This window comes from Eschrichtius robustus, chromosome 17, assembly GCF_028021215.1.
Source record: "Eschrichtius robustus isolate mEscRob2 chromosome 17, mEscRob2.pri, whole genome shotgun sequence".
Classification (NCBI taxonomy): Eukaryota; Metazoa; Chordata; class Mammalia; order Artiodactyla; family Eschrichtiidae; genus Eschrichtius; species Eschrichtius robustus.
The window spans coordinates 40,351,713-40,414,506 of NC_090840.1; the positions used below are offsets into that span (position 1 = coordinate 40,351,713).

Below are 62,794 nucleotides of genomic sequence, written 5' to 3' on the forward strand. Positions count from 1 at the left end.
TTTTCACCAAGAATTTTATTGAACAACATATTCATGAATCAAATAAACTTTTTGGCCAACCCAATATTTTGAACTAGAAGAAAATGAAAAAAAACAAGGTATCAAAATTGTTACAATGCAGCAAAAGTAGTGCTTAGAGAAAAATTTTATATATAAATGTATATATTAGAAAAGAAGAAAGATCTAAAATCAGTAACCTAAGTTTCCACCTTAGGAAACTAGAAAAAGAACAGCAAAATAAATCCAAAGTAAGCAGAAATAACAATTAGAGCAGAAATCAATGAAGTTGAAAACAGGAAATCAATAAAGAAGATTAACAAAACCAAAAGCCAGTTCTTTGAAAAAGATCAATAAAATTGATAAGCTTCTAGCCAGCTAACTGATAAAAAAGAAAGAGGACACAAATTACTATCATCAGAAGTGAGAGAGGGAACATCACTACAGATCTCATAGACATTACAAGGATAATAGAGGAATGCTATGAACAACTCTATGCCCACAAGTTTGATAAGCTGAATGAAATGAAACAATTCCTTGAAAGACATAATCTGCCAAGACTCACACAAGAAGAAACAGACAATCTGAATGGGCATTTATCTATTACAGAAATTGAATCAATAATGAACAACCTTCCAAAACAGAAAGCACCAGACCCAGACAAGTTCACTGGTAAAATCTACCAAACCTATAAGGAAGAAAGTATACCAATTATTACATCTATGTCTCTTTCAGAAGACAGAAGCAGAGGGAATTCTTCCTAACTCATTCCATAAGGACACCAGCACCCAGAAATAAACCCATGCATATATGGTCAACTAATATTTGACATGGGAGCTAAGAATACAGAATGGAGAAAGGTAGTCTCTTCAACAAATGGTGTTGGGAAAACTGAATACCAAAAGCAAAAGAATGAAATTGAACTTCTATCTTATACCACTCACAAAAATTAACTTGAAATGGATTAAGGACTTGAACATAAGACCTGAAACTGTAAAAACCCTAGAAGAAAACAGAGAGAATAAGCTCCTTGATATTGGTCTTGGTAGCAATTTCTTGCATATGACACCAAAAGAACAAGACAAGGATGAACTAACTGCCCCTAAGTTGTTGAACACTATGTGTAGGTTGTGACAAAAATTCATATGGCAAAAAATAACTCATTTTTTGAAATAAGCCTGCTTTAGAATTCAAAATGTCACCAGGAAAGGGCAGTCAAACTAAACAAAACATTCTCAGTTTCTTTCCTAAAAATGTAACTATTTGGAATCCAACTCTGATTTCACAACTTCAAATTACCTCTATGCTTTAAAACCATTCTCCCAGAGAAAGGGAGGTTTAATGTATGTTGATATCCCATGTGCTTCTGAGTGTTCAAAAATCTACAGACATTTTGGACACCGATAGCAGTATATGATGAATTTATAGATGCAAAGGCTTGACTGATAAATAAGCTGGTCTACAAAACAAACCTGCTTTGGAGAACTAGAAACAAAGTCCTACAAGTCAAAAAGCTTGTTGTTGTTAGTAAGTAAAGAAAGGCTTTAGTTGAGAGGATATTTAGCTTGATGTCATCACATTGGAATGACACCAAGAATCAAGAATTGTGAACTTGAGAAGAGCAAGTCAAAATGATGTCATCTTTGCCTTAGTTTTATAACTACATAAAAGAAAAGGATGTTCTAAAGGTCGCAGTCTGTTCATATAAGCATAATTGGAAAAGAAGAGTGAAAGAGTAAAAATATCCTACTGTGTAATGGGAAAGAAAGAAACATCATCGTTATTTTATTAAATATATAATATTATCCAGGTCCTATTGCATTTACATTCTCCTTTTGCAAAGTCTTACACGTATGTATTTTAAGAATCTTAAGAACATGCAATGTAAGAGAAAATTCAATATCCAATAAACAGTTGAAAATATAGCTCATATAAATTCTGTATCAGAGGACAGAAACACTATAAACATATTGATATACCTTTTTCTATTAGTAGTACAATATTAAGTACTGTACCATTGCCACTATTAGTACAATACTATTTTGGTTTTGTTCAAACAATAGCATTTATGTAACAGGAAAGTAAATAATACAGAAAAAATACATCATTTCAAATAAACACCGATTTTTCATATTTTATGTTAAAGTAGTAATTTTGTGAGTAATTATTATCTATTGCATGATGGCTCTTGTCATGTGTGGCTGTGTCCTGTGTTAGCTTTTTAAGCCTGCCAGTCCTGAGCCCTCCCCAGGACCCTGAAGGAGGAGGCTTTCGGCAGGAGACACAAGCCCCGCCCCCATAGTAAGCCCCGCCCCCTGAACACCGGCTTTTCCCTGACAGGCCCTGCCTCCGAAGTGTACAAGTTCCGTCCTTCGTGAACCAGCCAGGCCGGTGCCGTGTAGTCTCGGAGGAGGACTCGCCTTTTCCGGTTCAGGTTGTCACGGCGCCCGGGCTTGCCTCGTTTTTTCCGGTCTCAGTACGGCGTGGCAGGGTAGACAGGCCGCCTTTAGCCCTTTCAAGCCCTTTCTGTCATGGCTGCGTCCAACCTTTTTCCGGCAGCAACCTGTCATGGCGTCCCCGTGAGTAGCCACTTACGTGAGTAGCCACTTCCGGATCCAGCCCACTACGTGTCCCTGGCTGTTCTGATTCCGCGATGCTCTGGTGGCGCCCAAGGCTCAGCGGAAGTAAAACGTCAGACGTGAGGCGGTGCCTCTGCGGAAACCAGCGCGGCGCTGGGAAAGATGGGGGCGGTGTTGGCTGGGTCTGGGGGCAGCGGCCTGTCTTGAGGGGCTCGGCCTTGCTAGACCTGGCCCACCCCGTCGAGCAGCCCAAGCCCAGGTTGCAGCCGCGTACCGTCTTTGCAGCGCGCGTGCCCCTTGTCGCTGGACCTGCACTCACAGTGAGTGAGTTGGCCGCCGCCCTGTGGCCGAACCGGTGGCTGGCGCTGCTGCGGCGCCTCACGGTGCTGCCATTCGAGGGGCTGCTCTACCTGGCCAGGCTGGGTGCCGCGGCCACTGGTTGCCGGGGCTGGCAGCTGGACGTAGGTCCCCGAGGCCACGTTGCTCGTGCTCGCCACCATGTGCCTCGCGCTCTCACTCACCGTTCTCTCGGCGCATTGGTACGAGGACGCGCAGTGCGCACTCACCTGCACCCCGGTAAGTGCTTGCGCACGAGCCCAATCCCCAGCAAGGTCGGGCTTTGCTACTGAGCTGTGTCGGTCCCCAACCCTGCCTGGGCCTCGCATTTGCTGGGCCTAGGTCTCCAGCGGCGCTCTCCACCCTTTTGCGCTGGCTAAATCCCGACCCCACTGCTGACTTGCTCTGCCACCCTGGCGCCGGTTACTTCCCTTCTCTGGAATTCCTTCCTGGTGTGGTCATTTAGACTCGATAGTTTAGCGCAGGGCCCGGTATATGTTGCTGTTTGATAGGATTTGTTAATGCTGGGTCCCATAGTAGCGGATACTCGGTTTTTCCTGGAAGCGGTTCTGTCTTCTTTGTAGTCTTATCTCCTATCTTGCTTTTCAAATTGTGAGGCTAGACCTGCAGGGTAGGTTTCCCTATCTATGAAACTTGGTTTGAGAACTGAGCATTAGTCCTACTGTACAATGCTCAGAGGCTCACCCTTTCATTCCCCCACACTGTGTGGACCAAAGCTAGTTTGAAATGCAGTTAAGGCAGCGTTTAGGATGAGCAGGAGCTATTTGTGAGCAAGTGACTTAACTGCTTGGAGTCTTCATGCCTTTCTGCAAGACGAGAGTGATTTAGTTAAGACTGCCATCAGGATACAACAGCAAGATAGTGCATGTGACCCTTAGCCCTGAAATATGGATGAGTGAGAGCTGCCTTGGGTCAGCAGTTGATATCAGGCCCTCTGGGTCTGCCTCAGATGACACCAGCAGGTTTGGAGCCATGAGCACTGAGTTCAGCCTTTAGTCAGCCTCCCCTCAGATCCCAGACATGTGTTTGCTGAAAGAAGAGGGAAAGGAAACAGCACCAAGGGCTGGAGAAAGAGACAGGAATCCCTCACCCCCTCAAAAGTGGACTGAATCCTCTTTGTCTTCCGAGAGAGTGAAATCTCCCTTATCCCAACAAGCCTTATCCCTGGGGAGGGGCTCAAACTTCTGGGCTTGGTGGCTTCAAGTCAGTACAATGGAAGACCCCAGCGAGGGACAAAAGAATGGAGGGGAGTTGTTGGGGGGGGCTGCCTGTTGGCCTGCAACTAAAAAGTATGACTGTTAAACTTCTCTCCAAGGATGAAGAACAAAGAAGAGCTAATCAGCTGTGAGGTTAGGACAGGAAGATCTGGGTTTGCATCAGGGATCTTAGCTGGGGTCCTTAGTGAGAACTGTAACACCTACCTCAGAGTACCATTGTGATTATTCTGCAAAGGGCCTGCCATGGGGCTGGCCCCATGTAGTGCTTTGCACTTTTCTTTCATAGGTTACCAGAGTTTGTAAATTTGTCTAGTTTCATTATTTTCTGCTTGCTTTGGTGGCCCATGAACTCTCAGAGGGGCAGGGCCTTGTTTCTCAGGGTCAGGGCTGTGCCTCCCCTCCCACCCCCATCCCCCAAACACCCATGGCAGCAGAGGGTGGGATGGATGCAACTCACAGGATTGAGGGAGCACTAATTGAACTCCATTCAGTGCCTCCTTGTCTTAGGTGCTTGGGAAATAGCAGTGAACAAAACCGACAAACCCATGGCTTTTATGGTGTTAGTGGGGAAGATAGAACTCATAGTCAGCAGTCAATGCTAAAGAGAGAAAATCAGGACAAGGATAGGAATGTTGTGAGGGAACTCTAGACGGAGCATCCAGGGGCAGCTTCCTGAGAAGGCGACCTTTGAGCAAAGGCCTGAAGCCAGCTGTGTGACTGTTCCAGGTGGAGAAAACAGAACATGCCAAGTCCCTTAGCTGAGTTAAGAACAATCCTCAAGTCTCATTGTCTGTCATTACTTAAGGACATAAGGAAGAATAGTGATGGGTTGGGGGGAGGAGGCAGCAGGCCAGGTGGCCTGTGACAGGGCTCATGTGGATTGAGAGTGAACCTCATGCCAGGTATTGTTCTTCCTGTTTGAGTTCATGTCATCAGCAGAGCTCTGGGCATTGGGTGTTATTTGTGACCCCAGCTTTTATGATATAAGCTGGACCAGAGGCATGGTGAGGTGCTGTCCCTTGGTCCAGTGACAGACTGGGGAGTGACCAAGCCAACACCTAGAGCCCAGAACATGTTCCAGAACATGTCCCGAGAGCTGCAGCCCCAGCAGCCTCCCCATTGGGGACCATGGAGCTGGGCTTGAGAAGGGTTCAGCAGCAGCACTTTGCCTCTCAAAGGAATAGGACCCCAGCAAAGTGAGCTTCATGAAGGTGGTGCCAACTGCCAACAATGGTTCCACTGAGCTTGTGGCCCTGCACATCAGTGAGGTAGGGACTGCCTGCCAGACCCCCCCTGGCATGGGCTTGAGTGGGATTCCCAGGCACTGACACCCCCAGGCCAGGGGCCTCTGCCACAGCCTTCTCCCACAGGGCGAAGATGGACAGGAGATCTCCATGCCATGGAGAAGAAGCAATCCCTCCACAAGGCCTTTCCCTTGGGAAATGTGTTCTCATACTACCAGAGCAACAGAGAAGTTCAGGAAAACTCAGAGGTCTGCGAAGCTGAGTAGTTTGAGAGCAACAAGTGAGTCCTGACATCCCCATGAGTCGCCCCTGACAGTGGCTCCTTTCCCATTTGTGCTTTGTTGCACTCCTGAGTCGGGGTGCCTGGGAAGTGATTTGGAGACATCCACCTTTCCAACAGAACATCTCATGTGAATGTGGTGGGCACCCTTTGAGAAATGTGCTCTAGTCTACTCTCCCCGGAACTTGCCTGCTGACAGGAAAGGCTGGGAGTCCTTTCCCTTGGAATGTGTACTCTTCACTGGAACCTGGCTCTTGAGAGTTGGCTGCTCATTCTGGTCTTGTTGTTTTTGTAACTCTCCTCTTCATTTTAAATTCTTTGTTTAAATGTTAAGTTTTCACCATTCCTCTCATATATATCCTAGCACTTTATGAGTGATGATGAAAAAGATGTTGGTGATCAGGATAGCTCTTATTTGTACCAGGTAGAATGCAGATGCTCTGTATGTGCTTCTCCTTTAATCTTCACCAAAACCACCAGTGCTGACACAAGGCTGGGAGGGGAGAGGGCTGGGCTTCAGAGCCCCCGTCCTGGTCATGGTAGTACTCATCCTCAACCCCAAAACCTTCAGAAACTCTAGAAAATCTTTTCCTGACCTAATTGCTTCTCAAAAATTACAAATATGTTACCACAACTGGCAATCTAATAGGAAGATTTGTAAGAAATATTTACTGATCCTCCGTTATCCACCCAGGTCAGCCATGGTGGCAGCCTGGGATGTCCCTTTTCACACCATCCTTGCTTGTGCAACGGCACCTCACACAATACAGGGGCTCCTATAGTCGTGATTTCTAAAGTGCCTCTCCTAAGCATGGTTATTAAATTTGCCCAAGTTTTCAGAAACCCTTTTGATTTTCTAGTATGTTCCCAGCGTATCCCTCTTAGTGCCGTTTTCACACTGCCTCTCTCCCCACACCTCTTTTTTCCACTTAAAGATTAAAAAATAGCTTAAGTAGATTTTTGAGAGTTATCCCAATACTTAGAACATAGTTTGTACACCAGAATGTTTAATGAATGTTGCACAATCCTATGGAGGATATTTAATCTCAATATCTGCACCAATGGCATACACGTCTCATTCCTTAGAATCTGTGAAGGAAAAAGTCATTCTGATAAAATCTCCAAACTTCCTATTAAGACATCTTCAGACTTGTCATGTAAATGTCTAATGGAAAGGACTGGAGGGCCCCCTAGATTTTATAATTGTTTCTTGTTCTTGTTATTAGACTCACACTGCTACCATTCACCTGAAATGTCTGTCAGATGGTATTTTGTGAATTCGACATTTATGTTCTTCATGACATTTCTGCATTACTCTCTTGAATGATTAAATTTTTGGATTTTTACCTACTTGGCTTTCAAAATACATTATGGATCATTCACATTTCTTAGTCTTAATTATGATTTTGGTATTTTACATTAAAAGCTAGTCCATTTACCTTAAACAAAATGATGTGATCTCAGAAATTCTTTTATTTGGGAAACTGATTTGCATGAGGTGAGGTACTTCTGGTCAACTCAGATACACACTTGTTAAGTTAGTCGATTCTGTAATAACAATTAACTTGTCTAATCTGAAAATCAGTAACATTTCTCCACTCAGCCTCCACTGTTTAGACAAATATATCAAAAGAATCTGGAAATATTGGTTCCCAGACAAAGCAATAAGATTGCTTCTTGCTTTCAATAGAGAAGTCATCTCTACTGAGTTCATGAAAGACAGTGTCTTCTAATCAGCATTCACCACTTCCTTTGCCAGGAAATTTCATTTCCTGTCCACCATTTCAGAGGGACATTTTTTGGTAAAGTCATTTAATGTATATAGACATAGTGGCCTCTCTGGAGTAGGATTAGCCAACATAGAGCTACTGTTGCTGTTTTTAATCTGTAGCTGCTACTGCTGATGGGTTGAACTGAGGAAGGGAATCATGGGTAAGGATGGAGCTGCCCTGGCTGATTCTCACCTGTCTGGCGCACAGCTCATGAATGCATTTTACAGCACACCAAGTGCATCTTTAACCTCCCTAATTTGTGGGAATTTTATTGTGACCTTCCAGCTCTGCTGCACACAATGATTTTACCTCATACCTAGTCCCCCAAGTCCTCTGCCTGACTCTTAACTCTCCGAATCCTGCTTCTCTGGAAACACCAGGTTCCAAAATGGACCAACCAGCCCTACTACAAGCTCCTTCTTTATTAAACCTTACTACTGATTATTTAGGATTTCCATCTATTAGAAAACAGGTTTAAGTCTGATTTGTAGGTAAACTAGGTAGCAGTTAAAGATGAGTTCTGGGTTGTAAACAAGTCTCTTGTTGCCTCCCTCCACTGCCCCCTGCCCCCAAAATAGCACAATGTTGAAAATGCAGCTTGTGCTCAAGAAATACATATTAAATGAACAGTAACAAAAATAATAATTTGAAATCCCCAAGAGATTGAAAAGGTTGCTCTAAATGTTAGTGTGGAAGAAGTCTTTTAAAGTAATGAGGGAGCCTGACCACAGGCAACACAATGATGTGTAACTGGGAGGAACAGAAGCTCTCATAGGTCCCAAATCTTTGGCATACTATATGTATGTTATTAAGGAGAAGCAAGAAGATACAATCTGCTAGAGATTGTGCTTTTCCCCAAATACATGGTGTGGAGAAAAACTTCACTGCTAACTAATCCAATGTAGTTTACTCCATTTTCTTAATTTGTGATTGTTGCATAACAGAAGTAAATTTCAGTCTTATTGCAGTTTCTGTCCTCCAGGAAAGAAAAATGAGGCAGAGGAACAACCACCCTAAATAGCTGGTGGGAGGTATAAGGCTGATTTGATTTTTTGGAATGGTGCTTACGGAGTTTTGTTAAATCTAAACCATGATTTTTTGGTTTCAAACAACCAATAAATACAGTGCCTCCCTTTGATGTCTTTCTACCTTGCCTAGGCCCTGCCCCCTGCTGACCCTGTCTTTACCGTCATCAAGACCTGTAGTCCCTCTGTTACCTCTTGGTCTCCTAAGCCATCAGAGCCTTTCTGACCACACTCAGTTCCCTTGTTACTTATCAACTATGTGTCTTAGGCAAATGGTTTACCACTCTGAGGTTTAGTTTCCGAATCTGTAAAACAGTGATAAATATAATATCTATGTCAGACAGATTGGGAGAATCACTTTATCCTATGGAGTAAAAGGCCACCTTTAATGCCTTGCACAAGCACCTTATATTTCCTCACCTCATTGGCCTCCAGCCCTTGCCAGTCCCAGGGAGAAATCAGCCCTCTTGCTTTCTCTGCTCCTGCTCACATTGTCTACAGTCCCCTAGCATCTGAAACTTTTCTGTAGACATTCCTCCAAGGGTAGAAGAAAATGAACAGATACATGTAGCAGTCCTTTGAGTGTTGGGGGTTATAATCAAGAGCAGCTTACCACAGGCACTTAATTTGTTTGAAGTTTCTCATTTATCTTAAAAAATTTACCCTGATTTTCATTCTATCTATATTAAAATATTTTTAAAACATTCAATTAAGCACTTAAAATTTCATTCAAATGTTTCAAGTAAAACTGATACTAGAGGAAGATGTTCTGTTATTCCTACAGCTTTGTTTATTCTAGGCACACAGCTGATTTACCCAAGGGTACCTGAATTTGCAAAGCATAGCCTAGCTGATTGTTCTATTACAGACTTGTAAGATATGCAGTCTCACCCCAGCCTTCATTCCACTCAACAATTTTTTCAGTCATTAATTGACTTTCTATCATATTCACAAATATTATCCTGAACATTTCCCCTCCTTGAACTCTAGTCTTCTATCTTACTCACTGAAACAATAGATGCCATCCGACATCCCTCAATTTCCATTTCCAAATTTAACAAATTAGCACTTAGTCCCACTTTTCCCTTTTCTAAATTCATGAACGTCCCTTTCCTCTGTTACAGTTTAACCTCCCTTGAGCCCTCTTGCCTCTTATGACCTTGTGTTTCTATCCTCCTTCTTTCTTTTGTTTTTTCAGTTTCTTTCCCTAATTGTTCCCAAATGCTTCTAGCCCAAGCCTTCGTCCCGTAACCTAAGTTTGCCCAACTTCTCTGCCCACTAGGCAAGCCTCTTGTCTTTTGCTCCATAGTATTTCTAGATTTCCACCGAGATTTGGAGTATGTACAACGAATTATGAAAAGGCCTCATCACCAACCCAGGGCATGCAGTTTCCTCTCTAAGGTCAATAATTGTTTTTCAATTTGTGCAAGAAAAACAGCACCGAATTGGTTAAGAACTATAAAGAAGTGATTTTTTTTTTTTTTTTTTTTTTTTTGGCCGCACTGTGTGACATTGGGGATCTTAGTTCCTCAACCAGGGATCAAACCCATCCCCCCCTGCATTGGAAGCACAGAGTCTTAACCACTGGACAGCCAGGTAAGTCCAGTGATTTTTAACTGATAGTTTCAAATATGACCAAAATCCCATTTAAATCAAAATGTTCCTATTAGAAAGCTTTAGATAACAGTAAATCTTCACCTATCTGAAATATTGAGGGGAAAACTTGAAAGGATTTAAAGGATTTTCAATCAGTAATTTCTGAATTACACAAAGCAACTCCTGGTCAAAATTAGAAGACTTACTGGAGTACTGTGTGTTTAAACCAGGAACACTTGCCACAAAGAACAAAATAGCATCTTTCTCTAAGTCATTTTAAATAAAGCCAGAAAACACCTTTAAGTTTCTTTTCCTGAGTATGTTGTTCAATGAAATATTAGCCTTGCTGAGATGAACCAGATCCATGGGACCCTGAAATCACCATGGTTAAGTAAAAAGTGGCTTTCAGGTGCCTTGGGATGAGCTCCAGGCAGGAGTCAGAAATCTGAGCAGTAGCATAACTGGGTCATGAGCCTAAGAATCTGTCTAAAATATACACTGTGCCAATTCATGATCATTAGCTTCACTTTCTTGGGAGTGAAATTTGAAAAGGAAAGTAGCTGAATCCAAAGGTCTTTCATGTCGTCTATTTAGAATAAGAAGTTATGAATATAAATTCCTATGAGCCACAGAAAGGTACATCAGAAAGGGTAGTAATATTCTAATGGTTTTACATGGTAAACACAAAAATAACTATAATAAGTGTGCATATTTATTTGACATTCTTTGATAATTTTTCATTTCTTTCACCTTTGCATAGGGCTATTGGGCATTTTCTAGACTTATTTCACCCGGATACTAGAAATGAGCAGCTACACAGACCTGGTGTACAAGAAATAAGATCTAATCTACAAAATAAATTTGCATTCTGCAGCCTGAGCCTCAGCACTAAAAGGTAAGTGGGAGGAGGAGGGGGCATAGTCAAGGACACTCAAGAACTCTTCCTACTATTTCCTTTAAACATAGGACCCCCAGCTGTATTATGCCAACTGAACAAAGAATATTAAAAGGCAAAGTTTGTGGCCCACATTAATTAACACATTTCTTGAAAAGAAGGGTTGCATATTTTTTTGAAGTTGCATTATTGGGCTTCCAGCCCCTTATTAGTAAAACTGAGTGGAATCTCTAAGGGAGTTATTTTCTGAAAGACATTGATAAAGAAGATGGTAACATTTCAAGTATTTGGGGCCCATTCCATTTAAGGTTAAAAATATGTGTTCATTGGTTTCCTATGGTTGCTATAATGAATTAACACACACTTGGTGCTTAAAACAACATTCTGGAAGTCAGAAGTCTGAAATTTGGTTTCACTGGGCTAAAGTCAACATGTAAGCAGGGCTGTACTCCCTTTTGGAAGCTCTGGGTGGAAGAATCCCTTTCCTTGTCTTCTCTATTGCTAGAGCTTCATAGCATCATCAGATCCATCACATCACCTGATCCTTTGCAGTCAAATCTCCCTCTGTCCCTTTTAAAGACAGTTGTAATAATATTTATGACCCACCCAGATAATCCAGGATAATCTATGTCAAAATCCTTAATCATAACTGCAAAGTCCCTTTTACTGTATAAGGTAACATTCACAGTCTCAAGGATTAGGAAATGGACATAATTGGTCATTATTCAGGCTACTACAAAGGGTGTCAATTTAAGTTGCTTGACCTAAATACTATAATGTAAGCTAAAAGAAAGAAGGCATAGTATGGTGGCCAGATCCATATGCCCCACAGATGGTAAGACCCTCTTGTCATTGTCCATTGTCTGAGCCTAGAGTTGTTGAAATTTCTCCATAGGGCAAATTCAGACCTTAAATTGCTTTGACTCCAGATCTCCAGCTTTGTAAAGGGGCAAGACAACTGGGTCACACCAGGGACAAAATCAGTCATTCTGAGATGCTGAGAAGAAATCAGAAGGCATACTTACAGCTGATTCCAAGTAGACACAATTATCCACCCTCTCCTAAAAGACCTTGTATCCAGAGATAAGCTGCCATCAACAGCACTATGGAGGGAAGAATAAGTGACATTAATGAAATGACAAGGATGGCTGTAAAGGGGGCAAGACATTTTGTGAAAAGCCAGAAATACTCTCCTAAAGAAGAAAAATAACAATATTGATCTGGAGATTTCCAAACTGGGCAGTGACAATGATTGAGTTAGCAATAGCAATGATTCTTTGAAAAGGCTGGGTAGGAACACTTGAAATTCCAACAGACCTAAGTTTGAATACCACTCCACCATTCATCAGCTGGGTTGCCTTGAACAAATTACTTAACTTTTCAGATCCTCTGTTTCCTTACCTTAAAGCAAGATTTTTAAAAAAATCTATTTCATACTGTTATTGTGAAAATGACATGAGATCATAAATTATCTGAGTGCCTGGAACTCAAGACTGCTCATGGAGCCCTAGGTACAGATGCAGTAGTAGCTGAGGGAGAGGGGGAGCTGTGACACAGCTTATGAACACTGAGCTGCATGCAGTGACTGTAAACATCCACCTACTTTGCCAGCTGCTTGGATATGTTGGTTGATGTGCCTTGGCACACTGCTGTGCATCATCTGGAGAATTACTAAGGTTCAGGTGAATTCTTGAATTTCATGCTATGCTCTCTGCACACATGTTCTGTGGCATCACTGTCGATGCTCTGTATTTCTGGACTTCTTGCGTCTTTGGCTTAATGGGCTTCAGTGCAGGGATGCAAGTTGCAGTTTGTATCACCAGACTCAGACCTCATTGATATTTGGTATTGACTCATTGACTCACTTCATTTTGACATCAAGACGCCTGCTTACTTGCAGCTCTGCTGCCACAATTATCATTCAACTTCCCTGCTTAAGCTTTTGCCACTATCAGTCCTCCTCTTAACTGTTTTTTGTTTCTTCCTAGGACATTAATATACTATCTCTGCTTGTTTCAGTTTTTACACACAAAAAAGGTGAGCCTTTTCTAGACGTCATGAACCAATCACAGAAAGTAATGTTATTGATGAACTGATGAAACACCATATGGGAAAAATCTTTGTGTCTTTGATGCTTCCTCTTGTATAAGAGTTTTCCTGGATCTCAGAGGGATGATTCCATGCCCATACCCTCCTACTCCAACACTTTTTTCCAAATTAATAGCTATTCAGTACTCGACTACCCAAATGCTGTTCTCCAGCTAGTAATTCTAATTTTTCTGACACTATCGCAAATTATGACTAACTTCAAAGGGCATATACTATCATTTTGTTTAAAAATTGATTTTTCTTTTCGGAAAGGCTTTGAAACCACTTACAAATTACATTCAGATGAGACAAGTAAGGATACAACAAGAGAAAACAACTAAAGGATGTTTTGCAAATGTTTTCATTTCAGGAGTAAATGTTTTCAGATACACGTGTTCAGTTTTGGGCAATACACTTGGTTCCAAGCTTTCTGGGTGCTAGAGTAAGAAGAGATGCACATTGAGGCACTATTAAAAAGGAAAACATAAAAGCATACTAAGGCAAAACTTTTTTTAAATTTTATTTATTTATTTATTTATGGCTGTGTTAGGTCTTCGCTTCTGTGTGAGGGCTTTCTCTAGTTGCGGCAAGTGGGGGCCACTCTTCATCGCAGTGCGTGGGCCTCTCACTATCGCGGCCTCTCTTGTTGTGGAGCACAGGCTCCAGATGCGCAGGCTCAGCAATTATGGCTTATGGGCCTAGTCGCTCCACGGCATGTGGGATCTTCCCAGACCAGGGCTCGAACCCATGTCCCCTGCATTGGCAGGCAGATTCTCAACCACTGCGCCACCAGGGAAACCCCTAAGGCAAAACTTTTCTTGCAACTAAATCCACATGGGAATTTATTATAATAGTCTTTATCATAGTGTGTGGCTATCTTAACAATAGCTTTATAAAATATAAAGGATTATTTAACCAGAACATTTTTCATATTAACCCTCTGAAGGCATAGAGACATATATTTCATCCTAAATCAATGAAGATCTTTCTTGAAGGACCATGTATTAGTTTGCTAGGGCTGTCATAACAAAGCACCACAAACTAGGCTGCTCAAACAGAAATTTATTGTCAGAAGTCTGATATCAAGGTTATTGGCAGGATTGGTTTCTTATGAAGGCTGTGAGGGATAATCTTCATGTGTCTCTTCTAGCTTCTGGTGGTTTGCAGGAAATCTGGCATTTCTTGACTTGTAGATGTATCACCTCCATCTATCTTCATGTTCACGTGGTATTACCCTTGTGTGCGTGTCTCTGTGTCCAAATTTCCCCTTTTTACAAGGACACGAGTTCATGTTGGATTAGAAGACCGCCTTATATGACCTCATTTTATCTTAATTAATTACATCTGCAGTGACTGTTTCTAAATAAGGTCACATTCTGAGGTTACTGGAGGTTAGATCTTCAACATATAAATTTGTAGGGGACATAGTTCAACCCATAATAGATCCAAATGATGTGGGATAAATATTTTAGTTGCAAACGAGCTGTCCCAACACAGATTCAGGCCTGGGACACTTCATTGAATAGACTATAGCATTGTCCAATGTCATAAGCAAACTTTGTGAAGTCCAGGATCATATTTAATTCCTGACCAAGCTGTCTATTGTCTACTTGTGTGCAGAAAGTCTTTGCTATTGAAAACCTAATGAATCAAAGTTTAACTATGAAAGACTCTGAAGTATTTTTCTAGTAGTGATGATTCAGTGGATACATTCATGCTCTTTTCCTTGAAGCTGTAACTCAATACCCCAAGATTGTTTGTAAGCTTCTCTAACCTACTGAATCTTACCAGATGTCCTAAAAATATATGTCACTAGGGCACATGAAAGAGTAGTACTACATCTAGGTGCAGTTACCACCACTATCAGGAAATGTAATTATTTTATGACCTCCTGACATTTTCTTCATAAGAAGACAGTATTATTATTGTGGGAGAAGAAAGATAATCCAGTTCTTCCAGGAATTCTAGGAGGACCACATGTTTCCTCTCTGAGAAGTTTTTGAAGAAAATGATGTCTGACTTCTAGGTCATTTCTAAAGCTAGAAGACAAGGTAGCCAGGAAATAACAAATAATCAGGCAATGGGTGAATAGATAAAACAGAAGAAAAAAAAAAAAAAAAAGTCCTCATGAAGTACTCAGTGTCCTGGAAAGTACTATAGTATAGTGATTTAAAGCAGGGTTGTTGCCAGATTCTGACATTGTAATTTTCACGCTGCTGCCACTATCATAATCATAACCATTGTATCAACATAATGTTCTAATTTTCTTCTTAAAAGAAGAAAGCATATTCTTTTGAAGAATATGTTCAGGGGAAGCCAGATATTCCCTGTGCTCTTCTGTAGCTGTATGTCTAGTTGAAGCTTCAGGTTTTAAATTTAAGTAGACCTGGACTGAATCCTGTCCCTACCATTTATAACAAGTGACTTTCACAACTTCAGGTTTCTTAGCTGAAAAATGGGTATAAATACCCATTTTCTATCCTGTTAGATTGTTAGCATAGTTCCTGCACATAGCAAATGCCAATATATTTCAGGAATTATTATTTTGAGCAACTTCCTCTTCTCTAAAATAAAGAAAAATTATAACTGTTGCAGAGGCTACTTGCCCTATTTTATTGGTGGAGAATATAGGGGGTATGTCTTCACATCAAAATTAATATTTAATTAAAACTTTTTTGGTACATAACTAATATCACTTACACTCAAACAACCTGAGCGTTCTTGTTAAACATTTATTAGCAGGCAAAAAGTTATGCTAAGAAACTAAACCTTTAGAGAATTTTCTGTTTAGGGAATATACTATTCTGCCTCATTATGGTAATATCTTACTCTTTAGCCAAGTAAACAGTAAGCAACTCATAGAAATAAGTGAGAAAATTATTAAACATATGCTAGAATATTATATGGAAAGACCTGTGAATGTTTTATGTATTTCTACATAAGTTTATTACATTGACAGTATTTTCCCTGAGGTGCTACATATATAGTTCCATGACAACGTATCTCCATTTTATAAGGAGTTCAGTTGTAAGCATGAAACAAGGATTGCTTTGGTTAGAACACTATGTATAGGCTTTTTTATTTAAGAGAAAACATTTTTATGTGATATTCCTTGTCTTCACTACAGTCACTGGTTTAGAGAGAGGTTTTTCATCTAGCCATAATTTGGACTGACAGTTTGCTCTGTTAAACCCTGGCATGTAATCTGAAAAAAGTGTTGAACACAGTATATGATATACTGACTTCTCCTTGTTTAAGTACAACTTTCTGAGAGTTTCACAGAAAGGTACTTTTTTTACTTTATTTGGATTACTAATTTTTAGGTCATATGTCTTTTTATTCAAAGTTCAAATTATGGAAGCTTGACAGGAGCCAGCACAAAATAGAACTCAGAAGTTAATCCTTAAGATATTCTTTTATCTGTATTATTCCTCAACTAGAAATATTTGAAAGGCTCTTTTTTTTCATACCTGTTATCCAGCACTTTGCTGTATAGAGATGGCTTAGAATAAATCTGTTAGTCCCTGGTGATCTGGTGAATTTGAGGAAAAAGTAACATGACAAGAGTGGGGCAGGAAAGGGATGGAAGAGAGGAAGTGAGGGTTTTAGAAGTAAGAATCTAACAAATCTCAATTTTTTTTGAAAGTTTCAGTGTATAATTAACTAAATTTTTAAAAGTATGTTCCCCAGCCATCAGTAGGACATTCATTGAGATTTAATCCATTAATGTTCTATCCTCTTTTCTCACAGCCCTTCTCTACCAGGGAAGAGGGCATTTGACATAGGAAAAATAATATACAAGGAGTTCTACAACCTCACAATTTGAAGAAAAAAATTGTTATGGAAAGTTCAGAAATGCTTTTTAAAATATTCTAGATTCTAAAACTCAAAAATGTCAAATCCTTGTGAACATCAAGTTGTCATGCCAATGGCAGAGTAGAGAGCTCATTGAATTTAGGATTGTAAATACTAAAAAACTTCTTTTGGAATTATGTTGTAATTGATTATTATATAGAACACAATTGCTTAGCATAAAGTCAATATGGATATCAAAAAAACATTGGAGGGCTTTAATGAAATCTTTCATTGGCCATGGCAGAAAGGCAGTATTCAGACTTGCATGGTGGAGAATCTGGTGTACCCATGCAATGTTAATGTCAGATAGGGGTCACACAGATTGCATGTGTGATTGCACAGCCACGTAATCAAGGATCAAAGACAAGATAATCAGGATATTTCATATGTCATTTTACAATATGCTGGATCTTTTTGGAAGCAGCAGTGTGGATTGCAATGCATATTGATACAAGCTTCAGGGGATCTGCATCTAAACCCTGACTTTACCACTTAAGAGTTATATAAATTTGGACAACTCATTTAACCTCATTAAACCTCAGTTTCTTCATTGAGAAAGTGAAGATAACACTAGACCCTTGTTTTCCATCTCATAGAATTTTTCTGAGGATTAAATGATTGCAGGTAAACTACAAAGCTCTGTAAAATTTAAATGGTTGCTATTGCTACAGGAAATACTTGTCAGATTCACTTATAAAATAACTTGATGTTTTTTACCTTTCAGTGTAAGTCCATTTATAAAACATATGCTTATTGATTCAAGTTGGTGATCAGTTTTTTTAAATTTCACCTTAATAAAGTGCTGAATCATTGTGCAAACATTTCAGACCAATGCCTCTGAGCATAATCATTCATAACAGTTTTCTTTAGAACTTTAAATTGAGTGCCACTGTCTATTTGGGAATGCAATGCTAACATCTTAATTTATTTTCAACTAGTAGTTAATTTCCTTTAGAATGTATATTATCAACACTACCTAGTCCTGAGAGTTTCCAGACTTTTAGAAACACATACTAGGCTGCCAAAATCTCAGCATCCTTCTGTGGCAGCTCAACTCACTGATCATTTTCTCCTCAACATCCTACAGGACAGGGGACTAAAATCATCTGCTTAGAAATAGTTAAGTTAGATAAGATGGTCCCCCCAAAGATACTATAAATAACAATAGATTTCTTATATGACAACTGTATCCAAGTAATGAGCTATACATTAAAAAAAAAGCAAAAACTCATTCACCAATAACCCCGATTATAAAATATTTAGGAATAAACTCAAACTTTTTCAAGTAACATTGTAGAAGTCTTGGATTAATAGTAATACGTGATATATTACCAAATCAGAAAACTCACTGTCAAATGATGTTTAGCTGGAGAGTAATACTTCAGCATAGTTAAGAAATTTTTTAAAAAGGAGCTTCCTACTGGATATAAGAAGGTAGTATAATGCTATAGACATTTAAAAATCTGGTACTGGTACTAGAATAGATAAATATATTAGTAGCACAGAATAGAGAGAACAAAAACAAACTCATATGTGTGGGAAATCATATATAACAAAGGTGACACTTAAAAACAGCTGGTCCAATTACCCAAACAAATGATATTTGGACAGTTGTACCATTTGAAGGAAACCAGGTAGATCCCTACCCCAACCATTTAGAAAAATAAATTTCTTATGGATTAAATATCTAAATTCAATATAGTAGTATTTAATATGTATATAAACATATTATGTATATTATATATATATATTACTGTACAAGAAAATGTGGGTGAATACTTTTATAATCTTGAAGGGAAAATGACATTTCCAAGTGTGACCTAGAACTCAGAAGCCACATAGGAAATATTTGGTGATGTGCTGATCTTATCTGATTATATAAAAAATTAACATTTCCATACAGTGAAAGGCAGAAAGTCCAAAGGTAAACTACATGAACTATAGCCAAGAGCAAACAGGATGGGAGAAAATACTAAGCTACAAATCAGTAACCAAGGCAAACAACATGAGTAGACAAATGAGCACAATCTATGAGCAAGCAATTTATTGAAGACTACAAATGACCAATTAGTGCAGAGAAAGGTACTCGACCTCACCAGTAAAAAATAATCAAATACAGCATTTCTAATCAGGCTGAGAAAAATGTCTAAGATTCTATCTGGTATTTACAAGAGATGAGAAATATAGCACTCTAACACTCCAGGTATCTTTTTGGAGTACTATTTGGAAATATCTATTAAAATCTCAAATGCACGTGCCTTTTCACTCACCCAGCAACACCAGATCACAGAATCCATGTTAGCACAAGAGAAGAATGATACCTCTGTAAGGCTGTCCCATCTGTTACCAATGGTAACTTTTAAAAAGGGAAATAATATAAATTTCCCTTAAGTGGTACAAATAAGTAATTTAATTATGTAATTCCAAAAATGAAAAACTGAGCCCAGAGAAGAAGATGGAAGAGATGAAGTAGAAGAGCATCTCCATAGGCTGGCATATAAAATGTCCTCAATCTATTGTTAATTTCAAAAACCAATTTATAGACTAATAGACATAATCATCATATCATAGTACATCAAATTGTCAGCAATGCACATCTTTATGAAATGAGGCTAAAGCATAAAGACTTTCACTTTTTTACTTCATATCAGAGACTGCAAACTGGTGACCTGCCAGATTGATTCAACTAGCAGATGTAGTTTTTACAGAGAGAGAATGTTTTAAAAATCAAAAGAATTCATGAGAAAACCTGGACCTCCAGCTCTCTTAAAATAAGATTTGGAAACCCAGGACCCATATTCCTGCCTGGCAACAATTGACTTGAGCTGGATAAACGCTGCCCCCTTTAAAAGGTATGTACCCTCTCTGTGTCAGACTTGACTCGTGTTGTTACCTGCCAGGTTTCCAGGGGTGTTGGAATTTGCTTCCTTTATTTCATATGCTCTTATATTCTGTGAATTTGTTACAAGTATGTATTACTCTTGCAGATAAAATGTAAGGATTAAAATTTATGATGGTATACCCTGTGAAACTTGTAATAAATTATCAAAGAATTTCAATGATAATATAGCAACAGTATTGTAGTGCACTTCAATTTCTAGTAGTTATAAATCCAGCATTTTAAATTAGCTGCAACAAAATAGAGACTAGCTTACCCAGAAATATCCTGAATGTTGAAATCAGATATTAAAAATAGAGCATCTGAATCCATATTTATAGAACACCTACTATATGCAAAGAAAAATGCTACATGCTGCATAGCATACAAAAAAGGAGTGTGTTATCATTCCTTTTCTTTCTAAGTCATCCATTAGGTCTACAATAGCTAACTGGTTGTCATACATTGATACTATTTTTTCATAGTATTCATCACAAAACTTATTTTATAATTCCTTACAGCACTCAGTTATTTTACAATCCTGTTTCTAAGAGAGCTTTACTATTGTTTCAGTAATCTTTTAACTATTTTTCCATCCTTCTGACTCTGCATTTCAGTATCAAATTCATCTCTAAAACATTGCTCCAATCCTGCCATTTTATTTTTATTACACATTAATCCAGTTCTATAATTTGGAAAATCAAAACATACCACAAGTTGACCCCAAAATGTCTAGATTTACTATTTTTCATGTACTCTGTTTTTCAGCCAGAAATGGGCTGCTGATTGTTTTCTAAACATATAATTTCAGATCTTCCATTTACTTGACTGTTTCTTCTTCCTGGAATGTCAACTCTTCCATTTTAGTTGTGGTTTAAAACCCTAGCCAGCTTTCACATCTTAGCTCAGATGCTGTCTCCACCATGAAGCCTTCTGCTGCCCCAGACAGAGATCTCTTCCTCTGAACTTCTATTATGGTTTGCCTGGACTCTTGATACATCACACAATCAGTTGATTGGCATCACAGTAATTAAGGCATATGTCTCCTGTATCCTTCTAAATATAAGTTCCTAAAGAGCAAAGATTGTTGTCTGCAAGCACAGAACTTTGCATACCGTTAAAAGTTTAAATTTTTCACTTGAAAAGTCATGAGATATACAAACTGATGTGAGGCAGAAATGAGGAAGCAGACAGAACTGTAATGAGAAAGATAAAGCAGACTGATAGAGGTATCTTATAGGAACTTAGGCTGCATTAGGGTGCTTGTGTGGGTGATAAGAGGACTGTGTCATTGCCTAAGTGTAACACATGCACCTGATACTTCCTTGACAGGATGACAATAAGGGAACCTATTCTCAGTAATAACAGGGTGTTCAGCTGAAGTCAACTGAGGATTTGGAGCAAGCTGGTTTGGTACAGCCTGTGTTGAGTGGCTTAAAAATTATAGAGTGAAGAATTGCTTAAGAGACAATGTTCTTAGGAAAGCCAGATAAAGCTTATAGGACAGAGTGTCAGGCTGGCTGTTGAAAGACATCTGATAACTTTCTGTCATTTGAAGAGCTGTTGGTGGTTTGGAAATAAATCATGTTAAAGTAATCAGCTTTTGACTGTCATGAGTCCTCAAGGGGAAGTGACATGAAGCCTTGATAAACCTTAATAGTCATGACTATGATAGACGCCATGATTTATCAGGCTACCAGATTTATCAGTTCAAACCCACCCTCAATGGCCACAAACAATGCAGTTTATTTCAGCCAGGACTAAACTTCCATAATAAGCCAGTACATATGGTATGTGGCAAAGAGTGGATGCCTGATTACCAAAGCTAAGGAGGGTGTTATAAAAGCAAAAAAGAGTTCAAATAGGCTTTTTTGGAAACATTTGGAGGATGAAGGGTTTGGCATAAGGATGAGCAAGATGAAAGGTGGCCAGGAATCATTTCATTCATTATTCTTTTCCTAAATGGGAAGATCCTGTAGCTTGAGATTAATGCACATGAGAATAGAAGCCTAGCTTTGGACTTCTGACATAAGTCAGAGCAATTAGAACGCATACCTCCAAAAATCTGCAGATGGGCAGGGACTCTGAGAGTTTCCCTCATGACCTAACAGTGTCCTTGTACTGAGCTGGAGCTAGACAAATCCAGAACTAGGATTAAACAGGACACTTCCAAAAATCATTGAACAGGAAGGAAGTTTAATCTTTGCTCCTACAGGCAGGATTTCATTTGTTTGCCCAGGTAGCATCTGGGAGATCATTAAGAAATACCTGGATGGACAAAAGGGAACCCTTGTGCACTGTTGGTAGGAATGTAAATTGGTGCAGCCACTATGGAAACCAGTATGGAGGTTCCTCAAAAAATTAAAAATAGGGACTTCCCTGGAGGTCCAGGGTAAAGAATCGACCTTACAGTGCAGGGGACGTGGGTTCGATCCCTGATCAGGGAACTAATCCCACATTCCACAAGACAACTAAGCCTATGTGCCACAGCTACTGAGCTTGCGCACCTCAACTAGAGATCCTGCGTGCTTGCAAACTACAGAGCCCACACACCCTGGAGCCCACGTGCCACAACTGGAGAGAGAAAACCTGCATGCTGCAATGAAGAGCCTGTGCACCACAACAAAAGATCCTGCATGCCTCAACGAAGATCCTGTGTGCCACAACTAAGACCCAACACAGCCAAAAATTAAAAAAAAAATAAAAAATAAAAATAGAACTACCAGATGATCCAGTAATTCCACTCCTCGGCATTTATCCAAAGAAAACAAAACTAGTTCGAAAAGATATATGCACCCCTGTGTTCATTGCAGCATTATTTACAATAGCCAAAATATGGAAGCAGCCTAAGTGCCCATCCATAGAAGAATGGATAAAGAGGATGTGGGGTGTGTGTGTGTGTATTTTCATGACTGGGTAGTGAAATATTACCCAGTCATGAAAACAGAATGAAATCTTGTCATGTGCAACAACATGGATGGACCTAGGGGGTATTATGCTAAGTGAAATAAGTCAGATAGAGAAAGACAAATACCATATGATTTCACTTACTGTGGAATCTAGAAAAACCAAATGAACAAACTTAACAAAACAGAAACAGACTCATAGATACAGAGAACAAGCAGGTGTTTGCCAGAGAGGAGAGGAGTGGGGAGAGGAAAGAAATAGTTGAGGAAGATTGAGAGGTATAAACTTCCAGTTACAAAATAAATGAGTCATGGGGTGAAATGTACAACATGGAGAATATAGTCAATAATAATGTAATATCTTTGTATGATAACAGATGGTGACTAGACTTACCATGGTGATCATTTTGTAATGTCTGGAAATATTGAATTGCCGTGTTGTGCGCCAGGAACTAACATAGTGTTGTAGGTCAATTCTACACCAAAAAATAAACAAACTTGGGAATTCCCTGGTGATCCAGTGGTTAGGACTCGGTGCTTTCACTGCCAAGGACCAGGGTTCAATCCCTGGTCGGGGATCTAAGATCCCACAAGCCGTGCGGTACAGCTAATAATAATAATAATAATAATAATAATAATAATAATAATAATAATAAATAAACTCATGGAGTAAGAGATCATATTTGTGGTTACCAGAGGTGGGGGAAGGGAGAACTGAATGGAGGTGGTCAAAAGGTACAAACTTCCAGTTATAAGATGAGTACTGGGGATATAATGTTCAACATGATTAATTATCACTGCTGTATGTAATACATGAAAGTTGTTGAGAATAAATCGTAAGAGTTCTCATCTCTAGGAAAAAAGTTTTTTTCTTTTTATTTTGTGTCTATATGAGATGATAGGTGTTCACTAAACTTATTGTGGTAATCATGATGTATAGAAGTCAAATTATTATGCTGTACACTTTAAACAGTGCTGTATGTTAATTATATCTCAATAAAACTGGAAGGGAAAAAAAAACCCACTTGGAGCTGATCAGTGGAGATAACAAAAGTTGTACAGTTGTCCCTTTGTATCCATGGGGGATGGGTTCCAAGACCCCCAATACCAAAATCCAAGGATGCTCAAGTCCCTTTTGTATAACAGTGTATGTAGCATTTGCATATAACTTATGCACAGCCTCCCATGTACTTTAAATTATCTCTAGATTACTTATAGTACCTAATACTAATATGTAAATGCTGTGTAAATAATCTAAATAGAACGTAAATGCTGTGTAAATAGTTGCTGGCACACAGTAAATTCAAGTTTTGCTTTTTTGGAACTTTCTTGAATTTTTCTTTTTCCTGAATGTTTTCAATCTGCAGTTGGTTGAATCCAGGGAGGCAGAACCTGGGATTTGGAGGGCCAACTGTAGTTGAGAGCAATGTATTCCGAATCAGATAACAGCCAGCAAAAAGAAGCAGAAAAGTGAGAAGTGCTCAGGGCAATTTTTTTCTTCTCTTCTTCCTCTTTTTTTCTTTCTCTCCTTCCCTCACTTTCTCTCTCTTTCTTTCCCCAGAGTGCTCCTTAATGAGACATACCAGCTCTTGCCTAATAGCTCCTTAAAGGGGCCACTGGATACCTGACTAGAATTTCAAGACCACCAGTCTAAATCTACTATAGATATGAACATCTCCTCATATCTCAGTAGCCCCTAGTAAATCATTGCACATTTAATACGGATAGAGACTATGAATCATAGTCTTAAATCATGTTTGCTTTTACTGAAAATAGATAAAACTAGTCATATTCAAAGGCATGAGCATATTTTTCACATTATATTTGATTGTACTTATATAATTTCATTTTTGATAGCTAACATATGCATATGGTTCAAAATTGGCATTCCTGTCCCAGTGACATAGTCCCCTTCCCAGAGATGGTCAGTGATACCAGTTTCTGGTACATGCTTCCAGAAATTGTTTATGTATGCACAATTACATATACAGGTATCTCACACACCTGTATAGTTAATGTTAATGCCTGCACATTAATGGTAATGTGTTATTAACATTAATAATACAGTCCTGAAAATCTGCAAGAGAATGTTAAGCAGGTGCCTATTTTTATCATTCTAATGCATCTTGTGTCATGTCAACCCCCAGACCCCCAATTTCCTAAATCATGTATAAACCACAGTAAAATGTTTATATATGTAACATACTATCATATTAGGATAAAAATTGCTTAAAACATCACCTACTAATCACCAATAATAGACTTACTAACAAACCTTTACTTTGTATGCCTGACTAGGGCATCTTCAGACACTGACTTCAGAGAAGCAGATGACTTTTGTTGACACTTGTGAGCGTCCCAAAACGTGTACATTTGATTCTTAACCTACCAATTGTGTCTGCAATATAACTTGAGGCTTTCCCAAGCATTGTTTTGTTAAAATTGTACTGAGTTTAGGTGATGTAAATGTTATTTTTCTCTATTAAAAAGTGTTGAGATATGTATATATTATTTTTTCTATACGATTTCTGTATTAGGGCTTCCATGGTGGCACAGTGGTTGAGAATCTGCCTGCCAATGCAGGGGACACGGGTTCGAGCCCTGGTCTGGGAAGATCCCACATGCCGCGGAGCAACTAGGCCCGTGAGCCACAGCTACTGAGCTGCGCGTCTGGAGCCTGTGCTCCGCAACAAGAGAGGCCGCGATAGTGAGAGGCCCGCGCACCGCAATGAAGAGTGGCCCCCGCTCGCCGCAACTAGAGAAAGCCCTCGCACAGAAACGAAGACCCAACACAGCCAAAAATAAATTAATTAGTTAATTAATTAATTACTTAAAAAAAAAAGATTTCTGTATTAAAAACTAGGAAGTGTACTATCAAAAACCAAAACCAAAACAACCAGGAACTGAGAAGTTGCCTTTTTCTGTCATTTTGCACAAATAGGTATGCTATATACACTATTTGTACACTTTTTAAAACTTGTTTTATACACACAACATTACCAATAGTTGTCTCTGGGTAGTTGGACTTTGGGTAATTATGTTCTTTTTGTTTATCTGATTTTCTGTATTCTCTACATCTTGCAACACGAAAAAAAGATTTTTAAGGATGTATATATTTTTAAATTTTTAAGTAGCTAGTTCAACTTTTAAAAAGTCACTTATGTGGACTCATTCCTCAAGCCAGATGTCATTATGTTTAAGTCCAACTCAGCCTATTCTTAATCTATGATTATTAACAGAACGTGATTCTACATATACATGGTTTCCCGATGAATCATTTCTACTTTTAATTAGAATTAATTATTGACAATTACTGTGATAACTTTAATAATGTGAACCTTAGGATGTTTATTTCATCATGTATTCAACCATTAAAAGGCAAATAATATCCTTAAACAAGAGTTTCACACTTTCACTTCCAGCTAGTTAAAATAATTTTGCCTGTTTATCAAAATCTAAAAGAAAACTTTGGACACTAAGAAACTGACAAATTAATTTTCTATATAAGGCACTTTTTTTTTTCCCTCCATTGATACTGCAATTTATTTCCCTGAGTGATCTGTATTCGAGTCTGTAAGTTACCCATGGGCGAGGCAGGCAGCAAAGGCTTCCCTGAGAAAGGCAGTTTTGATAGAAAACAGTGCATCACCTCCCCATCCTGCCAGTAATTTCCAAAAAATTACTCCAATCAAATTGACTACATCATCCCTTCATGAGAAGGCGTGTAAGGCACAGTCTTGAGAAGACTTTAAAGCCAACAGTATCACTACAGGCAAAATTATTGTAAAAATAAATCGAGAAAATGGTGCCTGTTTTAAGACTTTATATTTTGCTTATGATAGCACTATGAAAGGTGGGAAGAGCAAATCTACAATTCAGATCCACAAAGAAATAATACAATGAAAACTTAAAGCACTTTTCCAATCAACTAATACAAATAATATAAATCTGAGTTCATGATCCAGAAAAATGGCTGATGAATGACTATAATACACAATCTATTGCAATCAAACAAAATCAAGGAAGGTCAAATTTGAATTAGAATGTAAATGAAATAGAATTTCAAATAATTTAGCAATGTTTTTGCCTTCATAATCAAATATAATTTTGCTGATAGCATAATTAGAAACTATCCTTGCCCTAGAGTCAAGTGGATGTAAAGATAGAGAAAATGCATTTTGTGATTAAAAAAAAAAAAAAGATTAGGAGCTGAGAAAGAAAAACCTACCTCTTTTTCCCCAAAGTAGGGAAAATTTGCATTAAAAGACTGATTGTTGATCAAGGGTCAAATATCTACTAAATCTGGTCTCATCTAAAGTCAGCTTGGTCCTTCCGCATGCTGCTAGTGCATTCTCTTGCCTATGCTCAGCAGCATTTCTCGACTGGCCATTCTGGATCAGTGCCTAAGTTTTGACACTGCCTAGATGAGCAAGGTTAATTTCCTATAGACAGTAGGTATATGGAGAAAAACCAGAAATATTAGCAGGGTTAACCTGTCAGTCTAATAAACAAAAGAAGAGAGGACAAGGAGAGAAGAAAAAAGAGTGAGGGAATGATTTAAGTGACGATATCAAAGCATATAATAAACAGTCCACAAGGTATAAACCAACTGACCAGAGAGGGAATGCAGTGCCAATTAAGGGCCGGAGAAACTTCTGTATCACTCAAGTTGGAAAGCTTCAGTCATGTGCCATTATTTCTCCACCTAGACTTGGATCCAAATAGTCCAATCTGCCAGAAATGTGAGGTGAGTATTACAAATTTAGGTTGGAAGACAGACATCTAAACATGCAATGTGATAAATGTTAAAGGAGAGGAGAGTATAGGATGCCTTGGAATACATAGAGGGGGCAACTAGTATGAATTTAAAAGAAACATAGTTTAACTGAGGCTGAAAGGATGGGAAGAGGGTAGCCAGGCAAAGAGAAGGGAAGGGTGTTTCTCTCTTAGAGAGGGAATGGATTCTGCAAGTGCCCAAAGGCAAGAGAATTGTTAAAGAGAAGTGAATTTAGCATAGACTTGAGGAGAGTAGTGTTGAACAATGAGATAGGATTGGACATCATCAGGATACTAAAAAATCTTGTATGTCACATCAGGGACAATGGAGCCACTGAAAGTATCATAAATTAACTTGAAAAAAATCACTTACCAATGACTGGCTCTATATAATTTTACTTTTAGACTAGACACAAGACAATTTAAGCTGGAGGATAATTAAGAATTTTGCAAAGCCCCAAGAACATTGTTATAGCTTTTAATCATCATTATAGTTTAGATGAACATGGCATATCCTACAAATGGCCTTTTAACTTTATCATGGGGTATTTATTTATCATTTAGCTCCTTCTCATGAAAATACTGTATCTTTTTAAAAAATTCTGATTGTTTAGATTACAAAAAAATAAATGCTTATTATATTTTAGAATTGCTGGAAGCTTAACAAAATTTTGATGACTCATTTCATCCATAAAATGTTTTCAACATATACTTTATATATATGAACAAAAATACATGAATATATAGAATACAAATACATGTGGATATATATTGCATATGTTATGTACATAATAGTAGTACATAATTTCAAATAAATTGTATATAATTATATATTTTGTATAAAATATATACATTATAAAGTATATATAACAATAGAAATTAAAAAATAATGAGCAGAAAAAAATTAGAAATCAAAATTCTAATAGAAGAAACAGAACCTTCCCAAGGGACTTGGAAGACCCACTCTGGAGACAACTGTTATAACCCACATAAAATCTTCTGAGTTCTGATTTTTTTTTCATATACACAACAAATTCTGCACATGGGACTGTGTATTTCTTACTTGAAGAAATAAAATATTGTGTGAACATTCTTAATTTCAGGCACACTTTCACAGAAAATTAATCAAGTGTTCTTACTATTTTGATTACAAAAGAAAAATTCCAACCACAAGAATCACTGAGGTCACCATTTACTCTTGAATGCATTCAGTGTGTTATGTTGCCACAAGAATTTCAAACTTGTAAAGTTGTATGACGCTCTCGAAGCCTTATGTTTCTTACTGCAAGGAACAGAGAACAGATAGATTTTAGTATTAAAAAATTAAACCTAAGGACCTCAATAAGAGAAAAATAAAGAAGGTAAGAGGGAAAAAAATATGCACCATCATTTAAAAGGACCATCATTTAAAGGAGCATCATTTAAAAAAGGACCATCATTTTAAAAAAAGGATCATTTAAAACCCTCCAGAGGCTTCCTAGTTTAAAATAACTCAGTACTGTCTTTTCTGGACTGAGGACCTGCATTTGAACACACCACTGAAAACCCTGGTGTGGTGGCCAGACCATGGATTCTTGGGTCAGCCTGGTTTTGATCCAGCTCTGTGTGAAATTAGGCAAGATACTTAACCTTTCTAAGCCTTTGTTTCTTTATCTATAACATGGGTATGAGTGACATCTACCTACTAGGATTGCTGGATGGATTAAATGAAATAATGAAATAATATATGTGAGGTGTTTAACACAGTGCCTGGGCTGTAGTAAGCACTCAATAAATACCAGCATAATTGTTCAAAGAAATAGAAGTATACAATGAACATAGCATCACCTTTTCTGACAAAAAGCCCAGGGTTAACATAAAATATAAACACTTTTTAAGCCTTTGTTCTTACAGAATTTTGTTTTTCTTATTATCACAGTGTACTTTCAAATGTCTGTCTGAATCAATGCCATTTCATTTAGATTAAAAACTAGAAATAGCAGGCTATCAAACTTGCTTTCTGCAAAGCAGCAGGCAGAGTCCTACGGACCCAGGATGTGGAAGAGATAAACATAATTAAGTGGGAAGGGCAATGATTAGGGTAGTCTTAGCTTGTGCTAGGACAGGTCTTGCTAGTGGAAGGGCAAATGAGGTGATAATTTCAGTTCCTAAATACTAGAGCAAGAAGCTGTGAGATGGTTGTTAGGAGAGAAATGAGAAATAGTCTCAAGGAGAAAGAGGGCTGGAAAAGTACAACATACACACATGCTTCTTTCCTAAATCTAATATTTGCCTGTGTGCCTTATCACATGCCACATGCCATGCTAGGCATTTTCACAAACTGTCCTTATCTGCCTATTTTATAGATGAAACCCTAAGGTTCAGAGATTATAAATTGTTTGCTCAAGATTATACAAAGAAAATAGAAATTACAGTCAGTGGTGGCATATGTTGTTTGTAGTGATGATTATCGTGATATGGGTTAGGGACATTAGAGAGACCAGGCTCAAAGGAGCTGAGCTATGGAGAAAGAGTCTGCTCCCAGATTTTTAAGCAGCAGTTTTAGGATCTTCCACTTGACTGATAATAGCCAAATTTGCATTGAAAAGTCATTGAAGTAAAGAGATAAAAACCCTAAGAGACTTCATGTGGGTGATTTGTTGCTACAGAAGCAACTTGCTTGGTACTTGATGGTTACAGACTGAACAGTTCTTGCTTTTTGTCCAGGAAATGCAAAACTGAAGGAATACAGATTTGCCAGGCAGGGAAATAACTCATTAAGCTCATAATATGATAAGAAGAAACAAGTTGTGAGAGAAAATTTTTAAATAGAGTTTTTTCTGAACAATCTTATTTAGGCCTATATCATTGTTTAATAATAAAGTTTTATGCCTCGTTGTCATCTATTTTGCTTACTGATTGCACAATTTACAGTCACTTTGGGACAGGGGTCCTGAGGCTGATTACTAAAAAGCTTTGAAAACTTTTATCCTCATCCACAGTTAAAGCACCCAAGCATTTGAGCTACCTTTCAGAAATATTTTCAGATTCTATAGACACTAAAAAAACTGCTTCTGTGATGCTGTGGAAATAGATTGGGTATCTAAAGCCTGCACTGTAGAGACTATTTCTCACCTATTAAGACTGTGCCTATAATTAGCAGATACTATCACCAAGATGGTGGAATTTAGGCTCATCTGTTGGGGCCTATGTAGTATAGGAACTCTAGGAATCAGTGACTAAAAAGTCTGGATTTAGCTTTTGTTGTTAAAAAAAAATCTTAATTAAGCCAGACACAATAGGAGAAATGTCTGATTTCACTTACATGAGGAACCTAGAATAGACAAACTCAGAGAGACAGAAAGTTTGGTAGTTATCAGAGTCTGGGGGGAGAGGAGAGATGGGGAATTATTGTTTAATGGATACAGAGTTCCAGTTTGGGAAGAAGAAAAAATTCTGGAGATGGATATTGGTAATGGTTGTACAATGATGTGAATGTACTTTATGCCACTTAGCTGCATATAGTTAAAATGGTATGTTTTATGCATATTTTATTTACCATAATAAAAAATTCTTAAGCCACAACAATAATGTCAATAATACCTACCAGTATTGACTATTGCACTGGACAATGTGCTAAATGCTTGTCATGCACTCTCTTAGTTAACCCTTAAGGTAAGTACCAAAGAAAATGAGACACAAAAGCTTAATTCGTATGTCTAGGCTTCACACAAATAGTAAATGGTATAGCAGGCTTTGAACCTGGGTCTATTTACAAAGCCCATGCTATACCTACAACATTATATATATGGGACTTTAGAGAACTTTTTAAAGTTTATATAAAACTTTTATATTAGATTTATATTTTCATATCATACCAAAGGCAAGATTTAAATAAATAAAAACATCAAAGCTCAGTGTTCTAACACTAACAAGTGACTTTATTCTCAGGTGATGCTTTTTCAACTCTCCTTCATCTACAGAACTTTAAACACACAACAGAGGCAATCTCAGGGAACAGCATCCATCCTTGTCTCTGACAGTACAGTGTAATTTTGATAGTAAGATGGAGGAGGGGGAGAGTGAATTTATTCTTTCCCCTTCTGTTCCCTACTGTTGTTTCAGATCACAGTGCCACTAGATGGCCTCTTTTATGATTTCAGGAATGGACTTGTTACTTTATGATTTTGCCCTCATATCGTACTCTGCTCTCAAAACTGTCCCCCCTCTGGCCTGGGTAATCCATCAGGGGCCCAACCTCCCCTAGTTTCACAAAGGTAGGCAAATGACTCCAGCAGAGACAGAATCGTTTTGAAGGAGTGTTGACTTTGCTGCCACTTAAGAAAAACCTGCCTGAAGATGAGGCCAGTACTTAGAAAACCAGAGCCAAGAAATGGAGAGTTGTCTTGACGCCACTTTAAAATATCTGGCTTTTATTTATTTATGGCTGCATTGGGTCTTCATTACTGCTTGCGGGCTTTCTCTAGTTGCAGCAAGCGGGGGCTACTCTTCGTTGCGGTGTGTGGGCTTCTTATTGAAGTGGCTTTTCTTGTGGAGCATGGGCTGTAAGCACGTGGGCTTCAGTAGTTGCAGCACACGGGCTCAGTAGTTGTGGCATACGGAGTTAGTTGCTCCGCGGCTTGTGGGATCTTCCTGGACCAGGGATCAAACCTGTGTCCCCTGCATTGGCAGGTGGATTCTTAACCACTGCACCACCAGGGAAGTCCCAAAACATCTGGCTTTTGTTCCAGGAATGCCTGGCACACAATGAGCACTGGATTATATTTTCCTTGAAATAACATAATGTCTGATCAACTTATGAGAACTCCAAGATCTTGATTTCTGAAATGTGGCCCTGAACGCAATCTCTTCTCATTCCACTTCTCCCATTCATTCATTCATTCACTGAATATTTATTATGTAGCAGGTGAGACAACTCAAACAGAAGTCATAATCTGCGGTGAATGTAGCATCAGAAACATTTAGAGTATTATACGCGCACAAAGGAAGCACCTCTGCCTCTGTGGGAAGAGCATTCCAGGCTGAGGATGGAAGGTGCAAGTTCTCAGGGGGCTATGTTTGGTGGGTTCAAGGACACCATGGAGGCCAGTGTGGCCTGTCTCCTTTGTTTCCGCCTTTCTCCCCCTGTGAAGGTGGTTATCCATGCAATGTGCCCTTTAGTTTATCTTTTTCCTTTCTTCCTTGGAGAGAAGATCTCTTTCACTCCTAAGGCTATGAATAGATGACTCCCAACACAAATCGTCAGTCTTAATCTCTCCACACAAATCCAGGCATTTTCAATTGCTTTCATGAAACCTCCACTTGGATTTCCTCCTCATTCCTTCAGATCTACATGTTCCCCAAAGAATTCATCATCCTCTCCACCCCAAACACACCCAACCAGCTCCTCTTCTTTGTAATACTTTCCTTGACAATGGCCCATTATTACTGAATCAGTGAGGCTTACAACTTTGGAGTCACCTTTCCTTCCCCCTCGCTGGTGTCTCACGTGTAATCACATACTTAGGCCAGATGACAAACTGTCCAAATTCCAAGGATGGCCCCCACGAAAGTTCTAAACCAGAACGAACATGTGTAATTGGGCAATCATTCTCTGGCTATTGCAACCAAGAGGAAATTATTTTTTTTCCTTTTTGACTCACCTGCAACATTTATCTTTACCTGAAAACTTTTATGGAGGTAAAATCTGGAAAACCACAAACCACACTTCCAGATGAGCTTCCATGGTTAATGCGTTGTGAACAAATCATTTTAAACACAGTGAAAACACTTGAGTGCAAGTGTTTATGCATCACTACACTTTGACTTAAGACAGTTGAGATTGCCAGTTGGGTTTCCCTGTGCTGTTTCTAAGGTGCCCAGAGATTCTAAACTATTCTGTCTTAATTTTATCCTGTCATTGAAGTGATGTGAAGTCTCAAAATTCACTTCAATGCTGTGCAAGGGCTTCTAAACAGCTCAAGCTTTCCTCATTAAGACAGCACTCCTATTCTCTCCATTAGTTTTTAACTTTTTATTTTATATTGGAGTGTAGTTCGTTAACAATGTTGTGATAGTTTCAGGTGTACAGCAAAGTGATTCAGTTATACATATACATATATCAGTTCTTTTTCAAATTTTTTTCCCATCTAGGTTGTTACATAATATTGAGCAGAGTTCCCTGTGTTATACAGTAGACCCTTGTTGGTTATCCATTTTAAATAGAGCAATGTGTACATGTCAATCCCACATTCCCTAACTATCCCTTCCCCCCATCCTTCCCCCTGGTAACCATAAGTCGTTCTCTAAGTCTGGACATATATCCAGGGAAAAACATGGTCTGAAAGGATACATGCACCCCAGTGTTCATTGCAGCACTGTTTATAATAGCCAAGACATGGAAGCAACCTAAATGTCCATCGACAGAGGAATGGATAAAGGAGATGTGGTACATAATACAATGGAATATTACTCAGCCATAAAAAGAAATGGAACTGAGTTATTTGTAGTGAGGTGGATGGACCTAGAGTCTGTCATACAGAGTGAAGTAAATCAGACAGAGAAAGAGAAATATCGTATGATACCACTTATATGCAGAATCTAAAAAGAAATGATACAAATGAATTTATTTACAAAACAGTAACAGTCTCTCCATTTATTTTTTTAACTTTCAAGCGTCACTTCTTTAGAAAGCATTCCCGGCAGCTGGGCCCACGTTAGTGGCGGGCCGAGGTGAACGGTGGCTGAGGTGTGGGAAGTGGCATGGAGCCGAGCCTGGAACTGCGGAAGCGTGGGGGGACCACAGTAGAAATCCTCAGGGGCAAGAAAGAAAGGCTGGACCTCGAAGTCCCTGAGCAACTCTTCTCCTTGGATTTGGGGAACCTGCCCCCTCATCTTTAAAAAAAAAGAAAGAAAGAAAGGAAGAAAGCATTCCCTTATTTATCAATACTTTAGTCACCCTCATGTGCTTTGTGGTACTGCAGCATTCAAGCCAAAATATTTGCCAATTCTGATTGAGAAGTAGGCAGTCCATATGAACAGTAAAAAATAATTTATCAAGAATAATTAAAATTCCATTTTAATGATTTCAAGAATTCATGGTGGTTGTTTGGCCTGATGCAACCCAACACTGGAGCCTCCCCAGCTCTTTGGTGGGGCTAATGGCGGACTCTGGGAGGACTCACATCAAGGAGTAGTTCCCAGAGCTTCTACTGCCAGTGTCCTTGTCCCCGTGGTAGGCCACAGCCACCCCCACCTCTGCAAGAGGCCCTCCAACACTAACAGCTCAAGCTTTTAAAATCAACATCTTCCCTGAATCCAAAATTATTGCTCAGATTGGTGACTCAGTCTCACTGACTTGCAGCACAACAGGCTGTGAGTCCCCATCGTTCTCCTGGAGAACTCAGATAGACAGTCCGCTGAACGGGAAGGTGAGAAATGAGGGGACCGAATCCACGCTGACCATGGATCCTGTTAGTCTGCTGAATGAACACTATTAATTGTGCACAGTGATTTGTGAGTCTCAGAAACTGGAAGAAGGAATCCTAGTGGAGATCTACACTTTCCCTAAGGACCCAGAGATTCATTTGAGTGGCTCCCTGGAAGTTGGGAAGCCAGTCACAGTCACGTGTTTGGTCCCTGCTGTTTACCCATTTGAAAAGCTGGAGATAGAATTACTAAAAGGCAACCGTTCCGTGAAGACAGAGAACTTTCTGGAGCCTTCAGAAATGAAGTCCCCGGAAACGAAGAGTTTGGAAGTAAACTTCCCTCCTATTGATGAGGATATTGGGAAAGATCTTGTTTGTCAAGTTACAGTACACATTAATGAAATTGATTCTCAACCCCAAGTAAGGGAGACTACAAAAAAACTGCAAGTCTACGTCTCATGCAAGGACACAGTTATATCTGTGAATCCCTCCACAAGCCTGCAAGAAGGTGACTCAGTGATGATGACATGTACCAGTGAAGGTCTACCAGCTCCACAGATTTTTCTGGAGCAAGAAATTAGACAATGGGAATCTACAGCTCCTTTCTGAGAATTCAATGGGCAACTCTCACTTTAATTGCTATGAGGATGGAAGATTCTGGAATTTATGTGTGTGAAGTAGTTAACCTGGTTGGGAAAGACAGAAAAGAGGTGAAATTAATTGTTCAAGAGAAAATGTTTACTGTAGAGATCGCTCCTGGATCCCAGATTGCTGCTCAGATTGGCGACTCAGTTGTGTTGACCTGTGATGTCACGGGTTGCGAGTCCCCATCTTTCTCTTGGAGAACCCAGATAGACAGCCCTCTGAATGGGAAGGTGAGGAGTGAGGGGTCCAAGTCCACGTCGACCCTGAGCCCTGTGAGATTTGAGAACGAACATTTTTACCTGTGCACCGTGACATGTGGGCATAAGAAACTGGAAAAGGGAATCTAGGTGGAGCTCTACTCCTTCCCTAGAGATCCAGAAATTGAGATGAGTGGTCTGTTAGTGAGTGGAAACCCGGTCACTGTAAGCTGCAAGGTTCCTGATGTGTATCCTTTTGACCGGCTAGAGATTGAATTACTTAAAGGGGAGAGTATTATGAAAAGTAAAATCTTTTTGGAAGATGTAAGTAAGAAATCCCTAGAGACCAAGAGTTTGGAAATGACCTTCATTCCCACCACTGAAGATACTGGAAAAGTTCTTGTTTGTCTGGCTAAGTTACCTATTGATGAAATGGACTTTGAACACAAACAAAAGTAGAGTACACAGGTACTATATATTAATGTTGCTCCCGGGGATACAACCCTCTTGGTCAGCCCCTCCTCTATCCTGGAGGAAGGTAGATCTGTGAATATGACATGCTCTAGCGATGGCCTTCCAGCTTCGAAAATCCTGTGGAGCAGGCTGCTAAGTAATGGGGATCTACAGCCTCTTTCTGAGAATATCACTCTCACCTTAACGTCTACAAAAATGGAAGATTCTGGTATTTATGTCTGTGAAGACATTAACCAGGTTGGAATAAGCAGAAAAGAAGTCAAATTAATTATCCAAGTTGCTCCAAAAGATATACAACTTAACAGCTTTTCCTTCTGAGAATGTCAAGGAAGGAGACACTCATTATCTCCTGTACGTGTGGAAATGTTCCCCAAACTTTGATAATCCTGAAGAAAAAAGCAGAGTCAGGCTACATAGTGCTAAAGTCTACAGATGGTGCATATACCATCCACAGGGCCCAGTTAGAGGATGAGGGAGTATATGAATGTGAATCTAAAAATGAAGTTGGCTTGCAATTAACAAGCATAACACTTGATGTTAAAGGAAGAGAAAGTAACAAGGACGATTTTTCTCCTGAACTTCTCTTGCTCTATTTTGCATCCTCCTTAATAATATCTGCCATTGGAATGATTATTTACTTTGCTAGAAAAGCTAACATGAAAGGGTCATACAGTTTTGTAGAAGCACAGAAATCAAAAGTGTAGCTAATGTTTGAAATGTTCAGAGATACTATTTATCAGTTCAAATCCTCAATACTGCTCATCATTCCATGAGGAAAACAACAAGCTAGGAGTCCAGACTTCCTTGAATGTAGTAAACTCTTGGAAAGAAATGGCTGCCTATGCCCCTTGTTGTGAGCAAGAAGCCAAAGGAAAATTTCATCCTAAAAAATAGGCACTACCTTTGAGATGTGATAACTGGAGTAGTTTCTTGATGTGTATATGCAATAACATGACTTGTATATATGTAAAATAAAACTATGCCATAGCAAGTTTGCTTGGAATATCAGCACACTCTAGTCACATTTCTAAAATTATTAAAATGTTGCTTGGACCGACTGTTATAACTTAATGCATGTTAATATTGATTGGCAGCTGAACCATGTCATCTTTGTAATATTTTATTTCCTTTAACAAAATTTTATTCCTATAAAGTTCATAAATGACAATTCCATGTTTTGTAAAGATGCTAGAGTTTTACATTGTTATAGGCAAATGATAAACCAAGAGGGCACTGGGTTGACTTTCAGGTACTGAACACTTCAACCTATGGTAAAATGGTTGATTGGATTTCTCTGGATGGTACTGACATGGTACGGAGACGTTTTATGATATTGTTTGTTCATCAGACTCTTGTGTAACTTTCCCAATGAGGTCTAAAAATGCAACTTCTTTTGATTTTCTTTTGTAAATGTTTAGGTTTTTTTGTATAGTAAAGTGATAATTTCTGGAATTGAAAAAAAAAAAAGAATTCGTGGTAACTCTAGTCAGGATAAATATTGCCAGTTAAGAATTAATATGAAGCATAACAAAATATCAGTGGAGGAAATTATTAGCAAAGCAACATAAAGTAGAATTATATAAGGTATGTAAATTATCCCTTGTCAGAAGATTGCTGACTCTGAAAATTTAATGTCAGCTACAAATTAGGAACACAGTTAATATATTTATCTCTAAACGTTTTCCTTGCTCTAGGGCAGCATGCTTGTCAAATTTTTCACACTATGGCACACGTAGACAATCATCTTTGTGTAGTGCACTGGTGTAAGTAAATGAAGCTGCTCACAGACATGGGAACAGACCAGGGTTCTGGGCTCCAGGTCCTGTCCATCAATCCCAAGGGCTGAGAAGGCCCATATCTGAACATATTTGTCACCCATTCATGATTGAGAAGCTCTAGTCTTGAAAATGGGAAGGCAGCATAGCATAGTGGTCCTAAACTCATCTTTGAAATCAAACTGTGTTCTCAAGCCCTTCTTAGCCATGAGAGCTCTCTGACTTTCAGTTTCCTCGCGTGTAAAGGGGGCTAATCAATTCTACCCCACAGAGTTAGATCACCCCTGAAAGTGCTTGGAATTATGTCTGATACACAGCAGGAGCTCAAAAAAAGTTAGCTGTTACCTTGTACTCAAACTTTGGTACTATCCAAATACGAGTAAGCCAGATCATACGGAGTAAAGAGGTACACAAACTTCCCAGGAGATGAATGGGTCACTAGAGTTAGTGCTACATTATAACCATTGAAATCTTCATGCTCTGCCCTTAAGAGCCGTGTCACATATAAACTAGATTGTGGCTTACATTTTCCCAAAGAATAATTCTAGATATACAATAGAATTCAATGGGCAAACATGATCTAATTTACAGTATTTTAAACACATAGTTCCATTTCAGAAATGAAACTATTTTCTACATTAAAGAAAATATCATTTAAATTACTTATTTTGACTATTAAGAACCTAAGACAATATGGGTAAGTATTCTTACCTGGAAACTTTATAAAATTGAATGTGAATTTCATGAAGTCAAGAAGTAATTTTACTTACCTTGAAAAGAGCCAAAATATGTGAATCAAACCGAATAGTTGTTAATATGAAAGGAGAGTTAATACTTAAATATTAAATAGAATTAATTTTCAGAGATTCTATCTCATTCATGTCATTAGCATCTCATTTAGCCAATTCATATGTTCCATGGCAGAAGGGTAAATTTAATGGGTACTTTTTTCCCGCTAGAACATATAATTCATATCTGAAATCTGTTGAGAGTTATTTTGAGTTCTTTATATTTTCACCTATGGAGAATTTGCTATAAAGGAATCTCTTTACAAAATTACACAATAATTTTGAATGGAATAGTATTTTATACTTTCAAGAAGCATAAAAAAGAAGAAAATCCAAGATGAACACATTTTCAACCTTAATTTCTAATGGCGCAGGGGTCAAAAGAAAGATACATTTATTGTTATTATTTCTAGTGACAAGAATAAGTCTGTGTATCTGAAGAAAGGGATTTCACATGCAAATATGCTCTGGCTCACAGACATTTCGGTGACTACTTTTTATTTGTTTTGTTTTGGTTTTGGTGTGTTAATATGGGGTAGATTGTCTATATACCTTCGCAGTTACATGTATAATGATGACAATAAGCTGATCATATATACAACACTTTTGCCTGAAAACATAAATGCTTTGCTGTAGTTTTAATCACAACTTAAAGGCAACAAGCCACAGTAATCATAAAATGGTATTTTTAAGTTTAGAAAAAGTTTATTTTTAACTGAGTAACGTTAAGATAATTATGTAATTTTCTTTCTCTGATTAATATATATGTACATATATTTATAAAATATAGTTTTAAAATTGAAAAACAGTAACAGCACTTTTAGAGTGGAACAAATATCAGAGGAAAAAATGGTAAATAGCTTTTTATTACAAAAGTAGACAATATTTAAATGATTAACATAATCTATATAAATTATTACTATGTTTCACTTACATATACTCAGAAATCATTTAGATAAACATAATATTTTTGATTGTTTGCAACCCATTGAGTTAATGTGGATTTCTGGTTCCATAAAGAATGCTTACAGTTTTAAAACACTGTTTTAGGTGATGATATTTTCAGGGTAATTGATTTCTTTCCCCTTCATTTCCGAATATCTGTGTGTGTATGTCTACAATAAATTCCCACTTTTAAGAAATAAATTTCATTTTATTGTAGATGCCTCAGATATTTTAGAACTTGGGAAATAACACCGAGTAAAATGTTAATATACTTTACCATTTTAGCATTTTATTAAATTAGGTATTGATAATCATGATTTCAGAGCTTTTGGACACAATCAAAAAGAAAAAAATAATTTAAAAATTATAAATATAGAAATAACTTGGTTATTATTTATATTAGAGATAATAATACCAATTTTTATTTGTTGCTCTGGTGCTTAGCACTGTAGGACATAGGAGATAAAGTGAAGCATTGAAATAATTATGATGCCAGAACACTTGGTCACTACCTTAGGAGAGCTGATGATTTTTAATTGTGAGCAGATGAATTTTTGATGTTACAATAATGCTTATCTGTTATTTGAAAATAACTAGGAAATAAATGTTTGAGTCATGGCTCTGACCTTTACTAGTTCTATGACCTTGGGCAAATTAACCTCTCAGTGCTTGGTTTGCTCATATATACAATGGAGATAATAGTAGCACTTACTTCATAGCGTTGTGCAAGAATTAGTAAATTAAAACAGAAAAATACTTAGAACCTTGCCTGAGTAATAGGCATTCGATCAATGTTAGCTATTTTAGTTGTTTTTCATGAAAGTGTATATTTCCCTGCAGTGTTACATATGTTGGATGTTTGTGTGTTTGTTTCTTAAGCTTTGGCAGTTTAACAAAATAGTATCATCATCATCTTCATTTATATTTTCTTCATTACTAGATTGAATTCTTTTCAAATTATTTACAGTCTGCGTGAATTCTCCAGAGAATTATTCTGAGTGAAATAGAGCCATTGCCAAAAGATTACATATTGTATGGCTTCATTTATATAACTTTTTAAAAAATTTTTAAATGTTTTAATTTGTTTCAAAGTTAAACCCAAGACACACTGACTTCACAGGAAATCCAATGAGAAATGTTTTTCTAGGCTGAACACCTGTTTCCCCTTAGTCTCCCCACAAAAAACATTACATGTTAATTACTTTCATTTTACAATCACTGCTAAATAAACATTTTTAATATAATAATAAGTCAGTAAGGGAACTGAACCTGATGCAGGATTGAAATAATGCAGTTTTCCATGAAGATATCAAAGCCATATTTTTCACCTCAACTTCCAACATTTCACGTAGGTTAAGGACGTCCCTCAAGAATCTCTAAGCCCTCCTTCCCCCAGCTTCTAACTCATGGCATTCTGCATGGCAGGCCTCCTGAGAGTCTAGGGCATAAGAGTTTTGGGGGCTTCAGAAAGCGGGCTGCGGACCCCCTGCCTGAGGCTTTGGTTTGAGCCCTGGATCCGGCCTTACTTGTGTTTCCCCGCAAGGATGGCATCTCAGTCTTTCCTGAAGTTGGGCGCCATGCAGAATGCCATGAGTTATATAACATTTTTGAAACACTGCAGGGGGCGTGTGTTCGATCCCTGGTCAGGGAAAAAAGATCTCACATGGCGCGCAGCACGGCAAAAAAAAAAAAAAAAAAAAAGAAATGACAAAATTATAGTAATGAAGACCAGATTAATGGTTGCCAGGATTAATTAGGGGGTGGGGACAGGAGAGAAGTGGGTGTTGCTATGAAAAAGGAAAATGAGGAATTCTTGTGGTGATAGAACTGTAATATATCTTGACTGTAGCAATAGTTGTGATATCCCTAGTTTTGATACTGTACTATACTTATGCAAGATGATACCAGTGGGAGATACTGGGTAAAATTTCTGTGGTATCTATTATTTTCTTATATTAAAAAAAGCCCCAAAACTCCCTACACAGAAAACCCCAGGATCAGATGGCTTCACTGGCAAACTTCACCATTTTTTTTTTCCCTGAGACATGTCTTTAGTTGTAAACAAATCTGTTCTGATTTGCCTATTTTCATTTTCTTTTTTAAATTATTATTGCTAATTAATACTGTTTGTAATTCTTTCAAAAAATTTAAATTAGATTTATTTAAACTAAAATAACAAAACAAAAACAATTCACCCCACCCATGGCCTCTTGCAACCACCAGTCTGTTCTCTGTATCTATGAGCATTTTTTTTTTAAGATTCCGCATGTAAGAGAGATCATATGGTATTTATCTTTCCCTGCCTGACTTATTTCACTTAGCATAATGCTGTCAAGATCCATCCATGTTGTTGCAAATGGCAACGTTGTATTATTTTTATGGCTGAATAATATTCCATTGTAGATATATACCACAATTTCTTTACCTAGTCACCATCGATGGACACTTAGGCTGTTTCCATATCTTGGCTATTGTAAATAATGCTGCAGTGAACATGGACATGTATCTATCTTTTTAAGGTAGTGTTTTTTTCCCCTTTGGATAAATACCCAGAAGTGGAATTGCAAGATCATATGCTAGTTCTGTTTTTAATTACTTGAGGGACCTCCATACCATTTCTCATAGTGGTTTCACCAGTTTACATTCCCACCACAGTACACAAGAGTTCCCTTTTCTTCACATCCTTGCCAACACTTGTTATTTCTTATATTTTTGATAATAGCCATTCTGAAATGTGTGAGGTGGCATCTCATTGTGGTTTTGATTTGCAGTTCCTTGATGATTAATGATCATGAGTATATTTTCATGTACCTTTTGGCCATCTGAATGTCTTTTTTGGAAAAATGTCTATTCAGGTGTTCTTCCCATTTTTTAAATTGGATTGCTTTTTGCTGTTGAGTTGTGTGAGTTCTTTGTACATGTTGGATATTAGCCCCTTATCAGATATATGATTTGCAATTATTTTCTCCCATTCAGTAGGTTTACTTTTCATTTTGTTGATATTTTTCTTTGCTGTGCAGAAAATTTTTAGTTTGGTGTATTCCCAATTGTTTATTTTTGCTTTTTTGCTTTACTTTTTGTGTCAGATACAAAAAAATCATTGCCAAGACCCATGTCAAGGAGCTTACTGACTATGTTTTCTTCTAGGAGTTTTATTGTTTCAGGTCTTATGTTCAAGCTTTTAATCCATTTTGAGTTAATTTTTGTGTATGGTGTAAGATAGTTGTCCAGTTTCATTCTTTTGCATGTGGCTGTCCAATTTTCCCAACACTATCTATTGAAGAGACTGCTCCTTTCCCAATGTGTATTCTTGGTTCCTTTGCTGTAAAGGCTCTATAGTCTGTTCCATTGATCTATGTGTCTGTTTTTATTCCAAAAATTATATTGTTTTAATTACTATAGCTTCATAATATAGTTTGAAATCTGGAAGTGTGATGCTTTCAGCTTTATTCTTTCTCAAGGTTGCTTGGCTCTTTGGGGTTTTTGTGGTTACATATAAATTTTAGGATTGTTTGTTCTCTTTCTATGAAAAATACCATTGGAACTTTGATAAGAATTACACTGAATCTGTATATTGTTTTGGATAGTATGGATATTTTAACAAAATTAATTTCTCTAGCCTATGAACATGGAACATCTTTGTATTTATTTGTGTCTTCTTCAATTTCTTTCATTAACGTCTTTTAGTTTTTAATATACAGATCTTTCACCTGCTTGATTAACTTTACTCCTAGGTATTTTGTTCTTTTTGATGCAATTGTAAATGGGATTATTAATTTCTCTTTATGATAGCTCATATACTAATAAGCATACACAGCATATTTTTGTATATTGATTTTGTATCCTGCAAGTTAATTGAATTTCTTTATTAGTTCTAATAGTGTTTTGATGGAGTCTTTAGGGTTTTCTGTATATAATATCATGTCATCTGCAAGTTTCTTCTTCCTTTCCAATTTGAATTCCTTTTATTTCTTTTTCTTGCCTAATTCCTCTGGCTAGGACTTTCAATGCTATGTTAAATAAAAGTGGTGAGAGTGGACATCTTGTCTTGTTCCTAATCTTAGAGGAAAAGCTTTCAGCTTTTATTATATTGAGGTATGTTTCCTCTATACATGCTTTGTTGAGAGTTTTTATCATACATCCGTGTTGAATTTTGTCAAATTCTTTTTCTGCATCTATTGAGATGATCATATCATTTTTATCCTTCACTTTACAAATGTGGTGTATCACACTGATTGATTTGCAGATGTTGAACCATTCTTGCATCTGGGGAATAATCCCATTTGATCATGGTGTATGATCCATTTAATGTATTGTTAAATTTGATTTGCTGATATTTTGTTGAGAATTTTTGCATCTATATTCATTAGGAATAGCTTGCAATTTTCTCTTTGTGTGTGTGTGTGTGTGTGTGTATGGCAAACTCATCTGGTTTTGGTATCAGGTTATACTGGCCTTGTAAAATGTGTTTGGAAGAGTTCCCCACTATTCTATTTTTTGGAAGAGTTTGAGGAGAATTTGTATTAATTCTTCTTTGAATATTTGGTGAAATTTCACCAGGAAGCCATACGGTTCTTGATTTTTGTTTGTTGGAAGGTTTTTGATTACCGATTCAATCTCCTTGTTAGTTATTGGTCTGTTTAGATTTTCTATTTCATCATAATTTTGTTTTGGTAGGTTGTATGTCTCTAGAGATTTATCCATTTTTTTCTAGGTTGCCCAGTTTTTTGGCATATAATTGTTCATATTGGTCTCACAATCCTCTGTACTTCTGTGGTATCAGTTATAATATCTCCTTTTTCATTTCTATTTATTTGAATCTTTTTTTTCATTGACTCTAGCTAAATGTTTGTCAATTTTGTTAACTTTTTTTCCAAGAACCAGTTTTACTGGTCTTTACTATTGTCTTTTTAGTCTCTTTCATTTATTTCTGCTCTAATCTCTGTTATTTCCTTCCTTCTAACTTTGGGCTTTGTTTGTTCTTCTTTTTCTACTTCCTTAAGCTGTAAAGTTAGGTTGTTTATTTGAGATTTTTCTTGTTTCTTGAGGTAGGTGTTTATCTGTATGAACATCCCTCTTCAATCTGCTTTTATTGTATCCCATAAATTTTTGTATGTTACACTTCCATTTTCATTTGTCTCAAAGTATTTTTTGATTTCTCTTTTGACTTCTTCTTTGACCTATTTGTTATTCCACAGCATATTTATTCTCCAGTTTTCTTTGTGTAATTAATTTCTCATTTCTACCATTGGTTAGAAACAATGCTTGATACAATTTCACTCCCCTTACATTTATTAAGACTTGTTTTGTGGTCTAACACATGATATATCCTAGAAAATGTTCTGTGTACACTTGAGAAGAAGTTGTATCCATTGCTTTTGGATGGTACCTTTTGTAAATATCTGTTAAGCCCAACTTGTCTAACATGTCATTTAAGGCAGATGTTTCCTTATTGATTTTTTTTTGTCTCAATGATCTATCAATTGGCATAGTGGGGTATCAAAGTCTCCTACTATTATTGTATTGCTGTCTATTTCTCCCTTTGGGTGTGTTAATATTTATATATTGAGATGCTCCTATGTTGGGTGCATAAATATTTTAAATGTTATATCCTTTGGTTGGATTAACCCCTTTATCATACCCCTTTTTGTCTATTATTATTTTTGTCTCTTAGTCTTTGTTCTAAAGTCTATTTTGTCTGATATAAGTATAAATACTCCAGCTTTCTTTTGGTTTCCATTTGCAATGAATATCTTTTTCCACCCCTTCACTTTCAGTTTGTGTATATCCTTACAGCTAAAGTGTGTCTCTTGTAGGCAGCATGTAGATAGGTCTTGTTTTTTTAATCTACTCAGCCACCCTATGTCTTTTGATTGGAGAATTTAGTCCATTTATATTTAAAGTAATTATTGATAGGTATGTGCTTATTGCCATTTTGTTAATAGTTTTCTTGCTGTTTTTTGTAGTTCCTCTCTGTTCCTTTCTTCCTCTCTTGTTCTCTTCCTTTGTGATTTGATGACTTTCTGTAGTGGTATGCTTATATTCCTGTGTCTTTACCTTTTGTGTACTTTCTGTAGGTTTTTACTTTGTGGTTACCATGAGGCTTACATATAACAACTTATATCTAAGTCTATTATAGATATCTATAAAACTCCAAGAAAAATAAAATGAAAATAAATTGGGAAAAATACTTCCTATACAAATATCAAAGGGTTAATCAATTAATCAATAAATTACCCCATTTTTATGGAATATGAAAATTTCTAAGGTATTGATAAAAGATTTAAGAAAATAAACATTGAATTACTGAAAGTAAAGAAAGAAACTAATTTCTAAACCTTAATGACTGTACTTATTACACTGAGCTCTACAATATCCCTCAGTGAATTTGTGAAAGTATTCAGAAAGTTTCTATTAAATTCACAAAAAAATTAAATGTTCTTGTTTTCAATAATGCAGAAAAGGAAAGAGTCTCTGGTATAGTATAATTATGAGTATTAAATTATATTCCCTAGCATTTATATCACATATGAAAAGTGAAAAATTATTTACAGTCAACATTTTTTTTGGGCCACATCACGTGGCTTGTGGAATCTTAGTTCCCTGATCAGGGATTGAACCCGGGCCCTCGGCAGTAAAAGTGCGGAGTCCTAACCACTGGACCACCAAGGAATTCCCTAGAGTCAACATTTTTGAATATTTATTAAATACAGTGAAGTAAGTAAATCATATTCCATCTACACAAGGTCATATTAATTTTAGTATTCAGTAAGTCAACAAATGTTTGTAATGTATCTACTTGATACCAAGCACTATTCTAGGTGTTGGCAATACAGTGATGAACAAAACAGGGAATAAGACAAGTGCCTCTGAGAGAATGAGGGTGTTGAAGTAAAATAATTAAATATGCATTAGTACCTATGACTAAGACTCCATGGAACATCTGGTTTCTGTATTTCTGCTTCAGCTGAGCCCTATTCAGGGTCCCTGGTCTATTCTAAGAAAGAGAAGAAAAGCAGTTGTGTACAGGCTAGTGATAAGGAAGAGAGACTTTCTCCAGCTGGCCCCTTCTTTTACTCTGTGCAATGGCAAATACCATTCAAGTAACTCAATATGCTACTACTACTGATTTTACTATTAAAATTTTGGAGGGTTAGAGCCAGGAACTCTAGCTATGCTTGTTCATAAACATGAGAAGGACAGAAAACACGAACTGAGGGAAATGTCAGGGCCAAACTCCATTTAGTGAAGTCTTTCACAGGTGAATGGCAGAGCTGAGATAGAACTCTTTCTATTAAATTGACAGATCAAGTAAGATTCTTCAAGTCTTTCAACATCAGCTTTCTAAAGATATCTCTTAATACAATTTTGTAAGGGTGTACAAAGTACATATCCTATGGACACTGGACCAGATATCTTCCTTGGAATCACTATGAATATCTGTGACATCTTCCTAGAAATCCCCCTGCCAAAATGTCATCAGGATCATCCATTTTATCCTGCTTCTAGGAAGAACTGTTTTAATGGCTACTTAGTTTTGTTTTTCTTTCCCATTCACCAGTTACTGGGGTACCCAAAAAGCCAACGACCTATCTTTAAAAATAAAAATGCCAACTGTTTTTATTGAACTCGTGTAATAGCAAACATGTAAAATATATAAAATCAATCCACATATGTTTTGTATCTTTCAGAGACAGAGTTAAAATTTTGTGAAAGAATACTTAAGTAGTCTCAAGCTAATTATATTTCTTAAGAAAACTCTCATTTACAATCCCCTTTGTTGATTATACTGATAGTGAATTGAAAGTGACAGTAGTTTTCTCTCTCTTATATATGTAATAAGGCAAATAGTTATGTTTGTTAATGCTAGGAAGCTTCTAAATGAGCCCCAGGAGAAACAATAATTCCCAAGTTCTTATAAGGAATAAGCCTATTATTGCATGTGCAAATTTAAAACCAGATTTAGAGCTCATCTGTTTTCAGCTACTATTGCAATGGAGGATAACGCTGGAAGGAAGGCATGGTCAGTCCACCTGAGGGAAAATTACCATAGAGAGAGAGGAGCTGACAAACCTAGCACTCTGGCACGCCTTCCTCTTGGATAAATATGCAGATCCTATCTACTTTGCATTTTAGAAGTATGGGACAGATGAGCAATTATTTAAATAGGTTCCATCAGAATTGGTCTACTTAACTGCTTTCCTCCTTTAACTGATACGCAAATGTTGGAGATCATCCAGGTTTAATTTATGGACTTTCTTTCTTCAATGTCTACTCTTTCTCTTCAGGTGATCTCATTCATCTCAATGGCTTTTATATGCTAATAACTCCTAAATTTACATCTCTGCCCCAAACTTCTACTCTAAGTTCTAGACCCATATAACCAATTGCCTACTAATACTAGGATTCTTAATTATAACATGTCTAAAACAGAACTCATGAATTTCTTCCCAAACCTGTTAACCCCTCCTTCTTCCTTGCTACACTGAATGGCTAGCCTCCACTCAGTTGCTAAAGCCAGAAACAAAAATTTATTTTTAATAACCTCTTTTGGAATTCCCTGGTGGTACAGTGGTTAGGACTCGATGCTTTCACTGCTGTGGGACTGGGTTCAGTCCCTGGTTGGGGAACTAAGATCTCACAAGCTGGCTGGTGCGGCCAAAAAAAAAAAAACAAAAAAAAAAACACCACCACCACCAACAAAAAAAACCCTTTTTTTAACGCCCCCCATATCCAATTTATTAATGAGTCATTAATTCTATCACTTAAATCTACCTTGAATCTATTTTTGCTTGCCAAATCTGCTGGCCCACTCTTTCTCATCTGGGCACCTGTGAAAGTCTGGAGACTTTACTTCTTGGCCTCTTCTAATCCATACTCCACATACCACCAGATTTACTTTTTGAAAAATGAGAATTCCAAATTTACAGGAAATTTTCAGGTATAGGGCAAAGACAAAGGTCTTCCTGAACTCAGTTTCAGATATGATGATGCATTCATAGTCCCTAAATTCTTCACTGAGTATTTCCTCTCCTGCAATCAAAACGTTTTTACCATCTAATACAAAGAACTAATTCAAGTTTTCTGATTATCTTGATAATGACTTTGTGACTAAGAGATTCAATCCAGGATCACATGTTACATTTTAGTTGTATTGTCTCTTTAGACTTTTTTAACCTGGAACAGTTTTTCAGTCTTTTATTTTCATACTCTTAATACTTTTGAGGATTACAGGTCAATTATTTTGTACAAGATGCCTCAGTGTGGGTTTGTCTCATGTTTCCTCATAAAGAGATTCAGATTATGCATTTTTGGCATAAATATCACAGAAGTGATGTTTTTTTTTCCCCTCATTGCCTCATATCAAATTGTCTTCCAAGAAAAAGATGCTAAGTTGAATTAAACACGAGACTTATTGGGAGAAATGCCTGTGAAGAATAAAGGGGAAGAAGCAGGAATTGGCAGAGAGAGGGTCTTTAGACCAATATTTGGGACAAACACCTGAGAAAGGTGAGAAGGAGGTAAGAACTCACACTCTAGTGCAGTTCTGAGAAAACCTCAAGACAGACTGATGGGGTGTCCCCAAGAAAATGTTTCCTGTTAGAGGAATCCCACATCAGGCAGGAATGGACAGGCTTAAGTATCCCCACCATGCTCAGTGATTGGCTGGGAGTAGACTAGGAGAAGTGGACCTCAGCATTCATAGGGATAGTGGCTGGAAGTGTCAGCAGCTATTCTCTCCAAGGAATGTTCTCTCAGCAGGGCACTTCCATGGCCACCGTATAGGTGGTATATAATTTTGATGACACCATTTCTGGTGATATGCACTTGGTTAAAGGTGGTACCAGCCAGATTTCTCCACCACAAGTATGGTAGTTGCTGAATGGTGATTTTTTATTTCCACAATATCTTCTAGATTTGTTAGTTGGCATTCTGCTATAAAGTAGAGCTTTCTCTTTTCCCATTTCTTTACTAATTTTTTTCAGTATTGACTCATATACTCCTATTTCACTAATGGGCTATGACTTGTTTTTATCTTTATTTACGCTGGTGATCAAATTGTTCCAGATTTGGCCAGCAGGAGTCCTTTCAGGCTGGCTCCTGGTTTTTTTGTTTTGTTTATTTGCTTGTTTTGAGATGTCCTATCATTCTTCGATCACTTCCTTCTCTTCACCACAAAAAACCAGCTCCAGGACCACATTGTCCTGCACTGTTCACAACAAGAGTGAGACCAAAGGAGGGACAAAGTGGGGTGGGAATGGGGCCGGGTCATGGTCAGGCTGGGTGAGAAAGTGTCTGAGAAGGAAGAACACAGCTGCCCTTGCCTGGTGAAAAAAAAAAAAAAGCTAGGATTAGTCATTTGTCCCAGCTAGGATTAACCATTTGTCCAAGGAGCACTGGTTCCTTCTAGCAGAGAATGGCATTTTGAAACCAAGATCTGGGTACTAGGTGTTCTCATCATTATTGGAGTGCCATTGCTCCCAGACCATCTCAGTGAACAGAGATAGAAAAAAAAAAATCTATATGCATATAGAACATATGTGTACACACACATACTTATATATAAATATATGTTTATATATCTCTATCTCTGTTTAGAAAATCAAGACTGAAATTCTAATCCAATGTCAAAAAGTTCATTCTGACATTCCTGCTTTCCATATTTGTAGCTCCTTCCTATCACAGTGAGAAACATGACTTCCATTATACACAGTGTGTTTATTTATTCCTCATGTATAAAACCAATCACATGACCTCATTAGGTCACCACTAGACTTTGTGCTCCTTCCTTGAGCAACCCCAGGCTTTCCTCTGAGACACTGTTGCACTCCATCTCAAAATATTTTATAAACACCAGGTCTTTGAAACAAGTTATTATCATCATTGGAATAAATAGTCCAATCAAGAAGTGAAAGAGTGGCATGGACTTATATATACTACCGATGTAAAATAGATAGCTAGTGGGAAGCAGCTGCATAGCACAGGGAGATCAGCTCAGTGCTTCGTGACTACCTAGAGGGGTGCGCTAGGGAGGGTGGGAGGGAGACGCAAGAGGGAGGAGATATGGGGATATATGTATATGTATAACTGATTCACTTTGTTATAAAGCAGAAATGAACACACCATTGTAAAGCAATTATACTCCAATAAAGATGTTAAAAGAAAAAAGAATCTGTACCTTTTAGAAAAACAAACAAACAAACAAACAAAAATCAAAATTGAATTTTGTGAAGTAGTATATAAACTTAAGGAAGAAATACAAAATACGAGGGGAAAATAACAGAGAAAGAAAATGACAGATAAGTTGAGAAACATTAAAGATATTCATTTATTTAATCCTTTAACAGCTAATTATATAGCACCTACCACGTGGCAGGTGCTGTTTTAAGAGCAGTGAAAAGAAAAGATACAGACACAAATATTTGAGTAATAGAAGTGCTAAGTAAAGAATTCACACACAAAAAAACCCCCAGAATCACTAATAAAGGGTACAACTGTAAACTGAAGATTCCTTTCAATATATTAAGAAATATGATTTGAGTTGGGGAGGAAGTAAAGAAGAAAACCAACAAACAGAAACCAAGATCAAACATGTCCTGGGAAAATTTTCAATGTCAAGGATGAATCACTGACTTTAACTATAAAGCTATAAAACTTTTAGAAAAAATAACATAGAAGAAATGATTGATACATCCAACATCCTGGATGTATCTCCAGAGAATTATACTGGTGAAAAAAGCCAGTCCCCAAAGTTTACATCCTGTATGATTCCATTTTCATAACATTCTTGAAATGACAAAATTATAGAAATGAAGAACAGATTATTGGTTACCAGGGATAAAGGAGGAGGTGGGAGGAGGGAAATGAGTGTGGCTATAAAAGGACAACATGCTGTGGCTATAAAAGGAAAGAAATTTCCTTTCTTGTGATGGAAATGTTTAGTTTCTTGACTATATCAGTGTCAAAATCCTGGTTGTGATATTGAGCTTTAGTTTTGCAAGATGTTACCATTGGGGGAAATTGGTAAAGAGTACACAAGATCTCTCTCTTATTTCTTACAACTGCATGTGAATTGAATTTACAATTATCTCAAAATAAAAAGTTGAATTAAAAACTAAAAGTATGTAGTCAAAGATTAGTCTGTTTACTCTAGCTATCATCTGTGTATAAAAGTACCTAAAAACATTTTTAGACCCGCAATATTTATTACCCAACTATATGTTTCCTGTAAAGATCTCTAGAAAACTCAAGAGAACCTGTGGACAGGGATAAAGCAGTCCCAACAGAGGCAGTTCAGTATTTAGAATAAGTATTATGTAGTTTAGAGATGAGTAAAAAAACTTTACTATAACTAGAAATTGATGTAATTACTGACAGAACAAGAGTAATTATGAATACTCTAGAAGGGTAAGGGATGTGATATTACTACTTATTACGAATACTGAAACATTAGTTAAAACTAACAACAAAAAGACTTTCCCATTTAACTAATGATGAAGAATGAGGGAACAGAAAACATCACTAAAGAGCATAAAATTATTTTTCTCTCCTTAAAAAGAAACAAAAATATAGGATGCTTGATTAGATAGATAGTTATAAATTGATAATTGCAGTATCATGACTGTGAATTGCTTTAACTCATTTATAAAGTGTTAAAGTAGGATATTTACTTTCAAACGTTATTAAAAAATTAATGTAAATAGAGTGCACATCATACACCATACACCATAATGGAAAAAGGAAAAGGGAGAAGTATAATTTTTAAATTATAAAGTAAAATAACCAAACGTGCAAGTGGTAAAAATTAATCAATCAAAATAAGTAGAATCTCAGATAAAAATAAAAATAATTTGAAATAGTATATTTAAAATAGATAACAAAGTAGAAAAAATCTTAAATGCAGCCTAGAAATTAATTTAGAAAAGAATGATTTCTTTACAATTTGGTTTCCAAATAAAACCACAGGAGGTCTTTTTGTTTTGAACTTCAAAATGAGAGAGTTTGAGTCTAAAGGTTATGTCGTTTCTAAAATATATTGTGTAGAGAAAAAAAATTAAGGATTGCGATAGTATGTATCCATTTTTGTCAGTGAGATAAATGCATACAAACATATTTAGACACATATTTATAGAGAAAAAATCCAAAAATCTTTACACTAAATTATTAGTTGTGAATTATATATACCTGTTAAAAAGATAAGATTTCATTAAAATAACTAAAAATACTAAATAGACCTAAGACAAATCATACAACATTAAATAAAATGGTATGTAAAACGTAATGAACATATATGTCTGCATTAAACAATATGTATAGGATAATAGGTGAAAAAATTAAACATTTTAGGGAGGTGGAATTAAGGCTTGAATTATTTTTAGAAATTTAAAATTTATCCTTGTTCATTAATTCTGAGGGTAGCACCTTGTAATTCATTTTTTTTCCACTTTGAATCTTAAATTCACCTTAATTTTTTCAAAAGATAGCTTGCTTTCACAATGCTATTTATTGATATCACCTTCTTTACATAATATATTCTTATGTATACATGGGTCTGATTCTACACTTTCTCTTCTGTTCCATTAATCTAAGTATTTCTTCTGATTTCAATGACTTTACATATGACATTTTTGCACAGAAAGTCCTCTTTTGTTACCTTTTTTAAAAAACTTTCCTGGACATTTTCACACTTTTATTATTGCAGATGATCCGTACATCAGTTTATTAAAATAAAAATCAAGAACAATGCTTTGGAATAATTATTGTAAGAAGACTAACTTGACAGGCTAATTTGAGAGAATTCAATGTGTGATTTAACAATGGGATGAACTGCCTCTTTCATGTTACAAGAATAGTACAGTCCCGCTCACTCATTCCCAGCTAACAGAACAGCTAAAAGTTTAAATATATTATAATCCCTGTAAGAAAAATAGTACAACATTCTATTTATTTTTTTATTTTGAATGATGATATGAAAGAGTAAGTCAAAATGAGAGAGGTGTTTCTAATTTGATTATAAAATTTTAAAATGTTTTATCAATTTTGACTTTGACTTCAAGTTAAATCAACACGAAGAGTTTTCAGCTCATCTGTCAGGAGTAACAAGGCAAGAAATTTAGTGTACTTATGTGATACTAAATGGTAGTAAAAGCTGCATCTAAATAGGCTAATTCTTAACTGATGAGCCAAGAGTAGTTCTGATACCCAACAGAGACATAATTTTAAATTATTTGGTCTCTTATATCTCAGTGAGACTATTAGGGCCTCCCTTTTGCCCATGGAGCCTCTATACAGTGTCCCCTGCAGAAATGGTAATTAAGTCTGTCACTGAAAAAATGGGGAGCAGTGAGGGAAGGAATTCACATTTCTTAAATGTCTGTTATGGGATAAGTGCTTTGCTTTTTACTTTTTTGGGGGAGATACAGTACAAAAATTGAATCAGAAGCCAACTACTGTTCACTTTCCTCTCTGCAGAGTTAACTCATTTAAATAATTCAGAACTTTAGGTTAAATGATTTGTCAAAGTAGTTTCTATAAAATTTCAACTTTTCTGTAGTATTACAACTAAAATTGTTTCTTTCAATCAGTTTGAATATATCCTATTTTAGTTCTAATTTTGTCTATCAAATCAATAAGTACAAAAAGTCCATAAGATAAGTCTGATAATAAGCTCAGTTGATAATATCTACTCCTGAGTGTTTAGTGCACATATTTAACCTTGAAAGCATTTTATAACCATATGCATACTTAGAACTTTCACTATCATTTCTTAAGCTTGAGACTAATGCTGGAGCCGAAATGATCTTATAACTGAACTGATTCCCTACTTCTACATCCAGGAGATATGATAACGCTTGCAAATGCTACCTAGGAATATTTTTCCTTTTCCTTTCAATTACTTTTTATAAATTTCTATGTATTTTGAAAAAAGATTTTGCTTCATGGGAATTATATCTATTTTTACACATAACAAATTTTTTCTGAGTGACACTGTCTAACCTAAGTGCCCTAAAATTCATTTTTCTTGATCTCAATGACAAATATTTAAAACTAAGAGATTGAAATACATATTTTTCCATTTGCCTCAAACTATTTTGATAACTATTTGTTATTATCATAAATGCAATTTTCTAGGGCTTGATATTTTCAAAGTGAGTTTAAAATTCAGCCTTAATCAAATTATATCAAGTTTAAGTGAATATGTAATAAAACTTTCACTTAATCAGGGTGATGGTCCCTGGGCTTTGTGGTGCTTCTGAAGCTTCCCATATCACCAAGGCAACACAGGCTGGATGCTTTTGTGTCACTGCTTATGTAGGCTTCCCATCTGCCAAAGAGTGGACTAGTATAGAAGGCACAGAATGGGGGAATAAGATGTTCCATTGCTAACTTTCTCTGATCCTGTGTCCTCCTCTTTCAACATGAGAATGCAGAACTAGATGAATCTTCATTCCTTTCAGCTTTAAAACACATTTTTCCAAAATTGAACAAACTAATTTAAAAATAAATTTCCCTGGAGTATGAATGTTGAGAGTAGAAGAGAACGCAGTAAATGCAGTATGAGTTTCCTCTAAGCTGTGCAGTTCTCTTAGGATGTGCTTCATCCTGTAAACATTTTGAAATTTTTATTTCAGATATGGAAGAAAAGGAAAGTTAAGGAAATATCCTAAGATTAATTAGAATTGGAACTATATTTAACTGCAGATACAAATTAGATACTTACTCTAGAGAGCCATGATTCTGCTCAAGAAGTAGATGAAAAATAAAATGAAATTGAGATGGAAATGGTCCTTAGGTACAGAATCATAGCCTTCACACTGTATACATGTGTGGATATTTTTTGACTTGCACAAAATTATATAGCAAATTGGTGACAGTCAGAAATAAAGTGCATATGTCTCTTAACCCCCAGGTCAATGATCTATTTAATTCTCTAATATCAGTATCTTCTTATATAAGCTAATGGTATCTCATATCAATAAATTATAACATATAATCAATAAGCTATATAAATTATAGATTGTTCATCTTCCTCAGTATTTAAACAGTCTTCAGTCACTCCCATCTTAAGAGAAAAATCTTTTCTCAGTGGTTTTCAACCTTCAGTGGGTATCAAGGTACCTGGAGCTCTTAAAAAAAAGTCAATGCCTAGGCCCTACCCGCAGAGATTATGAAAATAGGTAAGGGCAAAGCATGGATATTTTTTGAAAGGTGTCCAGGTGACTCAATGTGAGAGAACCACAGTCCTACCTCCTCCTTTTTCCCCACTCCCCAGCTACTGCTTTCTCCTCATTAATTCATAGCCTTTTAAAAACTTTAAATGACATAATTAATGTAGAAACTATACAAGCAATGCAAATTTTAGAGTAGGTAAAGAAATGCAAATCTTTTTGAAAAGCAAGTCCTTTTCTAATTAATTTCAATGTTAATTGTAATTTTCCATGCTCCCACTGCCAAGTTTATTGAGAATGGTCTATATTTACAGTCTTCATTTACACTTTAACACACTTGCACGTGGCTTGCACACCCCCTACTTGCTTGTAATTACTGCCACCAAGCTACCAATGACTGCCTAATTGTCAAACCCAATGAACACTTTCAAATTTTTAACTTATTTGGCCTCTCTGTAGTATTTAACAGCCTCCTATTTCTCAAAACTTTTTCTTTCCATTGCCTATGACACTCCCTCCTGGTTGCTATTCTCTCTGGCTGCTCTTTATCAGTCTCCTAGTCACCATCGTATTCACTTGGTACCAAATCCACATCAAAAGCCTCAAATACCATCTATGTGTGTTGATAATTTCCAAACCTCTATTCCCAGTCCATATCTCTGGACCCACATATCCACTTAAGCAGTGTCTCTTGATCTCCATGCCTCATAGACATTTCAAACTCAACATCATCTCCCCCACCTGCAAACTGCTCATAAATATGTCACCATTCACAGAACCTGAGGAGCCATCACAGCTTCTCCCCTCTTTTTGGCACCCTCATCCTATACTCACCAAATTTATTTTCTATACCTCTCAAATGTAACACTTTCTCATTTTTAATTTTTTAACTTTTTATTGTTATGTCTTATTTGTGGCCTTCATCATTTCTCCCCTGGTCAGTCTTCAGAGTGAGTAGTAGTCTTGACTCTTCAATTCCTCCAATATTCTTAGTGTCATATAAAATGCAGACTCAATTGCCACTTTGATATCTCCTCATCCATGAACATAAAATCCTAACTTCTTACTTTTTAATATTCTACATAAATCTATTCATATGATATATATGTGGGTATATAACACACACACATACACACACATCATATATGTAATTCTCCAGCCTTAATTCAATATTCCCCACTTGCTCTCTATATTCTATTCTAGCTGTATTTAATTATTTGCCATGCTCTTGTGCTTTTGTCTTTAGAATGCTCTTCTTTCTCTTCCCTTGGACAATCTGCACTTATCCTTTCAAACTCAATTCAGTTATCACTAACTTTGGAATACTTTCCTACCCTGGTTCATTTCCCTCCCCCTCCCCCCTCCCCCCACCCCACCCCCCACCCTTTAGTTCCCTCTGTCCTTGCTGCAACTCCTGATTCTAATTTAACCTTCTGCCTCTACGGTATAAACATTTATCATGGATCTGATCACATTTTATTGCAATTGTTCCTTTACTCTTCTACCTTTCCCACTAAATGAAAGTTCCTCTAGTATTATTCCTATCTCTCTAACTCCAAAGCCTAGCAGAATGTCTGATATCTAGCTAATTTTTTTTCAGTATTTTCTGAAAAAATGACTGACAATGAAAATTCAGAAAATTCAAATCTTGATAAAAGGGTAATATTGGCATCACAAAGCACAATAAGGCAATAAACTTAAAGTCAACTGTTTATGAAGGAAATAACAGGTTCATAAGATATCAATTCAAATAAGTCTAAGTTATATGTTGGCTTAAAAAATTAAAAGAGCTGCTGGTAGAGAAAGCAGTCCACTGGGGAAAACTTACTAGACTGCAAACTCCTTCATTTTCCAAAAACCAACCAAACAAACAAAACCAACCCTCAAATAGCATAAAGTAGGATAAATTACAGGTTTCTTTGGTGAAATTTGTTTTCTTATTAGCATTTAGAAAGTGGCTAGCCTCACAGACATGAATAGAGTCTATGAGGTGTAAAGGAAGAGGAGAGACATAAATACACTGATGCACCAATTCAAACGATGTACACAATAAGGAAAGGAATAAAATTCCTATCTGCACAACTTTCACCTTTTACCTAAAAAGACTAAGACACATAACAATGTGTCTTAGTCTTTTTTAGTCACAGATCCCTTTGAGAACCATGTACTTTACAGCCCCTATCTGCAAAAATACAATAAGCTAAATAAATCTTCTTTAGAAAACTTCCCCAACCTCTACCTAAATTCAATGATCTAAGTACTCCTTTCACTAATTATACAATTTGTGCTATAATTTTTCACTGATATTTTACCCTGTACATATTATATAGTAGTTATTTTGTGTATATGTTGTCTCTCCAACTTCACTGTGTGCTCTGTAAACACAGGAGCCAGGTAAAAATTTTAATACTCTCCCCTATTCTGGTCCATAAATGATCAACTCAATGTAGTCTGCCAAATATACACTCAAATAGTCAAAGTGCTTCTCAACTCCTAAAAGGTTGGTTTTGGGTAATAATACCTAACGCTTATTATATACTTACTACCTACCAGGTATTATTCTCAGCACTTAACCCATTTTAATCTCTTTAATTCTCACAATTACCCCACGAGGTAGGCTATCATCCAGGTGAGGAAACTGAAGCACAGAGAGAAGTTAAGTAACTTCTTAATGTTTCAAGGTCATGTAGCCAAGAAGCAGTGGTATTGGGATTTGACCACTGGCAGTTGGCCTTAAGAGAGCCAACTTCAATATTGTACTATATGACCTCGAGTACTTGAACAGAATAGCTATCAATTGGGATGGTTTAATAAGAGGATGACTTCTACCATGCCAAAGAAAGGAATATAGGTTCATTTTACCTATTTAAAAAAAATTAGTGCAATTTTTCCCACTTTCCTTTTGGCTTTATTACCTTCATTCTCTCTCTTCTTCATTTCTTCTCTATTAGTCCCCCACACCAGCTCTCCACCACCATCAAAATAACCCATCTTAAGCTAGTAGGTTTCTTTTCACATTTTTCTCTCTACTCATTTAATCCGATATGAAGAGATGCACCTATTCACATGCACACAAATTCATGTATAGAAAGTCACATACACATACGTACTCATGCACAGGAAAGTGAGATAGGACTTTTTCTCAAAAATGTGGTATTTTTACTTAGTTTTCTGCATCTCATTTATTTCACAAAACAATACTTCCTGGAAATCCCTCTAATTTACTGGCATAAATCTGGTTCTTCCTTTCTAAGAAAGTGGCTAGTCAATCTCCCATGGTATGGATGGAAAATTATTTATTTAGCCATTCCCCTATGAACTGTGTTCACTTTGTCTCCAGTTGTTTGGCACTAAGAACAATGTTGCAATTAATATGGGGCATCAAAAATGCCAGAGGTGGAATGTGAAGTAGGCTCGCTGCAAATTCCTTCGAGGAAGTTTGCAGGAAGCTTCTCTGTATATGGTCTTCCTGAATTCTCTCCTCTTCGAGCAGCGAAGAACATTAAGGTCATTCAGCTCCTTCTCAGCCTTTTAGAGGTCAGGGAGAACTGACATATTTTTGTGAGACCGATATCAAACTTCCATTCGGAAACCCACAGATTTCAAAGCTGAAGTCTCCCCAAGATCTGCAGCTTTCCAGTCTTTCTTACCAGCATTTGCCAGCCCATGCAGGAGAAACCCCTGCTCTGGTTTTCTATACCAAGACCCCCACAAACTCATAATAGAGTTGATCCTAGCAGCCAAGTGGAGGGAAGCAAAGACACTCTTAAGTTCAATGTTACCAGAATCTGTTCCAAGTCCATTTAATAATTTAATGCACTGCTATGAAACCTACTTAGAATGCTGATTCCAAGCAAAGCTGTCCTATTATATATTTAAAGTAGAAATATGATAACATAAAACCAGTTAGTTAACTTAAAATCAGAATAAGTAACTAAAAAACCTTAGTGGAAAACTACTCAGTTCCCTGTCCTCCCAGCTGTGGTCAACTTGAGTGCAGGATTGTAAGAAATGAGCATGAAACAGGTCATGCATCAAAACATTTCTACTGAAAATGGCTTTATAACTAACAAAGACAGAATCAAAGAATTCACTCTTATGATGGTTATGAGTTTTATGCATCCTCGGGTAAATACACTTACATTAAAACATACCACTCTAATTGTATACCTACTTCAAGAATTTTATAATTTTCAAATTACTCTTTTTTTTGGTTCAATATATATTCTACTCACTCTTTTCTATTCAGCTTCGTGCATATTTTTTGATTTTTAAGGCTTTCAACCAACAGGTTATCCCACAGAATATTAGTCACTGTTAAGACAGTAGTATCAGTTAGTAATTAGTTAATTCACATAATCAACTTTGTTGAAACATGACAGAATGATTAAATATAAATTTACCACATACATATATCCTGTTTTAACACTATCACACATATAATGCTTTCCCTAAAAATGTTCAATATTTAACTCATAATACTGTATACTATTGAAATATGTTTTCCCCACACTCTTGAGTGCTGACAGGCACCCTCAGCCAAGGAGGATGAGCATGGCAGAAAGTACTGTACAATCTTGGGTAATGAACACACTGCTAACACATTTATCCAGTGAGTGCTCCACTGCACCACCCCAGCTGAAGGCAGTCTGCAACATGTGGTGTCCCGTCTTTGGCCTATTTTATGTTCTAGCAAGCAATTTTGACCTAAAATGTCTAGGAAAAGTATACATGCAACAGGATGGGATCTGCTACAAATAAATAAGGACAAGTGTCTTTCTAAGTATTAAGACAAAAGTTTTATGGCAGCTGGAATGGGCCCTCAAGGAAACAGTCATAGAAACAGGGTAGAGGTCAACAGGAAATTAGATTTACCAAAGTCCTGTAACATTATGAAAGGCATCATAAACATTACTGCAGCCTGAGATAAATGACTAACAATTGTTTGACTGGCAGGTAGCATTTCATGATTTGGGGATATTAGAAAAATAAACACTGAAGATCGAGTGTCAATGTAAGACATCAGAACCATTTCTCCACAGGGCCTCTGCTATAACCATAACCACCCCCATCTAAGGTCAATTACCAGCATTCCCATTTTTAGGAGCATGTCCTCATTTGCTCCTGAATTGCTCCCTCCCCTGGCATAACCTTTTATTTTCTCAGGCACATAAGTGACCTGGGATACCAATTATCAAGAGATTTTACTGATTTACCTTTAGAATTATCTATTTTAAATCTTCAGCTACCTTAGAAAACAGTTTGCAGCAATCACTTTGCAATTCAGAAGTACCAAGTTATTATTTAGTTGTTGAATTATTTAACAGTTTTCATTCAACATATGTGAGGTTATTGGAACTCCTTAGCTTTAAATATCCTGTGGAACAAGTGATTCCACTCCCTTCTTTTAAGCTTGTCAGGTTAAAGACATGACCTTTAAAAAAAATTATATCCTAAACAGTTTTTTATAACAGAAATTAGCAATGTCCAATTTAAAAACCAGATAGTGTTATTCAGACCACCATTCTGGTGCACTGAGTGGCCTGTGTCTGAAACAAAATTCCATCATTGAAGTCATCAACCTAGGTCAGTATCATTGCTCCTGAGGTCCTCATTAAACCTCTCTTATTCTCTGCAAATGCTCCCTGGTTTTGAACAGCATGGATTTACCATGCATCTCAGGATTTATCTGCATCAGCCTGGCACATACCTAGCAACTTTCAGCATTCTAAAGAAAGTCCCACAAATTTTGACGTATGTAAGCCATAGCACCTTTCCTAAGAATAGTTCCAATCAGCCTTGCACATTAACAAACACATACTGGTATATGCTTGTAGCTCCACCACTTAATAGCTTCTCAGGGAGGGAAATGTTTTATAGTCATAGGCTTGATCCTATCAGGGGAAAGTCTTCTTAAAAGGTTTACAGTTGGTTACAAAGTGCATAAAAGGAGAGTATGGTTGGTTCTGAACAAACCCACAAAGTCACTTCTGAACATAAAAGCAAAATACACATTCTAATGACAGAGATTTGGTTCTATTATTTTCACAAACCAAAGTACAGATTTCAAGTTATTTCACAAATCAGATGATCAAATGAAAATGGACATGAAAACATTTAGTAAATTATTATGTAAGTGTTTTTAAAAAGAGGTGCTGCTGTTTAAAAATAATTTACATGACAGAACTTGGCAAAGAGTAAACAAAATCATTAGTAATAAACCAGAAAATGTGGAAAACTAAGAAAAAGGCCCAACGAATTAAAAATAGAACATATCTTTCATCAGATTTGAGATAAGGTATATTGTGTGCTTTTAAAAATATGCATAAAGTAACTTTATACTGCACTTAAATGATTTGAGAAATCCAAAATATTTTCTCTTATAAATATATACTCTATGACTGGATGCAATATTTGGGCAACATAAAAGGATCCTGTAGAAATTTGTTGCTGCCAGAAATCTGGGATACAGGGTTAAAGATGGAGTGAATAAGGCATGGTAATGCTTTGTACAATTTATAGACAGCTCATATAAAAAACCAGCTATCAAATAGCATGACTATAAGGGATAGCAGTTTATGTGGAGGCTAGAGATGATGAACAAAAGGAAAACTGCAGCTTTAGATAAGTATTTTAGAAATAGTAAATCCATACTATTTTAAGTAAAAATGGATGATTTTATTATATAAAATTATGTTGGCAGAATACAGAAAAATTACTTCTCTTTTACCTTTACATATTTAAGTACTAAGCAAAATGCAACAGTTGGAAGAACTCATGACAAACTACCAAAAGGTATTCATTTGGCAAAATTATTCAAGTTACAAAATGCTAATTAAATAAATGCACTTCAAAATACATGAAGTGTAATACAAGTGTATGAAAGTAGTAATCTTAAATTATTGATTTCTTTACCAAAAACTAAACACA

General features: G+C 36.9%; 1 protein-coding gene, 1 non-coding gene and 1 pseudogene across 2 annotated transcripts; 2 read left to right on the forward strand and 1 right to left on the reverse strand.

Moving 5' to 3' along the window:
- The first annotated feature begins 2,345 nt into the window (after nucleotides 1-2,345).
- LOC137751000 (uncharacterized) lies at nucleotides 2,346-24,110 on the forward strand. Its single transcript, XM_068525460.1, has 6 exons — nucleotides 2,346-3,152; nucleotides 9,781-9,872; nucleotides 9,997-10,067; nucleotides 10,828-10,962; nucleotides 12,951-12,999; nucleotides 24,057-24,110. Exons 1-6 carry the CDS (start codon nucleotides 2,651-2,653, stop codon nucleotides 24,108-24,110), a joined length of 903 nt encoding a protein of 300 aa, XP_068381561.1. The 5' UTR covers nucleotides 2,346-2,650.
- An 8,866-nt stretch (nucleotides 24,111-32,976) lies between these two features.
- LOC137751039 (vascular cell adhesion protein 1 pseudogene) lies at nucleotides 32,977-37,441 on the forward strand (annotated as a pseudogene).
- Nucleotides 37,442-46,294: 8,853 nt separating this feature from the next.
- On the reverse strand, nucleotides 46,295-46,367 carry TRNAK-UUU (transfer RNA lysine (anticodon UUU)). Its single transcript has one exon. It is a non-coding gene; the product is annotated as a tRNA-Lys (tRNA).
- Nucleotides 46,368-62,794: the final 16,427 nt, after the last annotated feature.

What these genes read in the sequence shown, in the direction of transcription:
- LOC137751000 (XM_068525460.1), top strand. Translation starts at nt 2,651, where the DNA reads ATGCTCTGGTGGCGCCCAAGGCTCAGCGGAAGTAAAACGTCAGACGTG. An exon ending in CTTAACCACTGGACAGCCAG is followed by an intron (nt 10,068 to 10,827) that starts GTAAGTCCAGTG and finishes ACCTTTGCATAG; the next exon opens with GGCTATTGGGCATTTTCTAG. An exon ending in CTGAGCCTCAGCACTAAAAG is followed by an intron (nt 10,963 to 12,950) that starts GTAAGTGGGAGG and finishes GTTTCTTCCTAG; the next exon opens with GACATTAATATACTATCTCT.